Source organism: Spea bombifrons, chromosome 4 (assembly GCF_027358695.1).
Source record: "Spea bombifrons isolate aSpeBom1 chromosome 4, aSpeBom1.2.pri, whole genome shotgun sequence".
NCBI lineage: Eukaryota > Metazoa > Chordata > Amphibia > Anura > Pelobatidae > Spea > Spea bombifrons.
The window spans coordinates 109,276,013-109,348,101 of record NC_071090.1 but is presented as its reverse complement, the minus strand read 5'-3'; the positions used below and the strand labels follow the sequence as shown (position 1 = coordinate 109,348,101).

The window sequence follows — 72,089 nt, the reverse complement described above, 5'->3', positions numbered from 1 at the left end:
TCCCTTAGCCTGGGACAACACACTTTCCCCGGTTCCCCAGTCACTCGCCGAAACTCAGTGTAGGGTAAAACCAAACGAAGACTGATTTATTTTAGACACACAGGGCTGGATATATCCAGCAAAACATACATTAACATAAAAAAAATATATTGGGATACAAACCGCCCCTTAATCTACCTCCCAGAGACAACAGGGGCAGTAACGAGGTTAACAATACAATAGCGTCCCAACCCCCACTATCTATTACTGGCCAAATCAGTTCAAGGGATGGCCGGGGTAAATGTCTGTAGTAGTGGAAGGGGGGGCAACATAATAATGCACCATGGGGTGGAGAGGTCTTATATTAAATGAAATATCCCTGGTGGCAGATCCTGGCTGTCTGCTGGAGATAATCCCCTCAGCAAGTAATGGGATGATATTGTGGGGGGTAGCCACAGAAGTCCTTACAAACCCAGGGCCCATAGTCAATAGGGAGGAGGCTGGCAGTCAGGCCTCTCCAGTGGTCCCAGTGATGGAGGGTTCCGTCACAATCACTATAATTTTTGAATCACTTGGTAACAATCACTGCTTCAACATCATCTTTATCTAAAAGCAACCAGAGTAAAGCAAGCCTTACTCTACACAATCTTAATTGACGCCTACAGAGAACAATACATTTTAGAACAATTCTATCAGTTCAAACATTTCATTTTTCTTCCAATATGTTTGAAATCAATGAGACGGAAGTGATAGAGATCCTGCTGTTGGGTTTCCTGAATCCTCGCATTTCTAATGTTTTTCTGTTTGTTTTGTTTCTTCTTATCTACATGCAAATAAGGTCAACAATAACAATCTGGATCACTCTGCAAGGTCCTACCATCTAATAACTCATTTAGTCGCTGTACACCCGGAATTGGGCTCTTCTCTGGTATAGCAGCTAAAATAATAAATATCATTATGTTCACATGTAATTATACAGTACATTTACCCACCAAAATAAACCCCACCCCAGCTGAAGACTGAAGATGGTTGACCCTAAGCATCCCCAGGTTCCTTCCTGAGTGCATGGCTGGGTCATCTAACCCCTTCCGCCTATACGAATCCAGTGGTCTCTGCTCTTTGCTTATCCTCTTGCCCCATAACACTGCCATTAAGCCGCAGATTATGAAAACTTTACAGTATGCTGTCATTTAAAAAAAAAATCTAAATCTTCAGGTTACTTCAGGTTACAAATTAATAAAATGTGTTGGGATTTGTCATTATTGCTGTAACGAGGCTCCATCTCTGCAAATCCCCAGTGTTCTTGTACAGAGACAACGTCATGTTCTTTGCACAGTATAAAGACCTCTGAAAGAGTTATTGTCTGTTACTTCACTGAACTTCTGGTTACAGAAACTAAGCCGGGTCTTACCAGAAAATAACATTTCCAAATTTGGTTGATTCTTATCAAAATATTGGAGAAGACCTTTATTTAGTCTTCCTACCAGGTGGTGGAACAGGATGCAGCGGAGAGATACATTCATCAAGCTTCCATATTTTTAATCTGATGGTAAAAAAAGGAAATTAATGCAAATAAATAACATTTATTTTGTTTGTAATTTTGTAAAATATTCTAATACATTTTCTAACCTCAATTAAGAAATGGACCATATATAATTATTAGTATAGGCAATAGTCAAAGATATGTAATTATTGTTCATAAATAAATGATAATTAAGATATATTAAAAGGTTTCAATTATAAGCTTCAAGGTTTCCTTGACCTTAAATATAGAATAAAGGATTTGCTAAACAGGCAGTCTATAGATAGGATAGTAGCTTGCTAATGCATGGTATAGTTGTAACTCTAAAAGGGCATTACAATATACGTACAGCGACCACCTAAAATAGGGTTTAGACGTAAAGATCTTAGTGAGCATGTTTACCTAATTAGGTGAAGACCAATAGACTGACATCATTTTCAAATGGCATATAAGCTAGGCCTGTGTAAGACATGGAGAGGCATGGGAAGAGAGGTCGAGTGAAGATGTACTTGCCATCCACAGACACTTCACGTCCCAACACTCCCTCCCTCCATCCTCAGGAATGCATAGGACAGATGTCATGAACTAAATTCCTTTCCAAGGTTTTGTAAGACTTGTTTCGTATTATTTTTGTTATCTTCTTTTTATATTCTTCTTTTATTTTTGTTCGTATTAAATGTTTTACCTTTGTTTGCATCTAAGTGACTCTGCCTATTTTTGACGCACATACATTTATATGTGAACCAATTATTTGAAGTTTGTATTGGCCCTATATATTTTCTTACAAATTTTAAATGAGATCCATCTTTATATCGTAGTATAACTTTAAAAAACATAATTATATATATATATATATATATATATATATATATATATATATTGATAGATTAATAGAGAATTAATTTTATGGATGTTATTACTAAGAAATATTTTAGATTATTTTCTCTACTTTTCTATTATATTATTATATTCCTTATATTTCTCTTGAACGTCTTAGTTGGAACTGCAGATATGTGAGTCCAGAATGTGAGTGCTGTTGACCAAAACTGTTGTCTTGACTTCTCAACTAAATTGCACTTTTTGGCCAATGGAACATTATTATGTATTTTTTTTTATAATTTTGCAATCCGTATAATGATCTATATGACATTTTATAATTCAGGCTGGGTGAAAACAGAAATGCACAAGGCTACATGATTTGGTCAACTTTTCTTGTTATTTCCAATTTAGCAGGTTTTGGATACAGACTGGAAACCTCTAATATCTTTGATCTCAAGATCTCGAAACATAACATTGACTGCTTTTTCCAGTATTTGGAGGATTGAAGAGGACTAGATAACCAGAGAATAACTTGGTTTTACTGTTAATATTTTCTTTATAACTTGGCAACAATCACTACGTTAACATCATCTTGGTGTAAAAACAACCAAATTATCTGCTTTCCTCTACAACAATATTCAAGAGCAACTTCACCCTGCAAGGGTAGGCTGGAAAAAAATGTGTGTTTAGTAAAATTCAGCTCAACTATTTAATTTTTTTTTCAAAGTTGTAGAATATGTTCAACGAGACAGAAGTGGTGGAGATTCTGCTGTTGGGTTTTCAGAATCCACAGAATGTAAACTCTTTTTTGTTTGTTCTGTTCCTTGTGATCTACATCTTGACGTTAGTCGGGAACCTGCTGATTATTATATTGGTGGCAAAGTTTCAGAGGCTGAAATCTCCCATGTATTTCTTCATCACTCAGTTATCGGTGTGCGATATCCTTGTATCCACCATCATAGTCCCCAACATGCTCCATGTTTTAATCAGCGGGGGAAGCAAAATATCTTTAGCTGGCTGCATCTCTCAGTTTTACTTTTTTTCTATTTCAGAAGGCACTGAGTGTCTCCTTCTCGCAGTGATGTCCTATGATCGGTATTTGGCCATTTGTCACCCCCTGCGTTACACGTCCATCATGGGTTTTAGGCTTTACCTCCAACTCATTCTCATTTCTTGGCTTTTGTCATGTATATTTTCATTATCTGTTGCCCCATTCCTTTCTATTTTAGAGTTCTGTGGTCGTGTCATTGACCATTATTTCTGTGATCTTGCTCCTGTTGCAGACTTATCTTGTACAAAACATACTCTTGCTGAACTTGTAGATTTTATCATAGGCATACCATATGTAGGTGTCCCTTTCTTCTTTATTAGTTTTACTTATGTCTCAATTTTTATCACCATCCTTGGAATCTCCTCCAGCATCGGGAGACAAAAAGCCTTCTCCACCTGCAGTTCCCACTTGACTGTAGTGTGTGCCTACTATGGGACTCTAGTAATAGTTTACATTGCCCCCACCAAAAGGCATTCTTTTAACGTTAATAAATTATTCTCTCTTCTATTTTCAATGCTATGCCCATTTTCTAACCCGATTATATACAGTCTTAGGAATGAGGATATCAAAATAAGTTTGAAAAAGTTTCTGTCAAAGAGCCCAAAGAGAATCTAAAATACATCTTCATAAATGATCTGTCCTTTGCTTTCCTCTTTCAAAGATACAGAAGAAGAAGAGATAAACACGGCAAAATTGTGGTAATCTATATAGTTCTCTTCTTTGACCCGAGTGGTTACTGGGATTCAAAGCTCATTTCTAGTTTAGATGAGATATTATGGGAAACTGAGACCAGAGCTTATCAGGTAAATTCTAGATACACCATATTGTTCCCCCATATTCTTAGTTGATTGTGTTCACTAAACAAAATTGTTACACTTCATAATATAATTTGCAACCAATATACAGTATACTGGTAATAACGCTATGCTTACATTAGTAATAGTAAGAAATTACTTAACACATAAGAGTGATTCATTTATCTGATGTACTTTGCCCATGAACTCTTTCACAATGTGTACTGCAACACAGATTATGGGCACATGGTTACGGATTGCGCAAGACACCAAAAATGCCATGGTGGAGTCGGGCCCCCTGAAAAGGTTCCACTTTTCTGGTACGGAGGGGGGAGTGGATGAAGATTTCAGTGGTCCGTCCCTTGGATGGAAGGAGCAAGAAGATTCGGCCATCCTACACGCCTTCTGGCCAGGGGTGGAAGGAAGGGGTCACAAATGCCTTCGTAGAGTGCAGCCCCTCAAGAATCAAGGAAAGGGACCTGGTGTCCATCGTGGTTTTCTGGCACTTGGCACTTTTTTTTTTTTTTTTTACAGCCGAGCCACTGACCTTGGGGCTTCAATAAATAAAATATAAATATGCTACAAAATGTTCTGACATTGTTACTTTTGTCTTGATTATCTACTCCCCATCTTGACCACTCTCCATTTCGTTGGTTCTTCTGGGGACGTCAGTAATCTTATATCCCAAGGCTCTCATAAAGAAGCCAGCATGTCCTATTGTGGTGTAAATGACTTATAAATTCTCTGGACAAAGGAGAAGAGAGTTCTTATAACTGCAGGTAAAATGAGGAAGCAGATTGAACTACAAGTGTCATGTATCTTTCAAATTTGTGATTTGTGAGTGACTGAATTTCATCTTCTCCATCAAAGAGTATGAGTGGTATCAGAAGCACGAATAAAAAGATATAATTCCTTGGGTTTTGCTTTTTTGAATCCATTAAGTACAGATCATTAAAGATACTGTGTTGAGTCGACAGGCTGGCCCAGCCGTAGATGTTTTAAGTAGATGGCTATGGCTTTGATGGCAAATGTTATTTCAAGTCTTTTAGATTAACTGAATATTGAATTCCATGAGTAAAGTATCCATACCATCCATTTCTTTCCTACTCAGAAAATAACTCACCGATTCACTAATATGGGATACCTTTATGTGAGTACAATGAGAATGTCCTTGCCCAAATGTATGCTGGCCATATGGACTGTAGAACTTTATTCCTTCAGAGAAGACTGTTACTGCTCAATTTATTTTGCATTTAAGGGGATAGTAGAAACATTATTAAACACTCATCTACACCAGACAAGCCAGAAGGCTTGGTTTTTCCCTCAGAAATCTCATGGTGCTGCCACAACCACAAGGGGTTCTGTGTAGGCGCATGCAAATAAGGTCAACAATAATCACCTTTTGCCTCTATATCCACTTTATACATGGATCCCTTGAAAGTAATTGCCCGCTGTACAAGACAGCCTTTGTCTAAACTCAGGTAAGGTGATGGAAAACCCTTTCACTTAAAATTAAGGGGGTAGTAGAAGCATTATTAAACAATGTAGATGAGAGTTTAATAATGCTTCTACTACTCCCTTAATTTTCAGTGGGAGGGTTTTCCATCACCTTTACCCACCATAACTGTTGTGATTGGTATTTTTCATTTAAGAACCTTGAAAATTTTAATAAAATAATAAAACAACATTGTTTTAAGAAACCGCTTTGTGTTATCATAATATGGGTTTTGCTCTGTGTTTGCTAAGATATTTATGGCTGTTTAGAACATTTATGGAAATTTGCTTTTTCATATAGAAGGCAAGAATTTATTGGATGGAGGAGAAAAACAAAGTTTTACAGTCATTCATTTTTAATTTGCTTAGCAGGTAAACATATGTATTGTCTCTGAAAATGTCAGTGAAAAGGTGTCAGGACTGGGATGGGAGCATAAGGCAGGTAGTGCAGTCCGACCAAGAGACAAGCAATCCATAATAGTCCCACACACACTTTTGAAGTGAGATACACAACAGTTTTCATTTAGGTCCCCTATTTTATTGACGTTTTTCATTTTGGGTCTATTTTCTTCTCTATGTGCCTCACATAAATATAATCAGTCCAGAAGGTCAAGGCAGACTGCACTGGTCTACAACAGGTTTGTCACAGGGCCGGGCTAACAGGCTAATATTTTCGTGTGAAGTTTAGATTTTATAAGGTGTCTTATTTTATAACCGGCCCAGAGACTGAATGTGGCTGCAGCTCCAGTAACCTGTAACCTGGCTAGAGCTCTTAATCGCTCAGCACAGTCCAGACAGCCTGAGTACTGGGGGTTGAATCCCACAATTTGGGTGAAGTTCAAACCATCAGCCGGAACCCTGACTTCAGATATATGGAACGGATCTACAACAGCCGGGAGACGCTGAAAGCTTGGCTAGAAGCTCAGGGTCGGTCAACCAGTGGATAGACTAAAGCTACCCTCGCAACAGAGCTGAGAGAAATGGATCAGTCCCAAGATGCCGAGGAAGAGAGCCTTGGACTGAGCACTCTGCAGAAAAATGTCCAGTGGCATCTGTCTCTGTACCCTGGAGGAGTGACGCCGGAGCAAGTGACGGCAGTCATTAAGTTATGCCACCGGGAGCAGAGCCAGAGAGCATCCATGTCTCCCAGCTTAGGGGAGCCAGAATACCATTCCAGGCAATTCAGCCCTTCAAACTCTGAGGACAAGATAGACCAGTGCCTTACCTTGCAATCGAAGCGGACAAATGGGTGCCGCTCTTGGTGAGTTAACCCACAGGCCGGGCTAGGACAGCATTTGAGTCCATGCCCACCATGGATTGCCAAGACTGATGAGAGGGTCAAGGGATGATTTGCCCGCTTCAGAGTCACCCCAGAAGCACACAGGGTGAAATTCCACAGCCTGCGGAGATCAGAATGGCAATCATCGGGAGAGTGGACCCACTGCATGAGACAGGCAGCTGAAGGCTGGATTCGAGGGCACCATGCCAACACCGTCGAGGAGGTGACCCAACTCATGCTCCGAATGGGTAAGGGACAGAAAACCCCTCACAGTAGATGAAGCTGTGGTTTTGGGGGATGAATATTTGGCTCACGGCGCACTGCTCATATAGACATTCACAAAGAGAGCCCAGCCTATAACGGCCCAGATCCGCCCTGTCTATCCATCCCTTAACCCACCAATGAGGGTCACATCCCAGTTCTCTCGGCCGATCATCAGCAATCCCTCAACATACCCAGCTCGCCCCGGCGCTCTATAATGTAGCCCCATGGGCATGCTCCCCCTACCGTGGTCCGATTCAAGGGGCCCGAGGAATGCCCCCACAGCTACAGAGACTAGAGGGCAGGACCTGCTTCCGATGTGGGCAGGTAAGACACATACAAACTGCTTGTCCTACTGCTACCCGACCCACTGGAAGCCTCCCGGGGCAGACAGCCCCACCAACGGAGTATTGTCTGGGCAATGAGGAGGACTTTGGCATAATACATGAGGTAGTCCCGGTCCGGGCTACTGCAGGAGATAACCAAGATCACCACAGACAGGAGGTCTATCTAAAGCCGTAGCAGTCAGAGTGGCCGGAGGACATGTCCATAGGATACCAACAGCCCGGTACAACTTGATTGGGGCACTGAGACATGTACTGTGGATGCGGGGCTCATGTCTGAACTCCCAGCGGAGGTGCTGCTGGCTAACGACCTGGGACACTTAACCTCAGCCTACCCCGAGACCCAGGGGCATAACTAGAAACCTCAGGGCCCCGGTGCGAAAATCTGTTAAGGGCCCCCCCACCCCCAACCCATCTATCCCTTTCTCACTATCTACCCTCTCCCTCCCTACCCCCCTTCTCACTATCTACCCTCTCCCTCCCTACCCTCCTTCTCATGATCGCCCCTCTCCCTCCCTACCCCCCTTCTCATGATTGCCCCTCTCCCTCCCTACCCCTTCTCATGATCTCCCCTCTACCTCCCTACCCCTCTTCTCATGATCTCCCCTCTACCTCCCTAACCCCCTTCTCACGATCTACCCTCTCCCTCCCTACCCCCTTCTCACGATCTACCCTCTCCCTCCCTACCCCCTTCTCATGATCTACCCTCTCCCTCCCCACCCCCCTTCTCACGATCTACCCTCTCCCTCCCTACCCCCCTTCTCACGATCTACCCTCTCCCTCCCTACCCCCCTTCTCATGATCTACCCTCTCCCTCCCTACCCCCCCTTCTCACGATCTACCCTCTCCCTCCCTACCCCCCTTCTCACGATCTACCCTCTCCCTCCCTACCCCCCTTCTCACGATCTCCCCTCCCCTCCCTACCCCCCTTCTCATGATCTACCCTCTCCCTCCCTACCCCCCTTCTCATGATCTACCCTCTCCCTCCCTACCCCCCTCCTCACGATCTACCCTCTCCCTCCCTACCCCTCCTTCTCAGGATCTACCCTCTCCTTCCCTACCCCCCCTTCTCACGATCTCCCCTCTCCCTCCCTAACCCCCTCTTCATAGCCAACTCTGCTGCAAACAGCTCTGTATCTCTGACTATCTGCTGGAAGATTCTGCCAGGATACTGCAGCGCTCCTCTGAACATGGATTTCAAGCAGGCCTCTGTTCCTAGGCCTCTCTCACAGCATCCTCTGGCATCAAACTCTGAACTCCTCTCCCCAAACTCCCAATGACCCCTTTTTCACCTCATCCATGTGCTTTGCAGTTCGCCATCTGCTGTCACTCCATGAGAACTGCAGGTGAGTCAGTGACATAGCAGCAAGCACTAAAATCCGTTGAGGGATTACATTTTTATTTACTCATTATGTATTCGTTATTTATTCTTTTTTGTATTGCCATGCCTATGAACTCCGGGCCCGTGAGCCTATTCCGTCGTCCAGTCTATGGACAGAATGAACGTTTTTTCTGCACCTTTAAGCGATGCCTCACTTTTATGGTAGACGCTGTGTTTTCCCGGCCGATCGGATAGGTTTGATCCTTCAGTGTTGGAAGTGGTGCGAGGTCGGACTGTGTATTCCCTTCTCCGAGACGCCGGAGAACTCACAGGATCACATATTGTATTTTGTTATTTTCCCTACATGCACATGCGCTCCTGTTTTTGTTGTACCCGCAACTTCTTCAGACGTGGAGCACTACCTGCGTACCAGTGATGCTTGTCAGCGAGCCAGGAAGCAGATGAGCTAATGGAATTAGGGGTTGGGTTCGGTGCACATTGAGAACAAGGATGTTAATATAATTAATGATCTATAGAAGTTCTGTGTGGTTTTAATGAAAGTTTTATTATGAATGGTGGTCTGACCGTTCCTTGGATAGCAGGAGCTATCTGTATGAGGGTACTGACTGACGATTCCTCAGCCCTCCAACAGGGATTGGGTATGGTGACCCTGTTACAGGGTTAACAAGCCAAGGTTGTGGGACAGGAGACAAACAAGATAATCCAGTTAGTAAGCCAAAAATCAATCCGCGAGGTCAAGTGAGGTCAGCAAGCTGTGGCAAGGAACACAAGGTGAATCCCAAACACCTGGATGAAGGTAAGGGACCCCTGAGCTACATGAGTGTTGGTTTGGGGGGGCCTGACACTCTAAATAATTAGTAAGTGTACATTTCAAATACAATAACACTGAAATCTAGCAATCTCAGAAGGTTTCTAGAAACATTTTTAGGGGGCGATAGGATCCTAATATAAAATCTAGATCCTTAAATGTTATACGGGAAATATCTGCCAACCATTTACTTAGGCCTTCCTTTAAACTGGAACAATAAAAACCCAGGAATAACATGCATATAAATCCTTGATGTATAGAGGATAGTAAAAGGACTAAAAACAAGAACAATCTGGTTGTCAGTAAGACGGGTTTTTCATAGATTGTAAAGTTTGGATCACATAACTCTTCGCCACAATGGACAGAGACTGAATGGACGCAAGTTGATTTTCTTGTATTCGTTTTTCCAGTCGGCTTTACTGAATGTCCGAGCTGGACTTTTGCCCAACGTGTGTGAGTACTCACACTTATACTTTAGTGAATAGACCTGTTCGACTAGAATCTGGGTCAATCATTTACTTGAAATTACGCAATACAGCTCTTATCCTCTTGCCCCATAACACTGCCATTAACCCCTTCAGGCTTGTGGGGACAAATGTTAATTTGGTTTTCCTGCAATCGCATTTTCAGCCTACAGAATCACTCCGTGGCAGTTTGGGGGCGGGCTCGGATCGGCTGTGCTGGTCTTCCCAGTCACCTGGGCAGACAGCAGCAGCAGCGCCCCCGCGATCACCATGATTGTGGCGATGTGGGGGCGTTTTTTGGGGATGACGTATGGTATGTCCCTGTCTGGTGGTGACGTGAAAAGGAAGTACCAGGTACGTCCCGGTCCGGAAGGGGTTAAGCAGCAAATTATGAAAACTTTTCTGGGCACTATTAGATGCCAAGGAATATACAGTATGCTGTAATCCAAAAACAAATCTTTAGGTTACTTCAGGTTACAAATTAATAAAATGTGTTGGGATTTGTCATCATTGCTGTAACGAGGCTCCTTCTCTGCAAATCCCCAGTGTTCTTGTACAGAGACAACGTCATGTTCTTTGCACAGTATAAAGACCTCTGAAAGAGTTATTGGCTGTTACTTCACTGAACTTCTGGCTACAGAGACTAAGCCGGGTCATACCAGAAAATAACATTTCCAAATTGGGTTGATTCTTATCAAAATATTGGAGAAGACCTTTATTTAGTCTTCCTACCAGGTGGTGGAACAGGATGCAGCGGAGAGATACATTCATCAAGCTTCCATATTTTTAATCTGATGGTAAAAAAAGGAAATTAATGCAAATAAATAACATTTATTTTGTTTGTAATTTTAAATGAGATCCATCCTTATGTTGTAGTATAACTTGAAAAAAAAAAATATATATATATATATAAAAATTGATAGATTAATAGAGAATTCATTTTATGGATGTTATTACTAACAAGTATTTTAGATTATTTTCTCTACTTTTCTATTATATTATTATATTCCATATATTTCTCTTGAATGTTTTAGTTAGAACTGCAGATATGTGAGTCCAGAATGTTGACCAAAACGGTTGTCTTGACTTCTCAACTAAATTGCGAATTTTGGCCAATGGAACATTATTATGTTTTTTTTTTATAATTTTGCAACCAGTATAATGATCTATATAACATTTTGTAATTCAGGCTGGGTGAAAACAGAAATGCACAAGTCTACATGTTGATAATAAACAAATGATTGAGCCTAAAATGAGGTGACTTTTTCATCTCTTCTTGTTGTTTCTATTGTTTTAGCAGGTTTTGGATACAGACTGGAAACCTCTATCTTTGAACTCAAGATCTTGAAATATAATTTTGACTGCTTTTTCCAGTATTTGGAGGACTGAAGAGGACTGGATAACCAGAAAATAACTTGGTTTTACTATTACTATTTTCTTAATAACTTGGTAACAATCACTACGAGTTTAGTAAAATTCAGTTCAAATATTTAATTTTGTAGTAGTTGTAGAATATGTTTGAAATCAACGAGACAGAAGTGGTGGAGATTCTGCTGTTGGGTTTTCAGAATCCACAGATTTTAAACTCTTTTCTATTTGTTCTGTTCCTTGTGATCTACATCTTGACGTTAGTTGGGAACCTGCTGATTATTATATTGGTGGCAAAGTTTCAGAGGCTGAAATCTCCCATGTATTTCTTCCTCACTCAGTTATCGGTGTGCGATATCCTTGTATCCACCATCATAGTCCCCAACATGCTCCATGTTTTAATCAGTGGGGGAAGCAAAATATCTTTAGCTGGCTGCATCACTCAGTTTTTCTTTTATGGTACTTCAGAAGGCGCCGAGTGTTTCCTTCTCTCAGCAATGTCCTATGACCGGTATTTGGCCATTTGTCACCCCCTGCGTTACACGTCCATCATGGGTTTTAGGCTTTACCTCCAACTCATTCTCATTTCTTGGCTTTTGTCATGTATATTTTCATTATCTGTTGCCTCATTGCTTTCTGTTTTAGAGTTCTGTGGTCGTGTCATTGACCATTATTTCTGTGATCTCGCTCCTGTTGCAGAGTTGTCTTGTACAAAACATACTCTTGCGGAACTTGTAGATTTTATTATAGGCATACCATGTGTAGGTGTCCCTTTCTTCTTCATTAGTTTTACTTATGTCTCCATTTTTATCACCATCCTTGGAATCTCCTCCAGCATCGGGAGACAGAAAGCCTTCTCCACTTGCAGCTCCCACTTGACTGTAGTGTGCGCCTACTATGGGACTATGGCAGTAGTTTACATTGCCCCCACCAAAAGGCATTATTTTAACGTTAATAAAGTATTATCTCTTCTATTTTCAATGCTATGCCCATTTTCTAACCCGATTATATACAGTCTTAGGAATGAGGATATCAAAATAAGTTTGAAAAAGTTTATGTCAACGAGCCCAAGAGGAATCTAAAATATATCTTCATAAATGATCTGTCCTTTGCTTTCCTCTTACAAAGAGACAAATAAAAAGATGAAGACAGCAAAATTGGGGTGATCTACGTGGTTTTCTTTTTGACCCATGTGGTTACTTGTATTTAAAGCTAATTTCTAGTTTAGATGAGATATTATGGGGAACTGTGATCCTGCTTGTCAGGTAAATTCTAGCTACACAAAAGTGGAAAGTACCATATTTTTCCCACATTCTTAGTTGACTGTGTTCGCTAAACAAACTAAATTGTTATACTTGGTAATATAAATTTTAACCCATATACAGTATATTGGTAATAACTCTCTGCTTACATTAGTAATAGTAAGAAATTACTTAACACATAAGAGTATATGATGTATTTTGCCTGTTTAATTCTTTCACAATATGTATTGCGACACAGATTATGGGCAGATGGTAACAGATTGACGAAGTCACCAGAAATGCCATGGTTCTTTTCTTGGAGGGAAGGACCAAGAAGATTCAGCTGTCCTACATACCTTCTGGCCAGGGATGGAAGGAAGGGGTCACATATGCCTTTGTGGAGTCCAGTCCCGCAGGAAACAAAAAAAGGGACCCGGTGTCCATCGTGGTTTTCTGGCACTTGACCTTGGGGCTTCAATAAATAAAATATAAATATGCCACGAAATGCCTGAGAACTTTCAGTTCTCACATTGTCACCTGTGTCTTATCTACTCCCCATCTTGACCACTCTCCATTTCGCTGGTTCTTCTGGGGACATCAGTAATGTTATATCCCAAGGCTCTCATAAAGGAGCCAACATGTCCTATTGTGGTGTAAATGTCTTATAAATGTTCTGGGCAAGGGAGAAGAGAGTTCTTATAACTACAGGTCAAAGGGGCATGCAGATTGAACTACAAGTGTCATGCATCTTTCAAATTTGTGATTTGTTAGTGACTGAAGTCCATCTTCTCCATCAATGATTATGAGTGATATCAGAAGCACCAGTGAAAAATATATGATTCCTTTGGTTTCGCTCTTTCCAAGCGAATCCATTGAGTACAGATGGGTTTAGAAGGGGTTAATACGGGGTTAACACGGTACGCAGCAGCTTTGGTGCCAGGATTTTAAAGGTCCGTACGAGCCCTCTATTGGTCGCCGGCAGGGGCCCCCTCGGCCATTAACCAATGAAGTACACCTGCTCTTCATTGGTTGATGACAGATGAGCCCCCTGCAGGCGACAAATAGAGTCGCTTGTACGGACCTTTAACTCCTGACGCCAAAACTAGGCCTGTGGAGACCATAGATCTCCCCGCTCCAAGAGTTAAAGGTCCATACGAGCGACTCTATTGGTCGCGCGTACGGACCTTTACCCCCTGACGGTGAAACTCTGCCTGGGGAGTCCATTGGTCTCCTTCCTCCAGAAGTTAAAGGTCTGTACGAGCAACCAATAGAGTCACGGTCCTGGTCTCTCTGCTCCAGGAGTTAAAAGTCCGTACGAGCGAATCTATTGATCACCGGCAGGGAGCTTCTCTGGTAGCGGGGAGACCAATGATCTCCCCAGGCGGAGTTTCACCATCAGGAGTTAAAGGTCCATAAGAGCGACTCTATTGGTCGCCGGAATGGGCTTCCTCTAGCATCAACCAATTGGATGCGGGTGTCAGTGTGGCAGAGCCTGTCCCGGGGTGTGTGTTTGAGTGTCGGTGTGGCAGAGCCTGTCCTGGGGTGTGTGTTTGGGTGTTGGTTTGCCAGAGCCTGCCCTGGTGTGTGTACGAACACAGAAAAGAACCCCAGCACTCCAATCAGCTTACAATCCTTAGGTTACTCTATTCAGAGAAAGCAAAACAAAAAAGCAATGTTTCGGCCAAACAGGGCCTTTGTCAAGCTTTTTTTGTTTAGCATTCTCTAAAGTAACCCAAGGACTGGAAGCTGATTGGAGTGCTGGGATTCTTTTCTGTGTTTGTATACTTCAAGAAGGTTTATGCTGTCCCTTTTTTCCTGCTAGCTTCCTGGGAGTTGAGTGCTGAATCATTTTTTCTTTTTTAACTGTCCTGGTGTGTGTGTCTGGTGTTGGTGTGGCAGAGCCTGTCCTGGTGTGTGTGTGTTTGGATGTCGGTGTGGCAGAGCCTGTCCTGGTGTGTGTTTGTGTGTCGGTGTGGAAAAGCCTGTCCTGGTGTGTGTGTTTGGTTATCTGTTTCCTTAATTTAAAGTAGGAACTACCGTATTGGCTCGAATATAGGCCGCACTTTTTTCCCCCACTTTAAGTCTTTAAAGTGGGGGTGCGGCCTATATTCGGGGTCTAGCGCCCGACGCCCGGGACATGCAGTCCCGGGCACCAGGCAGGCAGCGGGGTTAGGATACAGATCCCCCGCAGCGGTGCAGGGGACCTGCATCCTACTCCCCGATACGCTCAGACAGCCTCCCCTGCCAGCACTTCCCACGGGGGGGGGCCGCCGGCACGGGAGGTTGTCTAAGCGCATCGTGCGGACCGTCCGATGCGTTTTACCTCTGCCCAACCCCGACTTACCGGAGCAGACTCCCGGGTGTCTTGCGGGGCCGGCGGGAGACATCTACGCAATACGCGTATGCAACTTCCGGTACCGGAAGTTGCATACGAGTATTGCGTAGATGTCCCCCGCCAGCCCCGCAAGACACCCGGGAGTCTGCTCCGGTAAGTCGAGGAGGGGGCGGGGGCAGAGGAGGACAGTGGCAGCATATCTCGGGGGGGAGGAGGACAGTGGTAGCATATCAGGGGGGAGGAGGAGGACAGTGGTAGCATATCTCGGGGAGGGAGGACAGTGGCAGCATATCTCGGGGGAGGGGCAGAGTGGCAGCATGTTTTTTTTGGTGCTTTTTTTAAAGAAAAAAATTTTCTTTAAAAAAGCACCAAACTTTTAGGGTGCGGCCTATATACGGGGGCGGCCTATATCCAGGGGACAAAACATTCAAGGCCCTAAAATCATTTAGTGGAAAAGATAAGGTATTGTGTTATTTACTCTATAATATTTATTTCAAGGATTAGTCGCAGTAAATTGTGGCTTCAGGCTTCCCATTTTGAATGACCAAGTATTATGTATGTGTATGTACATATATGTTTTTTCATAAAAATGGGCTGCTCAGTCTGAAATGCCCGGGCCTATTTTTTGTCCCAGTCCGGGCCTGCCTTAAACCTATCTTTAACCTGGAACAATCCCAACCCAGGAATAATATGCATATAAATCCTTGATGTGGAGAGGATAGTAAAAGGACTAAAAGCAGAACAATCTGGTTGTCAGTAAGACGGGTTTTTCATAGATTGTAAAGTTTGGATCACATGGATGGAAACTGAATGCATGCAAGTCTATGGAAGTTGATTTTCTTGTATTCGTTTTGCCAGTCGGCTTTACCGAATGTACGAGCTGGACTTTTGTCCAACATATGTGAGTACTCACACTTACACTTTAGTGAATAGACCTGTTCGACTAGAATCTGGCTCAATCATTTACTTTAAAATTACGCCATCCAGCGCTTTGCTTATCCTCTTGCCCCATAAAACTGCCATTAAGATGCCAAAGAATATACGGTATACTGTAATCCAAAAACAAAATAAACCGCACTCCAGCTGATGACTGGATAGTTGACCGATGGTTGACCCCAAGCATGGCTGGGTCATGTAACCCCTTCCGCCTATACATCTCCAATGGTCTCTGCTCTTTGCCTATCTTCTTGCCCCATAAAACTGCCATTAAGCAGCAGATTATGAAAACTTTTTTTAACACCATTAGATGCCAAAGAATATACAGTAAACTGTAATACAAAAAAATCTAAATCTTTAGGTTACTTCAGGTTACAAATTAATAAGATGTTTTGGGATTTGTCATTATTGCTGTAACGAGGCTCCTTCTCTGGAAATCCCCAGTGCTCTTGTACAGAGACAACGTCATGTTCTTTGCACAGTATAAAGACCTCTGAAAGAGTTATTGTCTGTTATCCCACGGAATTTCTGGTTACAGAAACTAAGCCGGGTCTTACCAGAAAATAACATTTCCAAATTTGCTTGATTTTTATCAAAATATTGGAGAAGACCTTTATTTAGTCTTCCTACCAGGTGATGGAAGAGGATGCAGCGGAGAGATACATTCATCAAGCTTCCATATTTTTAATCTGATGGTAAAAATGGGAAATAAAATGCAACTAAATAACGCTTATTTAGTATGGAATTTTAAATGCATTTATTTTGTTTTGGTAATTCCCTTTGTCTCTTTACTAAAATACCAGGCAAAATTTAAAAACATTGAATATTTTAGATTATTTTCTCTACTTTTCTATTATATTATTAGATTCCATATATTTCTCTTGGATGTCTTAGTTGGAACTGCAGATATGTGAGTCCAGAATGTTGACCAAAATCGTTCTCTTGATTTCTCAAATAAATTGCACTTTTTGGCCAATGGAACATTATTATGGGTTTTTTCATAATTTTACAATCAGTATAATGATCTATATGACATTTTGTAATTCAGGCTGGATTAAAACAGAAATGCACACGATCGAGTCTAAAATGAGATGATTTGGTCAACTTTTCTTGTTATGTCCAATTTGTTAACAGGTTTTGGATACAGACTGGAAACCTCTAATATCTTTGATCTCAAGATCTCAAAATTTGACTGCTTTTTCCAGTATTTGGAGGATTGAAGAGGACTGGATAACCAGAGAATAACTTGGTTTTACTGTTAATATTTTCTTAATAACTTGGTAACAATCACTACGTTAACATCATCTTGGTGTAAAAACAACCAAATTATCTGCTTTCCTCTACAACAATTATTCAAGCGTAACTTTATCCTACAGGGGTAGGGTGGAAAAAAATGTGCGTTTAGTAAAATTCAGCTCAAATATTTTTTTGCAGAATATGTTCAACGAGTCAGAAGTGGTGGAGATTCTGCTGTTGGGTTTTCAGAATCCACAGATTTTAAACGTTGTTCTGTTTGTTCTGTTTCTTGTGATCTACATCTTGATATTACTCGGAAACCTGCTGATTATTGTATTGGTGGCAAAGTTTCAGAGGCTGAAATCTCCCATGTATTTCTTCCTCACTCAGTTATCGGTGTGCGATATCCTTGTATCTACCATCATAGTCCCCAACATGCTCCATGTTATAATTAATGGAGGAAGCAGAATATCTTTGACTGGCTGCATCTCTCAGTTTTACTTTTTTTCTATTTCAGAAGCCACAGAATGTTTCCTTCTCTCAGCAATGTCCTATGACCGGTATTTGGCCATTTGTCACCCGCTGCGTTACACCTCCATCATGGGTTTTAGGCTTTACCTCCAACTCATTCTCATTTCTTGGCTTTTGTCATGTGTATCTTCATCTTCTGTTGTCCCATTCCTTTCTGTTGTAAAGTTCTGCGGTCGTGTCATTGACCATTATTTCTGTGATCTTGCTCCCCTTATAGAGTTGTCGTGTTCAAAGCATACTCTTGTTGAACTTTTAGATTTTGTGTTGGCTATCCCCTGCATTGGTGTCCCATTCTTCTTTGTTATTTTTACTTATGTCTCCATTTTTATCACCATCCTTGGAATCTCCTCCAGTATTGGGAGACAGAAAGCCTTCGCCACTTGCAGCTCCCACTTGATTGTAGTGTGTGCCTACTATGGGACTCTAGTAATAGTTTACATTGCCCCCACCAAAAGGCATTCTCTTATTAATAAATTATTCTCTCTTCTATTTTCAATGCTATGCCCATTTTCTAACCCAATTATATACAGTCTTAGGAATGAGGATATCAAAATAAGTTTGAAAAAGTTTATGTCAAAGAGCCCAAAAATCTAAAATATATCTTCATAAATTATCTGTCCTCTGCTTTTCTCTTTCAAAGATACAGAAGAAGAGATAAACACGGCAAAATTGGGTTTTCTTCTTTGACCCGTGTGGTTACTGGCATTCAAAGCTCATTTCTAGTTTAGATGAGATATTATGGGGAATTGAGACCAGATCTTGTCAGGTAAATTCTAGCTACACAAAATTGTCAAGTACCATATTTCCCCCCCCACATTGTTAGTTGATTGTGTTCACTAAACAAAATTGTTACACTTGATAATATATTTTTGAAACCAATATACAGTATACTGGTAATAACTCATTAAATTACTTAACACATAAGAGTGATTCAGTGATTCATCTGATGTACTTTGCCCAAGAACTCTTTCACAATATGTATAGCAACACAGACTATGGGCACAGGGTAACGGATTGAGCAAGACACCAAAAATGCCATGGTGGAGTCAGGCCCCTTGAAAAGGTTCCACTTTTCTGGTAAGGAGGGGGGATAGGATGAAGATTTCAGTGGTCCTTCCTTTGGATGGAAGGACCAAGAAGATTCGACCATCCTACACGCCTTCTGGCCAGGGGTGGAAGGAAGGGGTCACAAATGCCTTCGTAGAGTGCAGCCCCTCAAGAAACAAGGAAAGGGACCTGGTGTCCATCGTGGTTTGTTTCTTTTACAGCCGAGCCACTGACCTTGGGGCTTCAACAAATAAAATATAAATATGCTACAAAATGTTCTGACATTGTTACTTTTGTCTTGATTATCTACTCCCCATCTTGACCACTCTCCATTTCTCATAAAGAAGCCAGCATGTCCTGTTGTGGTGTAAATGACTTATAAATGCTCTGGACAAAGGAGAAGAGAGTTCTTATAACTGCAGGTAAAATGAGGAAGCAGATTGAACGACAAGTGTCATGCATCTTTCAATTTTGTGATTTGTGAGTGACTGAATTTCATCTTCTCCATCAAAGAGTATGAGTGATATCAGAAGCACGGATAAAAAGATATAATTCCTTTGGTTTTGCTTCTTTGGATCCATTGAGTACAGATCATTAAAGATACTGTGTTGAGTCGACAGGCCGGCCCAGCCGTATATGTTTTAAGTAGATGGCTATGGCTTTGGTGGCACATTTTATTTCAAGTCTTTTAGATTAACTGAATATTGAATTCCATGAGTAAAGTATCCATACCATCCATGTCTTTCCTACTCAGAAAATAACTCACAGATTCACTAATATGGGATACCTTTATGTGAGTTCAATGAGAACCATCATGTCCTTGCCCAAATGTATGCCGGCCATATGGACTGTAGAACTTTATTCCTTCAGAGAAGACTGTTACTGCTCAATTTATTTTTCATTTAAGGGGATAGTAGACACATTATTATTAAACACTCATCTACAGACACCAGACAAGCCAGAAGGCTTGGTTTTTCAGGAAATCTCATGGTGCTGCCACAACCACAAGGGATTCTGGGTAGGCACATGCAAATAAGGTCAACAATAATAACCTTTTGCCTCTATATCCACCTTATACATGGATCCCTTGAAAGTAATTGCCCGCTGTACAGGACAGCCTTTGTCTAAATTCAGGTAAGGTGATGGAAAACCCTTTCACTTAAAATTAAGGGGGTAGTAGAAGCATTATTAAACAATGGAGATGAGTGCTTAATAATGCTTCTACTGCTCCCTTAATTTTCAGTGGGAGGGTTTTCCATAACCTTTACCCACCATAACTGTTGTGATTGGTATTTTTCATTTAAGAACATTGAAAATTTTAATAAAATAATGAAACAACATTGATTTAAGAAACCACTTTGTGGTATCATAATATGGGTTTTGCTCTGTGTTTGCTAAGATATTTATGGCTGTTTGGAACATTTATGGAAAGCTGCTTTTCATATAGAAGGCAAGAATTTATTGGATGGAGGAGAAAAACAAAGTTTTACAGTCATTCATTTTCAATTTGCTTAGCAGGTAAACGTATGTACTGTCTCTGAAAATGCCAGTGAAAAGGTGTCAGGACTGGGATGGGAGCATAAGGCAGGTAGTGCAGTCCGACCAAGAGACAAGCAATCCATAATATTCCCACACACACTTTTGAAGTGAGATACACAACAGTTTTCATTTAGGTCCCCTATTTTATTGACGTTTTTCATTTTGGGTCTATTTTTTTTCTCTACGTGCCTCACATAAACATAATCAGTCCAGAAGGTCAAGGCAGACTGCACTGGTCTACAACGGGTTTGTCACAGGGCCAGGCTAACAGGCTAATATTTTCGTGTGAAGTTTAGATTTTATAAGGTGTTTTATTTTATAACCGGCCCAGAGACTGAATGTGGCTGCAGCTCCAGTAACCTGTAACCTTGGTGGAGCTCTTAATCGCTCAGCACAGCCCAGACAGCCTGAGTACTGGGGGTTGAATCCCACGATTTGGGTGACGTTCAAACCCCTGGCTGGCCACCTTGGCAGAGAACGCACGATCACTCGGCTGACCCGCAACTTCTTGCAACTTTCTACTACCGATGTCCCTTGTATTTTTACCTATTTATTATATATTTTTGTAACGGGTTTTTGGGTAGGCCCACCAATATCGCTGTGGTCCTTTACCCCAGTTAGCTCTTTGTGCTCTGCAGGCCAATCCTGAGCCTCTGCTACCTGGTATTTGGGGTACATAACTGTGGCAGTGCCTCCACCCAACGGAGCATCCAGGGTATGGATGTGAGCTCCTGTTGGGAACATAGCCGAGTGATTAATAAAACTGACACAGGGCTAACTTAAAATTAACTTTGTATTGTACAGGAAAAAGCCACGCATAAATGCAACAGAAAAACATGAAATACAGTACAATGAAATATACTGAATGTGCAATATACAATATGAGGTTCACCCACCCACAACAATCACTACGGCCCACCCTAATCTTCGCCCTAGTGGCCGCTGGGTACCTTTAGTTGGTGCAAATAACACAGTTGGGGCCCATGAGTAACTTACTGCACAGTATGGGTTGAATTGTATTGGAAACTTCAGTATGTCAGTGGGACTGGAGATCAAAATGTTTTATTGGTGTGTGGCTAAGTTCAGGGTGCCCTGTTGTGGAGACAGGGGGAAGAGGTTTTAGGCTTACCACTCCACCACCTGCAATCAGGGCAGTTCAGCTTTTAACCTCTTCATTGCCAACTCTGCTGCAAACAGCTCTGTATCTCTGACTATCTGCTGGAAGATTCTGCCAGGATGCTGCAGCGCTCCTCTGAGCATGGATTTCAAGCAGGCCTCTGTTCCTAGGCCTCTCTCACTCTCTTTCTCTCTCAGCAAAAAGTTCTTCACCTCTGGCAATGGCGCCTTTTTCATCTCATCCATGTGCTTTGCAGTTCGCCATCTGCTGGTCACTCCATAAGAACTGCAGGTGAGTCAGTAACACTGCAGCAAGCACTAAAATCCCTTGAGGGGTTACATTTTTATTTACTCATTATGTATTCGTTATTTTTTCTATTTATTCTTTTTTGTATTGCCATGCCTATGAACTCCGGGCCCGTGAGCCTGTTCCGTTGCCCAGTCTATGGACAGAATGAACGTTGCATTTTTTTCTGCACCCTTAAGCGATGCTTGACGCTGTGTTTTCACGGCCGATCAGATAGGTTTGATCCTTCAACGTTCGAAGTGGTGCGAGGTCGGATTGTGTATTCCCTTCTCCGAGATGCCGCCCTGTTCCTTCGTCACATTGGAGGAGGCAAGATTCCCCCCGTTTTGTATACTCCATCTCACCAGGAGAGCCGGGGAGTCCCAGGCATCACGTTGAAAAGAATCCACCATGATTGGACGACCGAGAGACACGTCATGACCACCCACATATAGGATGGATTGACCGAACGTTACAGGTTTTATACGTATGTTTTATTTGCGGACTTTCTCCATTGAGTTGATAAAGCTTATTCTCCTGAAGAAGCCTATTAGGCAAAACGCGTTGAGAGATATCACTACCGCACTTTTTGGGGATTGTGATTAGGGGTGGTTTTCCCCACTGGTTCTAAAAAACGCTCATGGATAGCAGTGAGGTTATGCCGACAACACTATAAGTGCATTCTGTTTTTTCTTCTTGTGCTATAGATGAAGATACCGCACCATTTGTGTTCTTTGGTTTACTTATAGAGTCTATAGAAGAAATAAAGATCTGCTATTATAAGGTTTTCTGAAGAGCCTCCTTTACCATCATCGCTTGTGAGTGCAGCTAGCCCAGGCAGACCACCTGCAGCAGAGCCCCATACAAAATGGGAATTAACCCAATCAATACTCAACCCCCTTTCCTGAAGCTGCCTGTGGCAGCTGAAAACGTGATTGCTGGTTTTCCTGCAATCGCATTTTCAGCCTACAGAATCACTCCGTGGGAATGATCACAGGATTGGGGGCGGGCTCGGATCGGGTGTGCTGGTCTTCCCAGTCACCTGGGCAGACAGCAGCAGCAGTGCCCCCGCGATCACCATGATTGTGGCGATGTGGGGGCGTTTTTTGGGGATGACGTATGGTACGTCCCTGTCTGGTGGTGACATGTGAAAAGGAAGTACCAGGTACGTCCCGGTCTGGAAGGGGTTAAGCAGCAAATTATGAAAACTTTTTTGGGCACTATTAGATGCCAAGGAATATACAGTATGCTGTAATCCAAAAACAAATCTTTAGGTTACTTCAGGTTACAAATTAATAAAATGTGTTGGGATTTGTCATTATTGCTGTAACTAGGCTCCTTCTCTGCAAATCCCCAGTGTTCTTGTACAGAGACAACGTCTTGTTCTTTGCACAGTATAAAGACCTCTGAAAGAGTTATTGTCTGTTACTTCACTGAACTTCTGGCTACAGAGACTAAGCCGGGACTTACCAGAAAATAAGATTTCCAAATTTGGTTGATTCTTATCAAAATATTGGAGAAGACCTTTATTTAAACTTCCTACCAGGTGGTGGAACAGGATGCAGCTGAGAGATACATTCATCAAGCTTCCATATTTTTAATCTGATGGTAAAAAAAGGAAATTAATGCAAATAACATTTATTTTGTTTGTAATTTTAAATGAGATCCATCCTTATGTCGTAGTATAACTTTAAAAAAATAATTATATATATATATATAAAAATTGATAGATTAATAGAGAATTAATTTTATGGATGTTATTACTAACAAATATTTTAGATTATTTTCTCTACTTTTCTATTATATTATTATATTCCATATATTTCTCTTGAATGTTTTAGTTAGAACTGCAGATATGTGAGTCCAGAATGTTGACCAAAACGGTTGTCTTGACTTCTCAACTAAATTGCCAATTTTGGCCAATGGAACATTATTATGGTTTTTTATATAATTTTGCAATCAGTATAATGATCTATATAACATTTTGTAATTCAGGCTGGGTGAAAACAGAAATGCACAAGTCTACATGTTGATAATAAACAAACGATTGAGCCTAAAATGAGGTGACTTTTTCATCTCTTCTTGTTGTTTCTATTGTTTTAGCAGGTTTTGGATACAGACTGGAAAACTCTATCTTTGAACTCAAGATCTTGAAATATAATTTTGACTGCTTTTTCCAGTATTTGGAGCACTGAAGAGGACTGGATAACCAGAAAATAACTTGGTTTTACTATTACTATTTTCTTAACAACTTGGTAACAATCACTACGTTAACATCATCTTGGTGTAAAAACAACCAAATTACCTGCTTTCCTCTACAACAATATTCAAGCATAACTTCATCCTACAGGGGTGGGCTGGAAAAATGCGAGTTTAGTAAAATTCAGTTGAAATATAAAAGTTGCAGAATATGTTCAACGAGACAGAAGTGGTGGAGATTCTGCTGTTGGGTTTTCAGAATCCACAGATTTTAAACTCTGTTCTATTTGTTCTGTTCCTTGTGATCTACATCTTGACGTTAGTTGGGAACCTGCTGATTATTATATTGGTTGCACAGTTTCAGAGGCTGAAATCTCCCATGTATTTCTTCCTCACTCAGTTATCAGTATGCGATATCATTATATCCACCATCATAGTCCCCAACATGCTCCATGTTATCATTATTGGAGGAAGCAGAATATCTTTGACTGGCTGCATCACTCAGTTTTACTTTTTTTCTATTTCAGAAGGCGCCGAGTGTTTCCTTCTCTCAGCAATGTCCTACGACCGGTATTTGGCCATTTGTCACCCCCTGCATTACACGTCCATCATGGGTTTTAGGCTTTACCTCCAACTCATTCTCATTTCTTGGCTTTTGTCATGTGTGTCTTCATTTTCTGTTGCCTCATTGCTTTCTGTTTTAGAGTTCTGTGGTCGTGTCATTGACCATTATTTCTGTGATCTTGCTCCCCTTATAGAGTTGTCTTGTACAAAGCATACTCTTGTTGAACTTGTAGCTTTTATTATAGGCATACCAGGTGTAGGTGTCCCTTTCTTCTTTATTATTTTTAGTTATGTCTCCATTTTTATCACCATCCTTGGAATCTCCTCCAGCATCGGGAGACAGAAAGCCTTCTCCACCTGCAGCTCTCACCTGACTGTAGTGTGTGCCTACTATGGCACTATAGTAGTAGTTTACATTGCCCCCTCCAAAAGGCATTCTTTTAACGTTAATAAAGTATTATCTCTTCTATTTTCAATGCTATGCCCATTTTCTAACCCGATTATATACAGTCTTAGGAATGAGGATATCAAAATAAGTTTGAAAAAGTTTCTGTCAAAGAGCCCAAGAAGAATTTAACTTTCATCTTCATAAATGATCTGCCCTTTGCTTTCCTCTTTCAAAGAAACAGAAGAAGAGATAAACATGGCAAAATCGGGTTTTCTTCTTTGACCCGAGCATTCAAAGCTCATTTCTAGTTTAGATGAGATATTATGGGAAACTGAGACCAGAGCATGTCAGGTAAATTCTAGATACACCATATTGTTCCCCCACATTCTTAGTTAATTGTGTTCACTAAACAAAATTGTTACACTTGATAATATAATTTGCAACCAATATACAGTATACTGGTAATAACTCTAAGCTTACATTGGTAATAGTAAGAAATTACTTAACACGTAAGAGTGATTCATTTATCTGATGTACTTTGTCCAGGAATTCTTTCACAATATGTACTGCAACACAGATTATGGGCACATGGTTACGGATTGCGCAAGACACCAAAAATGCCACGGTGGAGTCGGGTCCCCTGAAAAGGTTCCACTTTTCTGGTAAGGAGGGGGGATCGGATGAAGATTTCAGTGGTCCTTCCCTTGGATGGAAGGACCAAGAAGATTTGGTCATCCTACACGCCTTCTGGCCAGGGGTGGAAGGAAGGGGTCACAAATCCCTTCATAGAGTGCAGCCTCTCAAGAAACAAAGAAAGGGACCTGGTGTCCATCGTGGTTTTCTGGCACTTGACACTTTTTTTTGTTTTTACAGCGGAGCCACTGACCTTGGGGCTTCAATACCTTATTTGCTCGATTATAAGATGACCCCCCAAAATCTGAATATTAATTTATAAAAAAAAGAAAAATATAAGAATATAAGACGACCCTATATGAAAAAAGTTTTACCAGTAAATGTTAATTCATGTAAACTATGTGAACAATTTTTTTTATAAAAGCTATGATTGAGAAACATTTTTTGTTTTTATTTCCTTTTTTTTATTTTCAACCTGCCCCCCCAGTTATGTGCATCTGCCCCTGGCTTGCCACTCTGCCCCAGAAATGCCTTATACCCCCTATATGTCACTGTGCCCCATTATATGCCTTTTAACCCTCTAAATGCCACTGTGTCCCATGATATGCCTTTTAACCCTCTAAATGCCACTGTGCCCCTTGATATGCCTTTTGACCCCCTATGTGTCACTCTGCCTCCAGAATTGCCTTATACCCCTATATGCCACTCAGGCATTTAGGGGGTTAAAAGGCATATTATGGGGCAGAGTGGCATATAGGGAGGTATAAGGCATTTCAGGAGGCAGAGTGGCGTATAGAGGGTTAAAAGGCATTTCTGGAGGCAGAGTGGCATTAAGGGGGTTAAAAGGCATTTCACAGAGCACTCTGCCTCCAGAAATGCCTTATGCATTTAACACTCCCTCCCTCCCTCTTCCAAGCTTACCGGAGCTTCTGAGTCCCCGGTGCTTAGTCCGGGAAGCGTGTAGAGATCTACACGATTCGCGTACATAACTTCCGCTGCAGCCGGGAGGAGGTGTGGCTAGCAGCGGGGGTTGTCTGCGTCCATCGTGCAGACCTTTCCCGGCTGTCAGAGATCAGAGTTCCCCTCGCCGGGGAAGGTCTGCGCGATGGACGCAGACAACCCCCGCCGCTAACCGCACTCCTCCCAGCTGCAGCGGAAGTTGTGTACGCGAATCGCGTAGAGCTCTACACGCTGCCGGGGCTTAGTCCGGGCAGCGTGTAGTGCTCTACGCGAATTGCGCAGAGCTCTACACGCTGCCCAGACTAAGCACCGGGGACTCAGAAGTACCGGTAAGTGGGGGGGGGGACAGGAGGATCTGGATCTTAGTCTCATAGTCAGACCTAGCTGAGGTCTGATTATAAGATTACCCCGATTATAAGACGAGAGGTATTTTTCAGAGCATTTGCTCTGGAAAAAGCCTCGTCTAATAATCGAGCAAATACGATAAATAAAATATAAATATGCTACAAAATGGCTGATGAATTTCAATTCTGACATTGTGACCTTTGTCTTGATTATCTACTCCCCATCTTGACCACTCTCCATTTCGCTGGTTCTTCTGGGTACATCAGTAATCTTATATCCCAAGGCTCTCATAAAGAAGCCAGCATATCCTATGATGGTGTAATTGACTCAAATGAGGAAGCAGATTGAACTACAAGTGTCATGTATCTTTCAGATTTGTGATTTATGAGTGACTGAAGTTCATCTTCTCCATCAATGATTATGAGTGATATCAGAAGCACGAATAAAAATATATGATTCCTTTGGTTTTGCTTCTTTCCAGGTGAATCCATTGAGTACAGATCATTGAAGACACTGTGTTGCTTCTACAGGCCGGTCTAGCCGTAGATGTTTTAAGTAGATGGCTATGGCTTTGATGGCACATTTTATTTCAAGTTTTTTAGATGAACGGAATATTGAATCCCATGAGTAAAGTATCCATACCACAGCATCCATGACAAGTTATTGTGGTTTAGCCTGTATTTAGTAAAATGTCCTTCATAAATCATTCATTCATTTCAATATAATGGGGTCTAGTCACTAAAAGTCGAGTTGTTAGTTTAGTTAAGATTTCTTTACTACTCAGAAAACATAGATTCACTAATATGGGACATCTTTAGCTCAGGTGTGGGCAAACCAAGACATGTGAGTTCAATGAGAACCATCATGTGCTTGCCCAAATGGACTGAAGAGCTTTATTCCTTCAGAGCAGACTGTTACTGCTCAATTTATTTTTCATTTAAGAACACTGAAAATTTTAATAAAATAATAAAAAAAGATTTTTTATTTTGAGAAACCGCTTTGTGTTATCATAATATGGATTTTGCTCTGTGTTTGCTAAGATATTTATGGCTGTTTGGAACATTTATGGAAAGTTGCTTTTCTCATGGAAGGTAAGAATTTATTGGATTGAGAAAAACAAGGTTTTGCAGACATTAATTTTCAATTTGCATAACAGGGCTTGTGAATGTATGTATTGTCTCTGGAAATGTCAGTGAAAAGGTGTCAGGACTGGGATGGGAGCATAAGGCAGGTAGTGCAGTCCGACCCAGAGGCAGGCAATCCGTAATAAGTCAATAATCAGTCCAGAAGGTCAAGGCAGACTGTACTGGTTCATAACGGGTTACCAAGCCATGGTTGTGGGACAGGAGACAAACAGCATAATCCAGGTCTTAAGCCAAAGATCAAGCAGAGAGGTCAAGTGAAGTCAGTAAACTGTAGCAAGGAACACAAGGTGAATCCCAAGGGCTTGGAGATAAGGGACACCTGAGCTGCATGAGTGCTGGTCTGGAGGCCTGACACTCTAATTAGTAAGTATACATTTAAAATACAATAAATCTAGCAATCTCAGAAGGTTTCTAGAAACATTTTCACGGGGATGATAGGATCTTCATATAAAATCTAGATCCTTAAATGTTATATATGGGGAACATCTGCCAACCATTTACTTAAAACAGGCTTGGACTGGCCACGTAGGGGCGAATGGAGCTGAAGCTCCAGGCCCCTACCTTAAAATAGGTCCAGTCAGGACCCAACTGACTGGGCCTATACGGCCTCTATGGCTGCCTATAACGCAGGGCAAAAGGGGCACCTGCCCCTTAACCCCGCAGCAACTGCGACCGGGCCCGCCACTCTAGGGGGCCCGGGTAACCCCCACGATCAATTCCACGGGGGCCCGCTACTTACAGGGCAAACGAGCGCGAGCCGGGGACGCAGGAATTCAACAGAGTCACGTGACGAGCGGCACATACTTTTACATCTTCAGTTGTTCAGGTAAGGGGAGGCTGTATGAACGAGTATTTGAGATTGGGTGAGTGAATTAATGAATATCTGTGAAGGAGTGAGTGAATGAATGTTTGTGAATGAGTATATGTAAATGAGTATCTGAATGAGGGAATTAATGAGTATCAATGCATGAATGAATATCTGAATAAGTGAATGATTATCTGTGAATTAGTGAATAAATATTTGTGAATTAATATGTGTGTGTCATAGCATGGATGTGTAGGGGGGGCAAAGATGCCACAGGCAGGCTGTTTTGGTGGCAAAGATGCCACAGGCGGGCTGTTTTGGTGGCAAAGTTGCCACATGCGGGCTGTTTTGGGGCCAAAGATGCCACATGCGGGCTGTTTTGGGGGCAAAGATGGCAAGTCCTATTCTTCCAATCTGGGTCCTAGGCAGATCTGGGTGCCAGGTCTGATTTGATACTAAAGGGGGTGGCTGGCATAAATACACAATGTGGGGCTGGCTGACAGGACAATACGCAAGGGTGTGGGGGCATTAATTCACAAGTGGGTGCTGGCTGGGGCATCACATAAATCAATACTAAAGTGGGGCTGGCTGGGGGCATACATACACAATGGGGGGGCTCTCTTGAGTGCATAAATACACGTGGGGGCTGGCAGCATCAATACACATGAGGGCCAGCTGCGGCCATCACATAAATCAATATCAAAGGGAAAACGTCCGTGGAAATCCTCCGGATGCGGGTGTCAGTGTGGCAGAGCCTGTCCTGGTGTGTGTGTGTTAGAGTGTCGGTGTGGCCGAGCCTGTCCTGGGGTGTGTGTTTGGGTGTTGGTGTGCCAGAGCCTGCCCTGGTGTGTGTACGAACACAGAAAAGAACCCCAGCACTCCAATCAGCTTACAATCCTTAGGTTACTCTATTCAGAGAAAGCAAAACAAAAAAAGCAACGTTTCGGTCAAACAGGGCCTTTGTCAACCCTTCAAGAGGGTTTATGCTGTCCCTTTTTTCCTGCTAGCTTCCTGGGAGTTGAGTGCTGAAGCATTTTTTCTTTTTTAACTGTCCTGGTGTGTGTGTCTGGTGTTGGTGTGGCAGAGCCTGTCCTGGTGTGTGTGTGAGTGTGTGTGTCCATTTTCTTGTATTTGTTTTGCCACTCGGCTTTACCGAATGTACGAGCTGGACTTTTGTCCAACGTGTGTGAGTACTCACACTTACACTTTAGTGAATAGACCTGTTCAACTAGAATCTTGGTCAATCATTTACTTTGAAATTACGCAATACAGCTCTTTGCTCATCCTCTTGCCCCATAACACTGCCATTAAGCAGCAAATTATGAAAACCTTTTTGGCACCATTAAATGCCAAAGAATATACGGTATGCAGTAATACAAAAACAAAATGAACCCCACCCCAGCTGATGACTGGATAGCTGACCAATGGTTGACCCCAAGCATGGCTGGGTCATGTAACCCCTTCCGCCTATACATCTCCAGTGGTCTCTGCTCTTTGCCTATCTTTTTGCCCCATAACACTGCCATCAAGCAGCAGATTATGAAAACTTTTTTAACACCATTAGATGCCAAATAATATACAGTATGCTGTAATCCAAAAAAACCCAAATCTTCAGGTTACTTCAGGTTACAAATTAATAAGATGTTTTGAGATTTGTCATTATTGCTGTAACGAGGCTCCTTCTCTGCAAATCCCCAGTGTTCTTGTACAGAGACAACGTCATGTTCTTTGCACAGTATAAAGACCTCTGAAAGAGTTATTGGCTGTTACTTCACTGAACTTCTGGTTACAGAAACTAAGCCGGGTCTTACCAGAAAATAACATTTCCAAATTTGCTTGATTTTTCTTAAAATATTGGAGAAGACCTTTATTTAGTCTTCCTACCAGGTGGTGGAACAGGATGCAGCGGAGATATACATTCATCAAGCTTCCATATTTTTAATCTGATGGTAAAAAAAGAAAATAACGCAACTGAATAACGCTTATTCAATATGGAATTTTAAATGACATTAAATATTCTGCATTTATTTTGTTTTGGTAATTCCCATTTATCTAGAATTGATAGATTAATAGAGAATTCATTTTATGGATGTTATTACTAAGAAATATTTTTGTAATACAGTGTGCATATTGTTCATTGTTTTTATGGTACCTCTGTGTATATTACTATGCATATTTCCAATAAAGGCGAAATATTACTAAGAAATATTTTAGATTATTTTCTATTATATTATTATATTCCATATATTTCTCTTGAACGTCTTAGTTGGAACTGCAGATATGTAACCAGAATATGAGTGCTGTTGACCAAAACTGTTGTCTTGACTTCTCAACTAAATTGCAAATTTTGCCAATGGAACATAATTATGGATTTTTTTTATAATGTTACAATCATTATAATGATCTAAATGACATTTTGTAATGTAGGCGATTTTGTCTAAAATGAGGTGATTTGGTCATCTTTTCTTGTTATTTCTAATTTTTTAGCAGGTTTTGGATACAGACTGGAAACCTCTATCTTTGATCTTAAGATCCCGAAACATCATCTTGACTGCTTTTTTCCAGTATTTGAAGCACTGAAGAGGACTGGATAACCAGAGAATAACTTGGTTTTACTGTTAATATTTACTTAATAACTTGGCAACAATCACTACGTTAACATCATCTTGGTGTAAAAACAACCAAATTATCTGCTTTCCTCTACAACAATATTCAAGCGTAACTTCACCCTACAGGGGTAGGGTGGAAAAAAATGTGCGTTTAGTAAAATTCAGTTCAAATATAAAAAAATTTTTCTAAGTTGTAGAATATGTTCAACGAGACAGAAGTGGTGGAGATTCTGCTGTTGGGTTTTCAGAATCCACAGAATTTAAACTTTGCTCTCTTTGTTTTGTTTCTTATGATCTACATCTTGACGTTAGTCGGGAACCTGCTGATTATTGTATTGGTGGCAAAAGTTCAGAGGCTTAAATCTCCCATGTATTTCTTCCTCACTCAGTTATCGGTGTGCGATATCCTTGTATCCACCATCATAGTCCCCAACATGCTCCATGTTATAATTAATGGAGGAAGCAGAATATCGTTGACTGGCTGCATCTCTCAGTTTTACTTTTTTTCTATTTCAGAAGGCACCGAGTGTCTCCTTCTCACAGCAATGTCCTATGACCGGTATTTGGCCATTTGTCATCCCCTGCGTTACACGTCCATCATGGGTTTTAGGCTTTACCTCCAACTCATTCTCATTTCTTGGCTTTTGTCATGTATATTTTCATTTTCTGATGCCCCATTCCTTTCTGTTTTAGAGTTCTGTGGTCGTGTCATTGACCATTATTTCTGTGATTTTGCTCCCCTTATAGAGTTGTCTTGTACAAAACATACTCTTGCTGAACTTGTAGATTTTATCATAGGCATTCCATATGTAGGTGTCCCTTTCTTCTTTATTATTTTTACTTATGTCTCCATTTTTATCACCATCCTTGGAATTTCCTCCAGTATCGGGAGACAGAAAGCCTTCTCCACTTGCAGCTCCCACTTGACTGTAGTGTGCGCCTACTATGGGACTATGGTAGTAGTTTACCTTGCCCCCACCAAAAGGCAGTCTTTTAACAGTAATAAAGTATTATCTCTTCTATTTTCAATGCTATGCCCATTTCTTAACCCGATTATATACAGTCTTAGGAATGAGGATATCAAAGTAAGTTTGAAAAAGTTTCTGTCAAAGAGCCCAAGAGAAATGTAACTTTCATCTACATAAATTATCTGTCCTTTGCTTTCCTCTTTCAAAGATACAAAAGAAGAGATAAACACGGCAAAATTGGGGTAACCATATAGTTCCCTTATTTGACCCGAGTGGTTATTGGGATTCAAAGCTCATTTTGAGTTTAGATGAGATATTATGGGGAACTGAGACCAGATCTTGTCAAAAGTAGCTTATTTTTCCCCCTAAATTCTTACTTTACTGTGTTCGCTAACCAAACTAAATTGTTTCACTTGGTAATATAAATTGTAACCCATATACAGTGTATTGGTAATAACGCTATGCGTATATGCGTAATAGTAACATAAGAGTGAAATAAGTATATGATGTATTTTGCACATGAATTATTTCATAATATGTACTGCGACACAGATTATCGGCACAGGGTAACAGATTAAAGAAGACACCAAAAATGCCATGGTGGAGTCGGGTCCCCTGAAAAGGTCCAAGCCCCAGGGTGCAGCCCCTCATGAAACGAAGAAGGGGACCTGGTGTCCATCTTGGTTTTCTGGCACTTGGCACTTTTTTTGTTTTTTTAACACCAGAGCCACTGACCCTGAGGCTTCAAAAAAATATATATAAATATGCTACAAAATGGCTGATGACTTTCAGCTCTGACATTGTGACCTTTGTCTTGATTATCTACTCCCCATCTTGATCACTCTCCATTTTGCTGGTTCTTCTGGGGACGTCAGTAATGTTATATCCCAAGGCTCTCATAAAGAAGCCAGCATGTCCTATTATGACTTATAAATGCTCTGGACAAAGAGTTCTTATAACTGCAGGTCAATAGAGGATGCATCTTTTGAATTTGTGATTGTGAGTGACTGAAGTTCATCTTCTCCATCAATGATTATGAGTGATATCAGAAGCACCAGTAAAAAGATATGCTTCATTTGGCTTTGCTCTTTGTAAGTGAATCCATTGAGTACAGATCATTAAAGATACTGTGTTGAGTCGACAGGCCAGTCCAGCCGTAGCTGTTTTAAGTAGATGGCTATGGCTTCATCACCTGTCTTTGATGTCACACTTTATTTCAAGTCTCTTAGATGAACTGAATATTGAATCCCATGATTAAAGCATCTATACCACAGCATCCATGACAAGGCTTGTGGAAGTTATTAGCGGCACTGAGAATGGGGTCTAGTCACTAAAAGTTGAGTTGTTAGTTTAGTACTCTGAAAACAACTCACAGATTCACTAATATGGGACACCAATAGCTCAGGTGAGGGCAAACAACGACATGTGATTTCAATGAGAACCATCATGTCCTTGCCCAAATGTATGCTGGCCATATGGACTGAAGAGCTTTACTCCTTCCGAGCAGACTGTTACTGCCCAATTTATTTTTCATTCAAGAAAATGAAAATTCATTTATTTTGAGAAACCATATCATGTTATCATAATATGGATTTTGCTCTGTGTTTGCTAAGATATTTATGGATGTTTAGAACATTTATGGAAAGTTGATTTTCTCATAGAAGGCAAGAATTTATTGGATGGAGGAGAAAAACAAGGTTTTACAGTCATTCATTTTCAATTTGCATAACAAGGCTTGTAAACTTATGTTATGTAACTTATGAAAACCGTGTTTAACACCAGGAGCGGACATTATGAATACCTAGATACGGCCTTCGGTCTCTGCAATGCCCCCGCGGTTTTCCAGGAATTCATAAATGATGTCCTCCGGGACATTCCTAGATGATATTTTGATCCATTCCATCTCCATAGAAAGCCACCAAGCTGATGTAGCCCGAGTCCTACAGAGGGAGAAGTGCGAGTTCCACCGCAAACAGGTCACCTTTCTGGGGTACGTAATTTCAGAGGTCGGTTTCGCTACGGATCCTGAAAAACTCTCGTCTGTTCTTGAGTGGTCACGACCTGTAGGTCTCCGCTCTCTTCAACGGTTCCTCGGCTTCGCTAACTATTACAGAAAACCAAAAAAGACGGCAATGCCTCTCTCTGGTCCCCAGGGGCCATCAAAGCTTTTGAGTCATTGAAGGCCTCTTTTGCCGCAGCTCCTATTTTGGTACACCCGAAACCTGAACTTCCATTCATACTTGAGGTCTATGCGTCTGAGACAGGGGTAGGCCCCTCCTGTCTCAACGTCCTACTCCTGAGAGCCAGTTGCACCCATGTGGGTACTTCTCCAAAGAAGCTATGTGCTGCCGAATGCAACTATCAAATTGGCGACCATGAGTTGCTGGCGATAATACTGGTTGTCATGACCACCCGCACACTGACACTCACCGCAAGAGTTATTCAGCCCAATCCCCTGATACCAAGAGAGGGGCCCTTAGTAGCAAAGAACCAGGACTTAGAGGATCCCAACAGCAAGGAGGCCAAGTGCAGGCAGGTAGATATAGGTACTGAGTAAATAAGGTGAAGGAATCGCCAGACGAACCCCACAGGAGAATAGAACTGAAGGGGTAAGCCAGAGGGTCGAAACACGGAGTGGGAAGTTAGACAAGCCAAACTGGTACACGGATATCCGGGCAGAGGTATAGAGTCAAAATCCAAAGAGTAGCCAGACAAGCAAAGGGTCAATGGCAACATAGATCACAGCAGCAAAACGAAGTGTAGGCCTACAACAGGGTGCAGGAGAAACTGATTTCCGGCTTTTTAAAACCGGCGCCAGTCAAAAAACCCCGCCTCCACGATGACATCACGGCTGAGCCTCCAGCCGTACATCACAGCCCCGATACCAGCTAGGTGGCTTAGCCGCACCCCCAGAGTTCCTGCAGATGCCGGGAGAAGAGTTAAGTCCTCTGTCAGGGGAATTCCCAGACTTAACCCCTCGAGTACCTGCGGCAGTGTTCTTGTCTGCCGGAGACGGAGCTCCGGAACGGAGTCTCGGGTTTCTGGCGTCCGCGGACGGCAGTCCGCTCGCCAGTACTGGGAGCCGGGAGATCGGAAACCCGGTGTCTGCAAGTGGCAATCTGCCCACCTGTGCCGGGAGCCGGGACATCGGATACCCGCCGGGTGCCGGAACCGTGACACTGGCTCTCAAAGAATGAAGGCATTTGCTTGAGGGAACTTCCGTACCAATCCTAATTCTCACGGATCATAAAAACCTCACCTACCTGTCCCAGGCTAAATGCTTAACTCCGAGGCAGGCCCGTTGGGCGTTATTTTTCTCCTGTTTAAATTATGTGGTCTTGTACCTGTCAGGGACCAAAAATGTCCGGGCCGATGTCCTCTCTAGTTCTCGAAAGCTAAAGAAGAGTGTCCTCCTAGTCCGATTATTCCCCCGGACTGAGTACTGGCTACCATACGTACCAAAATAACATCTCCTCTCGGGGAAAGAATATGGGCCGCTCAAGTAGATGCACCTGCTGAAACCCCCTCAGGTCGATATTTCGTACCTGTCAACCTGCGTACCAAAGATACTTTCCACCTATCACAATACTAAGTCAGCAGGTCATCCCAGGAGGAACCAACTTCTCTGGTCAGTTTCCCATCTCTTCTGGTGTCCAGGAACTAGCAAAAATATTGTTGCCTTCGTAGTCTGCGTGCAGACTAAACCACCCTGTCACCCTTTAGTGGGCCGTCTCCAAACCATACCTAATGGTGAGAGGCCATGTCACACCTTGCCATGGATTTCTTAGTCAACCTTGCGCTGTCTAACGGTAACAAAGTTATCTTCATGGTTGTCGACCGGTTTTCTAAAATGATACACTGCATACCATTCAAAAAGCTCCCTTCCGCTAAGGAGTTGGCTACGGTTTTTATCAAGGAGATCTATTGGCTATACCGGGGTTCCCAAAGTCATACTTTTCTGACCGGGGTAGCCAGTTTGTCTAGAGATTTTGGAAGGCCTTCTGTGCGCAACTGGGTATCCAACTCTCCTTCTCCTCGGCCTACCACCCACAATCGAATGGGGCTGCGGAAAGGGCCAATCATACCTTGGAGCAATTCCTGAGGTGCTACATCTCAGACCACCAAAGTAATAGGTCGGAACTGCTACCCTGGGCGGAATTTGCTCATAATAGTGCTGTCTTGGCCTTCACCCGGTTCTCCCCTTTCATGGTGAATTATAGGTATAATCCCAGGGGATTCTGGCACTGGAGGATCATCTCCAGCAGATCCATTCCACATGGGTGCAGGTCCAGGAGGCACTTCGATGCTCACAACAGTGTCAGGAGTTCCAGGCTAATCATAAACACCTACCCACACCTTCCTATCATGTCGGGGAGAGTGTCTGATTATCCTCCAGAAATCTCCACCTCCTGTGGGGCCTTTCCGTATCCTCCGACGGGTAAACCTGTGGCCTATGCCCTGGATCTTCCTTCCAACATGCACATCCACAATGTGTTCCATGTCTCACTGTTGAAACCTCTGATCTGTAAGCAGCAGATTATGAAAAGTTTTTTAACACCATTAGATGCCAAATAATATACAGTATGCTGTAATCCAAGGTTACTTCAGGTTACAAATTAATAAGATGTTTTGGGATTTGTCATTATTGCTGTAACGAGGCTCCTTCACTGGAAATCCCCAGTGTTCTTTTACAGAGACAACGTCATGTTCTTTGCACAGTATAAAGACCTCTGAAAGAGCTATCGGCTGTTACTTCACTGAATTTCTGGTTACTTACCAGGTCTTACCAGAAAATAACATTTCCAAAGGTGCTTGGTTTTCATCAAAATATTGGAGAAGACCTTTATTTAAACTTCCTACCAGGTGATGGAACAGGACGCGGTGGAGAGATACATTCACCAAGCTTCCTTATTTTTAATCTGATGGTAAAAATGGGAAATAATGCAACTAAATAACGCTTATTTAGTATGGAATTTTAAATGCATTTATTTTGTTTTGGTAATAACCTTTGTCTCTTTACTAAAATAGCAGGCAAAATGTAAAAACATTGAAAAATCTTTCTATTTCTTACAAAAATCTGTCTATCTCATAGTATACCTTTTTTTAAAAAAAAATATGTATATATATATATATATATTGATGGATTAATAGAGAATTATGTTAGATTATTTTTTCTACTTTTCTATTATATTATTAGATTCCATATATTTCTCTTGGATGTTTTAGTTGGAACTGCAGATATGTGAGTCCAGAATGTTGACCAAAACCGTTGCACTTTTTGGCCAATGGAACATTATTATGTTTTGTTTTTTTCATAATTGTAAAATAAGTATAATGATCTATATGACATTTTATAATTCAGGCTGGATGAAAACAGAAATGCACAAGTCTACACAAACGAGTGAGTTTAAAATGAGGTGATTTGGTCAACTTTTCTTTTCTTCTAATTTGTTAGCAGGTTTTGGATACAGACTGGAAACCTCTAATATCTTTGATCTCAAGATCTTGAACATAATTTTGACTGCTTTTTCCAGTATTTGGAGCACTGAAGAGGACTGGATAACCAGAGAATAACTTGGTTTTACTATTACTATTTTCTTAATAACTTGGTAACAATCACTACGCTAACATCATCTTGGTGTAAAAACAACCAAATTATCTGCTTTCCTCTACAACAATATTCAAGCGCAAAAATTCCGTAAAATTCGGTTCAAATATTTATTTATTTTTTCTAACTTATAGGATATGTTCAACAAGACAGAAGTGGTGGAGATTCTGCTGTTGGGTTTTCAGAATCCACAGATTTTAAACTCTGTTCTCTTTGTTCTGTTCCTTGTGATCTACATCTTGACGTTAGTCGGGAACCTGCTGATTATTATATTGGTGGCAAAGTTTCAGAGGCTGAAATCTCCCATGTATTTTTTCCTCACTCAGTTATCAGTATGCGACATCCTTGTATCCACCATCATAGTCCCCAACATGCTCCATGTTATAGTTAATGGAGGAAGCAGAATATCTTTAGCTGGCTGCATCACTCAGTTTTACTTTTTTTCTATATCAGAAGGCGCCGAGTGTCTCCTTCTCACCGTAATGTCCTATGACCGGTATTTGGCCATTTGTCACCCACTGCGTTACACGTCCATCATGGGTTTTAGGCTTTACCTCCAACTCATTCTCATTTCTTGGCTTTTGTCATGTATATTTTCATTTTCTGTGGCCCCATTCCTTTCTGTTTTAGAGTTCTGTGGTCGTGTCATTGACCATTATTTCTGTGATCTTGCTCCCCTTATAGAGTTGTCTTGTACAAAGCATACTCTTGCCGAACTTTTAGATTTTGTGTTAGGCATCCCCTACATAGGTGTCCCTTTCTTCTTCATTATTTTTACTTATGTCTCCATTTTTATCGCCATTATTGGAATTTCCTCTAGCACTGGGAGACAGAAAGCCTTCTCCACCTGCAGCTCCCACTTGACTGTAGTGTGTGCCTACTTTGGGACTCTAATAGTAGTTTACTTTGCCCCCACCAAAAGGCATTCTTTTAACGTTAATAAAGTATTATCTCTTCTATTTTCAATGCTATGCCCATTTTCTAACCCGATTATATACAGTCTTAGGAATGAGGATATCAAAATAAGTGTGAAAAAGTTTATGTCAAAAGGAATCTAAAATACATCTCTATAAATGATCTGCCCTTTGCTTTCCTCTTTCAAAGATACAGAAGAAGAGATAAACATGGCAAAATTGGGTTTTCTTCTTTGACCCGAGTGGTTACTGGGATTCAAAGCTCATTTCTAGTTTAGATGAGATATTATGGGGAACTGAGACCAGAGCTTGTCAGGTAAATTCTATCTACACAAAAGTGTAAAGTACCATATTTCCCCCCACATTCTTAGTTGACTGTGTTCGCTAAACAAAATATACAGTATATTGGTAATTCAGGTATCTCATGTACTTTGCCAATGAATTCTTTCACAATATGTACTGCGACACAGATTATCGGCACATGGTAACCAAAAATGCCATGGTAGAGTCCCCTGAAAAGGTTCTGGCAAGCAGGGGGAATAGGTAGCTCTTCGGAGTGCCCCCCTCTATTAAAGATTTTAGTGGTCCTTCTATTGAATAGAAGGACCAAGAGGATTCAGCTGTCCTACACGCCTTCTGGCCAGGGATGGAAGGAAGGGGTCACATATGCTTTCGTAGAGTGCAGCCCCTCAAGAAACAAAGAAAGGGACCTGGTGTCCATCGTGGTTTTCTGGCACTTGGCACTTTTTTGTTTTTACAGCGGAGCCACTGACCTTGGGGCTTCAAAAAAATAAAATATAAATATGCTACAAAATCTTGACCACTCTCCATTTCCCTGGTTCTTCTGGGTACATCAGTAATGTTATATCCCAAGGCTCTCATAAAGAAGCCAGCATGTCCTATTGTGGTGTAAATGACTTAGAAATGCTCTGGGCAAAGGAGAAGAGAGTTCTTATAACTGCAGGTCAAAGGAAAAAGCAGATTGAACTATAAGTGTCATGCATCTTTCAAATTTGTGATTTGTGAGTGATTGAAGTTCATCTTCTCCATCAATGATTATGAGTGATATCAGAAGCATGAATAAAAAGATATGATTCATTTGAATTTGTTCTTTGAATCCATTGAGTACAGATCATTAAAGATACTGTGTTGAGTCGACAGGCCGGCCCAGCTGTAGATGTTTTAAGTAGATGGCTATGGCTTTGATGGCACATTTTATTTCAAGTCTTTTAGATTAACTGAATATTGAATCCCATGAGAAAAGTATCCATACCACAGCATCCATTTCTTTCCTAGATGTCCTTGCCCAAATGTATGCCGGCCATATGGACTGTAGAACTTTATTCCTTCAGAGCAGACTGTTACTGCTCAATTTATTTTTCATTTAAGAACATTGAAAATTTTAATAAAATAATAAAAAAAATATTTTTTCTTTTGAGAAACAGCTTTGTGTTATCATAAAATGGATTTTGTTATGTGTTACTAAGATATTTATGGCTGTTTAGTTGCTTTTCTCATACAAGGCAAGAATTTATTTATTGGATGGAGGGAATAACTAGGTTTTACAGTCATTCACTTTCAATTTGCATAACAGGGCTTGTGAATGTATGTATTGTCTCTGAAAATGTCAGTAAAAAGGTGTCAGGACTGGGATGTGAGCATAAGGCAGGTAGTGCAGTCTGACCCAGAGGCAGGCAATACGTAATACCAGATAGCAAAGTCAATAATCAGTCCAGAAGGTCAAGGCAGACTGCACAACGGGTTAACAAGCCAAGGTTGTGGGACAGGAGACAAACAGTATAATCCAGGTCTTAAGCCAAAGATCAAGCCGAGAGGTCAAGTGAGGTCAGCGAGCTGTAGCAAGGAACACAAGGTGAATCCCAAGGGCTTGGAGGTAAGGGACCCCTCAGCTGCATGAGTGCTGGTCTGGGGGCCTGACACTCTAACTAATTAGTAAGTATACATTTAAAATACAATAACACTGAAATCTAGCAATCTCAGAAGGTTTCTAGAAACATTTTTAGGGGGGCGATAGGATCCTCATATAAAATCTATGGGGAACATCTACCAACCATTTACTTAAGCCTTCCTTTAAACTGGAGGAACAATCCCAACCCAGGAATAATATGCATATCAATCCTTGATGTAGTTGTGGTTATCAGTAAGACGGGTTTTTCATAGATTGTAAAGTTTGGATCACATAACTCTTCGCCTGGCTTAACCACAATGGATGGAGACTGAATGCATGCAAGTGTACGCAAGTTGATTTTCTTGTATTCGTTTACCGAATGTACGAGCTGGACTTTTGACCAACGTGTGTAAGTACTCACACTTACACTTTAGTGAATAGACCTGTTCAACTAGAATCTTGGTCAATCATTTACTTTGAAATTACGCAATACAGCTCTTTGCTCATCCTCTTGCCCCATAACACTGCCATTAAGCAGCAAATTATGAAAACTTTTTTGGCACCGTTAGATGTCAAAGAATATACGGTATGCAGTAATACAAAAACAAAATGAACCCCACCCCAGCTGATGACTGGATAGCTGACCAATGGTTGACCCCAAGCATGGCTGGGTCATATAACCCCTTCCACCTATACATCTCCAGTGGTCTCTGCTCTTTGCCTATCTTCTTGCCCCATAACACTGCCATCAAGCAGCAGATTATGAAAACTTTTTAACACCATTAGATGCCAAATAATATACGGTATGCTGTAATCCCCAAAAAATCCATATCTTCAGGTTACTTCAGGTTACAAATTAATAAGATGTTTTGGGATTTGTCATTATTGCTGTAACGAGGCTCCTTCTCTGCAAATCCCCAGTGTTCTTGTACAGAGACAACGTCATGTTCTTTGCACAGTATAAAGACCTCTGAAAGAGCTATTGGCTGTTACTTCACTGAACTTCTGGTTACAGAAACTAAGCCGGGACTTACCAGAAAATAACATTTCCAAATTTGCTTGATTTTTCTTAAAATATTGGAGAAGACCTTTATTTAGTCTTCCTACCTGCTGGTGGAACAGGATGCAGCGGAGAGATCCATTCATCAAGCTTCCATATTTTTAATCTGATGGTAAAAATGGGAAATAACGCAACTGAATAACGCTTATTCAATATGGAATTTTAAATGACATTTAATATTCTGCATTTATTTTGTTTTGGTAATTCCCATTTATCTAGAATTGATAGATTAATAGAGAATTCATTTTATGGATGTTATTACTAAGAAATATTTTTGTAATACAGTGTGCATATTGTTCATTGTTTTTATGGTACCTCTGTGTATATTACTATGCATATTTACAATAAAGGCGAAATATTAAGAAATTAAGAAAATTTTAGATTATTTTCTTTTATATTATTATATTCCATATATTTCTCTTGAACGTCTTAGTTGGAACTGCAGATATGTAACCAGAATGTGAGCGCTGTTGACCAAAACTGTTGTCTTGACTTCTCAACTAAATTGCAAATTTTGCCAATGGAACATAATTATGGATTTTTTCATCATTTTACAATCATTATAATGATCTAAATGACATTTTGTAATGTAGGCGATTTTGTCTAAAATGAGGTGATTTGGTCATCTTTTCTTGTTATTTCTAATTTTTTAGCAGGTTTTGGATACAGACTGGAAACCTCTATCTTTGATCTCAAGATCCCGAAACATCATCTTGACTGTTTTTTTCCAGTATTTGGAGCACTGAAGAGGACTGGATAACCAGAGAATAAATTGGTTTTACTGTTAATATTTACTTAATAACTTGGCAACAATCACTACGTTAACATCATCTTGGTGTAAAAACAACCAAATTATCTGCTTTCCTCTACAACAATATTCAAGCGTAACTTCACCCTACAGGGGTAGGGTGGAAAAAAATGTGCGTTTAGTAAAATTCAGTTCAAATATAAAAAAAAATTTCTAAGTTGTAGAATATGTTCAACGAGACAGAAGTGGTGGAGATTCTGCTGTTGGGTTTTCAGAATCCACAGAATTTAAACTTTGCTCTCTTTGTTTTGTTTCTTGTGATCTACATCTTGACGTTAGTCGGGAACCTGCTGATTATTATATTGGTGGCAAAAGTTCAGAGGCTTAAATCTCCCATGTATTTCTTCCTCACTCAGTTATCGGTGTGCGATATCCTTGTATCCACCATCATAGTCCCCAACATGCTCCATGTTATAATTAATGGAGGAAGCAGAATATCGTTGACTGGCTGCATCTCTCAGTTTTACTTTTTTTCTATTTCAGAAGGCACCGAGTGTCTCCTTCTCACAGCAATGTCCTATGACCGGTATTTGGCCATTTGTCATCCCCTGCGTTACACCTCCATCATGGGCTTTAGGCTTTACCTCCAACTCATTCTCATTTCTTGGCTTTTGTCATGTATACTTTCATTTTCTGATGCCCCATTCCTTTCTGTTTTAGAGTTCTGTGGTCGTGTCATTGACCATTATTTCTGTGATTTTGCTCCCCTTATAGAGTTGTCTTGTACAAAACATACTCTTGCTGAACTTGTAGATTTTATCATAGGCATACCAGGTGTAGGTGTCCCTTTCTTCTTCATTATTTTTACTTATGTCTCCATTTTTATCTCCATCCTTGGAATCTCCTCCAGTATCGGGAGACAGAAAGCCTTCTCCACTTGCAGCTCCCACTTGACTGTAGTGTGCGCCTACTATGGGACTATGGCAGTAGTTTACCTTGCCCCCACCAAAAGGCAGTCTTTTAACGTTAATAAAGTATTATCTCTTCTATTTTCAATGCTATGCCCATTTCTTAACCCGATTATATACAGTCTTAGGAATGAGGATATCAAAGTAAGTTTGAAAAAGTTTCTGTCAAAGAGCCCAAGAGAAATGTAACTTTCATCTACATAAATTATCTGTCCTTTGCTTTCCTCTTTCAAAGATACAAAAGAAGAGATAAACACGGCAAAATTGGGGTAACCATATAGTTCCCTTATTTGACCCGAGTGGTTACTGGGATTCAAAGCTCATTTTGAGTTTAGATGAGATATTATGGGGAACTGAGACCAGATCTTGTCAAAAGTAGCTTATTTTTCCCCCTAAATTCTTACTTTACTGTGTTTGCTAACCAAACTAAATTGTTTCACTTGGATATATAAATTGTAACCCATATACAGTGTATTGGTAATAACGCTATGCGTATATGCGTAATAGTAACATAAGAGTGAAATAAGTATATGATGTATTTTGCACATGAATTATTTCATAATATGTACTGCGACACAGATTATCGGCACAGGGTAACAGATTAAAGAAGACACCAAAAATGCCATGGTGGAGTCGGGTCCCCTGAAAAGGTCCAAGCTTTTCTGGTGAGGAGGGGAGAGTGCCCCCCTTTATCAAAGATTCCCTTGGAGGGAAGAACCAAGAAGATTCAGCCACCCTACACGCCTTCTGGCCAGGGATAGAATTAAGGGGTCACATATGCCTTCGTGAAGTGCAGCCCCTCATGAAACGAAGAAGGGGACCTGGTGTCCATCTTGGTTTTCTGGCACTTGGCACTTTTTTTGTTTTTTTAACACCAGAGCCACTGACCCTGAGGCTTCAAAAAAATATATATAAATATGCTACAAAATGGCTGATGACTTTCAGCTCTGACATTGTGACCTTTGTCTTGATTATCTACTCCCCATCTTGATCACTCTCCATTTTGCTGGTTCTTCTGGGGACGTCAGTAATGTTATATCCCAAGACTCTAATAAAGAAGCCAGCATATCCTATTATGACTTTTAAATGCTCTGGACAAAGAGTTCTTATAACTGCAGGTCAATAGAGGATGCATCTTTTGAATTTGTGATTGTGAGTGACTGAAGTTCATCTTCTCCATCAATGATTATGAGTGATATCAGAAGCACCAGTAAAAAGATATGCTTCATTTGGCTTTGCTCTTTGTAAGTGAATCCATTGAGTACAGATCATTAAAGATACTGTGTTGAGTCGACAGGCCAGTCCAGCCGTAGCTGTTTTAAGTAGATGGCTATGGCTTCATCACCTGTCTTTGATGTCACACTTTATTTCAAGTCTCTTAGATGAACTGAATATTGAATCCCATGATTAAAGCATCTATACCACAGCATCCATGACAAGGCTTGTGGAAGTTATTAGCGGCACTGAGAATGGGGTCTAGTCACTAAAAGTTGAGTTGTTAGTTTAGTACTCAGAAAACAACTCACAGATTCACTAATATGGGACACCAATAGCTCAGGTGAGGGCAAACAACGACATGTGATTTCAATGAGAACCATCATGTCCTTGCCCAAATGTATGCTGGCCATATGGACTGAAGAGCTTTACTCCTTCCGAGCAGACTGTTACTGCCCAATTTATTTTTCATTCAAGAAAATGAAAATTCATTTATTTTGAGAAACCATATCATGTTATCATAATATGGATTTTGCTCTGTGTTTGCTAAGATATTTATGGATGTTTAGAACATTTATGGAAAGTTGATTTTCTCATAGAAGGCAAGAATTTATTGGATGGAGGAGAAAAACAAGGTTTTACAGTCATTCATTTTCAATTTGCATAACAAGGCTTGTAAACTTATGTTATGTAACTTATGAAAACCGTGTTTAACACCAGGAGCGGACATTATGAATACCTAGATACGGCCTTCGGTCTCTGCAATGCCCCCGCGGTTTTCCAGGAATTCATAAATGATGTCCTCCGGGACATTCCTAGATGATATTTTGATCCATTCCATCTCCATAGAAAGCCACCAAGCTGATGTAGCCCGAGTCCTACAGAGGGAGAAGTGCGAGTTCCACCGCAAACAGGTCACCTTTCTGGGGTACGTAATTTCAGAGGTCGGTTTCGCTACGGATCCTGAAAAACTCTCGTCTGTTCTTGAGTGGTCACGACCTGTAGGTCTCCGCTCTCTTCAACGGTTCCTCGGCTTCGCTAACTATTACAGAAAACCAAAAAAGACGGCAATGCCTCTCTCTGGTCCCCAGGGGCCATCAAAGCTTTTGAGTCATTGAAAGCCTCTTTTGCCGCAGCTCCTATTTTGGTACACCCGAAACCTGAACTTCCATTCATACTTGAGGTCTATGCGTCTGAGACAGGGGTAGGCCCCTCCTGTCTCAACGTCCTACTCCTGAGAGCCAGTTGCACCCATGTGGGTACTTCTCCAAAGAAGCTATGTGCTGCCGAATGCAACTATCAAATTGGCGACCATGAGTTGCTGGCGATAATACTGGTTGTCATGACCACCCGCACACTGACACTCACCGCAAGAGTTATTCAGCCCAATCCCCTGATACCAAGAGAGGGGCCCTTAGTAGCAAAGAACCAGGACTTAGAGGATCCCAACAGCAAGGAGGCCAAGTGCAGGCAGGTAGATATAGGTACTGAGTAAATAAGGTGAAGGAATCGCCAGACGAACCCCACAGGAGAATAGAACTGAAGGGGTAAGCCAGAGGGTCGAAACACGGAGTGGGAAGTTAGACAAGCCAAACTGGTACACGGATATCCGGGCAGAGGTATAGAGTCAAAATCCAAAGAGTAGCCAGACAAGCAAAGGGTCAATGGCAACATAGATCACAGCAGCAAAACGAAGTGTAGGCCTACAACAGGGTGCAGGAGAAACTGATTTCCGGCTTTTTAAAACCGGCGCCAGTCAAAAAACCCCGCCTCCACGATGACATCACGGCTGAGCCTCCAGCCGTACATCACAGCCCCGATACCAGCTAGGTGGCTTAGCCGCACCCCCAGAGTTCCTGCAGATGCCGGGAGAAGAGTTAAGTCCTCTGTCAGGGGAATTCCCAGACTTAACCCCTCGAGTACCTGCGGCAGTGTTCTTGTCTGCCGGAGACGGAGCTCCGGAACGGAGTCTCGGGTTTCTGGCGTCCGCGGACGGCAGTCCGCTCGCCAGTACTGGGAGCCGGGAGATCGGAAACCCGGTGTCTGCAAGTGGCAATCTGCCCACCTGTGCCGGGAGCCGGGACATCGGATACCCGCCGGGTGCCGGAACCGTGACACTGGCTCTCAAAGAATGAAGGCATTTGCTTGAGGGAACTTCCGTACCAATCCTAATTCTCACGGATCATAAAAACCTCACCTACCTGTCCCAGGCTAAATGCTTAACTCCGAGGCAGGCCCGTTGGGCTTTATTTTTCTCCTGTTTTAATTATGTGGTCTTGTACCTGTCAGGGACCAGAAATGTCCGGGCCGATGTCCTCTCTAGTTCTCGAAAGCTAAAGAAGAGTGTCCTCCTAGTCCGATTATTCCCCCGGACTGAGTACTGGCTACCATACGTACCAGAATAACATCTCCTCTCGGGGACAGAATATGGGCCGCTCAAGTAGATGCACCTGCTGAAACCCCCTCAGGTCGATATTTCGTACCTGTCAACCTGCGTACCAAAGATACTTTCCACCTATCACAATACTAAGTCAGCAGGTCATCCCAGGAGGAACCAACTTCTCTGGTCAGTTTCCCATCTCTTCTGGTGTCCAGGAACTAGCAAAAATATTGTTGTCTTCGTAGTCTGCGTGCAGACTAAACCACCCTGTCACCCTTTAGTGGGCCGTCTCCAAACCATACCTAATGGTGAGAGGCCATGTCACACCTTGCCATGGATTTCATAGTCAACCTTGCGCTGTCTAACGGTAACACAGTTATCCTCATGGTTGTCGACCGGTTTTCTAAAATGATACACTGCATACCATTCAAAAAGCTCCCTTCCGCTAAGGAGTTGGCTACGGTTTTTATCAAGGAGATCTATTGGCTATACCGGGGTTCCCAAAGTCATACTTTTCTGACCGGGGTAGCCAGTTTGTCTAGAGATTTTGGAAGGCCTTCTGTGCGCAACTGGGTATCCAACTCTCCTTCTCCTCGGCCTACCACCCACAATCGAATGGGGCTGCGGAAAATGCCAATCATACCTTGGAGCAATTCCTGAGGTGCTACATCTCAGACCACCAAAGTAATAGGTCGGAACTGCTACCCTGGGCGGAATTTGCTCATAATAGTGCTGTCTTGGCCTTCACCCGGTTCTCCCCTTTCATGGTGAATTATAGGTATAATCCCAGGGGATTCTGGCACTGGAGGATCATCTCCAGCAGATCCATTCCACATGGGTGCAGGTCCAGGAGGCACTTCGATGCTCACAACAGTGTCAGGAGTTCCAGGCTAATCATAAACACCTACCCACACCTTCCTATCATGTCGGGGAGAGTGTCTGATTATCCTCCAGAAATCTCCACCTCCTGTGGGGCCTTTCCGTATCCTCCGACGGGTAAACCTGTGGCCTATGCCCTGGATCTTCCTTCCAACATGCACAGCCACAATGTGTTCCATGTCTCACTGTTGAAACCTCTGATCTGTAAGCAGCAGATTATGAAAAGTTTTTTAACACCATTAGATGCCAAATAATATACAGTATGCTGTAATCCAAGGTTACTTCAGGTTACAAATTAATAAGATGTTTTGGGATTTGTCATTATTGCTGTAACGAGGCTCCTTCACTGGAAATCCCCAGTGTTCTTTTACAGAGACAACGTCATGTTCTTTGCACAGTATAAAGACCTCTGAAAGAGTTATCGGCTGTTACTTCACTGAATTTCTGGTTACTTACCAGGTCTTACCAGAAAATAACATTTCCAAAGGTGCTTGGTTTTCATCAAAATATTGGAGAAGACCTTTATTTAAACTTCCTACCAGGTGATGGAACAGGACGCGGTGGAGAGATGCATTCACCAAGCTTCCTTATTTTTAATCTGATGGTAAAAATGGGAAATAATGCAACTAAATAACGCTTATTTAGTATGGAATTTTAAATGCATTTATTTTGTTTTGGTAATAACCTTTGTCTCTTTACTAAAATAGCAGGCAAAATGTAAAAACATTGAAAAATCTTTCTATTTCTTACAAAAATCTGTCTTTATCTCATAGTATACCTTTTTTTAAAAAAAAATATGTATATATATATATATATTGATGGATTAATAGAGAATTATGTTAGATTATTTTTTCTACTTTTCTATTATATTATTAGATTCCATATATTTCTCTTGGATGTTTTAGTTGGAACTGCAGATATGTGAGTCCAGAATGTTGACCAAAACCGTTGCACTTTTTGGCCAATGGAACATTATTATGTTTTTTTTTTTCATAATTGTAAAATAAGTATAATGATCTATATGACATTTTATAATTCAGGCTGGATGAAAACAGAAATGCACAAGTCTACACAAACGAGAGAGTTTAAAATGAGGTGATTTGGTCAACTTTTCTTTTCTTCTAATTTGTTAGCAGGTTTTGGATACAGACTGGAAACCTCTAATATCTTTGATCTCAAGATCTTGAACATAATTTTGACTGCTTTTTCCAGTATTTGAAGCACTGAAGAGGACTGGATAACCAGAGAATGACTTGGTTTTACTATTACTATTTTCTTAATAACTTGGTAACAATCACTACGCTAACATCATCTTGGTGTAAAAACAACCAAATTATCTGCTTTCCTCTACAACAATATTCAAGCGCAAAAATTCCGTAAAATTCGGTTCAAATATTTATTTATTTTTTCTAACTTATAGGATATGTTCAACAAGACAGAAGTGGTGGAGATTCTGCTGTTGGGTTTTCAGAATCCACAGATTTTAAACTCTGTTCTCTTTGTTCTGTTCCTTGTGATCTACATCTTGACGTTAGTCGGGAACCTGCTGATTATTATATTGGTGGCAAAGTTTCAGAGGCTGAAATCTCCCATGTATTTCTTCCTCACTCAGTTATCGGTGTGCGATATCCTTATATCCACCATCATAGTCCCCAACATGCTCCATGTTATCATTAATGGAGGAAGCAGAATATCTTTAGCTGGCTGCATCACTCAGTTTTACTTTTTTTCTATATCAGAAGGCGCCGAGTGTCTCCTTCTCACCTTAATGTCCTATGACCGGTATTTGGCCATTTGTCACCCACTGCGTTACACGTCCATCATGGGTTTTAGGCTTTACCTCCAACTCATTCTCATTTCTTGGCTTGTGTCATGTGTATTTTCATTTTCTGTTGCCCCATTCCTTTCTGTTTTAGAGTTCTGCGGTCATGTCATTGACCATTATTTCTGTGATCTTGCTCCCCTTATAGAGTTGTCTTGTACAAAGCATACTCTTGCCGAACTTTTAGATTTTGTGTTAGGCATCCCCTACATAGGTGTCCCTTTCTTCTTCATTATTTTTACTTATGTCTCCATTTTTATCACCATCCTTGGAATCTCCTCCAGCATCGGGAGACAGAAAGCCTTCTCCACCTGCAGCTCCCACTTGACTGTAGTGTGTGCCTACTTTGGGACTCTAATAGTAGTTTACATTGCCCCCACCAAAAGGCATTATTTTAACGTTAATAAAGTATTATCTCTTCTAATTTCAATGCTATTCCCATTTTCTAACCCGATTATATACAGTCTTAGGAATGAGGATATCAAAATAAGTGTGAAAAAGTTTATGTCAAAAGGAATCTAAAATACATCTCTATAAATGATCTGCCCTTTGCTTTCCTCTTTCAAAGATACAGAAGAAGAGATAAACATGGCAAAATTGGGTTTTCTTCTTTGACCCGAGTGGTTACTGGGATTCAAAGCTCATTTCTAGTTTAGATGAGATATTATGGGGAACTGAGACCAGAGCTTGTCAGGTAAATTCTATCTACACAAAAGTGTAAAGTACCATATTTCCCCCCACATTCTTAGTTGACTGTGTTCGCTAAACAAAATATACAGTATATTGGTAATACCTCTATGGTTAGTAAGAAAATACTTAACACATAAGAGTAATTCAGGTATCTCATGTACTTTGCCAATGAATTATTTCACAATATGTACTGCGACACAGATTATCGGCACATGGTAACCAAAAATGCCATGGTAGAGTCCCCTGAAAAGGTTCTGGTAAGCAGGGGGAATAGGTAGCTCTTCGGAGTGCCCCCCTCTATTAAAGATTTTAGTGGTCCTTCTATTGAATAGAAGGACCAAGAGGATTCAGCTGTCCTACACGCCTTCTGGCCAGGGATGGAAGGAAGGGGTCACATATGCTTTCGTAGAGTGCAGCCCCTCAAGAAACAAAGAAAGGGACCTGGTGTCCATCGTGGTTTTCTGGCACTTGGCACTTTTTTGTTTTTACAGCGGAGCCACTGACCTTGGGGCTTCAAAAAAATAAAATATAAATATGCTACAAAATCTTGACCACTCTCCATTTCCCTGGTTCTTCTGGGTACATCAGTAATGTTATATCCCAAGGCTCTCATAAAGAAGCCAGCATGTCCTATTGTGGTGTAAATGACTTAGAAATGCTCTGGGCAAAGGAGAAGAGAGTTATTATAACTGCAGGTCAAAGGAAAAAGCAGATTGAACTATAAGTGTCATGCATCTTTCAAATTTGTGATTTGTGAGTGACTGAATTTCATCTTCTCCATCAATGATTATGAGTGGTATCAGAAGCAGGAATAAAAAGATATGATTCATTTGAATTTGTTCTTTGGATCCATTGAGTACAGATCATTAAAGATACTGTGTTGAGTCGACAGGCCGGCCCAGCTGTAGATGTTATAAGTAGATGGCTATGGCTTTGATGGCACATTTTATTTCAAGTCTTTTAGATTAACTGAATATTGAATCCCATGAGAAAAGTATCCATACCACAGCATCCATTTCTTTCCTAGATGTCCTTGCCCAAATGTATGCCGGCCATATGGACTGTAGAACTTTATTCCTTCAGAGCAGACTGTTAATGCTCAATTTATTTTTCATTTAAGAACATTGAAAATTTTAATAAAATAATAAAAAAAATATTTTTTCTTTTGAGAAACAGCTTTGTGTTATCATAATATGGATTTTGTTATGTGTTACTAAGATATTTATGGCTGTTTAGTTGCTTTTCTCATACAAGGCAAGAATTTATTTATTGGATGGAGGGAATAACTAGGTTTTACAGTCATTCACTTTCGATTTGCATAACAGGGCTTGTGAATGTTTGTATTGTCTCTGAAAATGTCAGTGAAAAGGTGTCAGGACTGGGATGGGAGCATAAGGCAGGTAGTGCAGTCTGACCCAGAGGCAGGCAATACTAGATAGCAAAGTCAATAATCAGTCCAGAAGGTCAAGGCAGACTGCACAACGGGTTAACAAGCCAAGGTTGTGGGACAGGAGACAAACAGTATAATCCAGGTCTTAAGCCAAAGATCAAGCCGAGAGGTCAAGTGAGGTCAGCGAGCTGTAGCAAGGAACACAAGGTGAATCCCAAGGGCTTGGAGGTAAGGGACCCCTCAGCTGCATGAGCGCTGGTCTGGGGGCCTGACACTCTAACTAATTAGTAAGTATACATTTAAAATACAATAACACTGAAATCTTGCAATATCAGATGGTTTCTAGAAACATTTTTAGGGGGGCGATATCCTCATATAAAATCTATGGGGAACATCTGCCAACCATTTACTTAAGCCTTCCTTTAAACTGGAGGAACAATCCCAACCCAGGAATAATATGCATATCAATCCTTGATGTAGTTGTGGTTGTCAGTAAGACGGGTTTTTCATAGATTGTAAAGTTTGGATCACATAACTCTTCGCCTGGCTTAACCACAATGGATGGAGACTGAATGCATGCAAGTGTAAGCAAGTGTAACGCTTCCCCATGCGCTGGCTGGACTTGTTTATACTTTGCCTTATTTATTTCCTGTTTCCAGCCACTAGTGGCCGCCCTTGCTATTCAGAGCCTCTCAGACTAATTATCAGGTCCAGCTGCAGTTGATCTCATGATCAAATCAGCCTTTATAAACCTGCCCAGCCCTGCAGTCTGGGCCTTGACATTGTAATGTTTGAGGACTACCTGTTTGGTTCCTGATTTGTTCCAGTACCTTGCCGTGTTCCAGTACCTTGCCGTGTTCCAGTACCTTGCCGTGTTCCAGTACCTTGCCGTGTTCCAGTACCTTGCCGTGTTCCAGTACCTTGCCGTGTTCCAGTACCTTGCCGTGTTCCAGTACCTTGCCGTGTTCCAGTACCTTGCCTTGTTCCAGTACCTTGCCTTGTTCCAGTACCTTGCCTTGTTCCAGTACCTTGCCTTGTTCCAGTACCTTGCCTTGTTCCAGTACCTTGCCTTGTTCCAGTACCTTGCCTTGTTCCAGTACCTTGCCTTGTTCCAGTACCTTGCCTTGTTCCAGTACCTTGCCTTGTTCCAGTACCTTGCCTTGTTCCAGTACCTTGCCTTGTTCCAGTACCTTGCCTTGCTCCAGTACCTTGCCTTGCTCCAGTACCTGCCTTGCTCCAGTACCTGCCGTGTTCCTGAGTTGCGGCCAGCGCCCCAGTAAGTGGACTCCAAAGTCGAGTACCCTGTAAGTGGGCAACCTGCCGTGTGCCCTGCAAGTGGGCAACCTGCCATGATCCTGAGTTGCGGCCTGCGCCCCACTAAGTGGACTCCCAAGAGGAGTGCCCTGCATCGCGACTCCCAGGATGACTGCCAACTAGCGGACTACCCTGGTTTAGTGCCCTGCAAGTGGGCAACCTGCCGTGTGCCCTGCAAGTGGGCAATCTGCCGTGTTCCTGAGTTGCGGCCTGCGCCCCACTAAGTGGACTCCTAAGAGGAGTGCCCTGCATCGCGACTCCCAGGATGACTGCCATTAGCGGACTACCCTGGTTGAGTGCCCTGCGAGTGGGCAACCTGCCGTGTGCCCTGCAAGTGGGCAATCTGCCGTGTTCCTGAGTTGCGGCCAGCGCCCCACTAGTGGACTCCCAAGAGGAGTGCCCTGCATCGCGACTCCCAGGATGACTGCCACTAGTGGACTACCCTGGTTGAGTGCCCTGCAAGTGGGCAACCTGCCGTGTGCCCTGCAAGTGGGCAACCTGCCGTGTGCCCTGGAAGAGGGCTTCTAGTCGTGTGCCCCGCAAGAGGGCTTCTAGCCGTGCCGTGTGCCCCGCAAGTGGGCTTATCTGCCGTGTGCCCCGCAAGAGGGCTTATCTGCCGTGTGCCCCGCAAGAGGGCTTATCTGCCGTGTGCCCCGCAAGAGGGCTTATCTGCCGTGTGCCCCGCAAGAGGGCTTATCTGCCGTGTGCCCCGCAAGAGGGCTTATCTGCCGTGTGCCCCGCAAGAGGGCTTATCTGCCGTGTGCCCCGCAAGAGGGCTTATCTGCCGTGTGCCCCGCAATTGGGCTTCCTGCCGTGTGCCCTGCAATAGGGCTTCCAGCCAAGAGTCATTCCTTGCTTTAGTTCTGCTTCCTTTATGAGGTCTGCCCCATCCGTGTGTTCTGTTTGTCTCAGTCCAAAGGTATGTCTCCGTGTTATGTGTTTTGATTACATGTCTGGTTTGTTCCGTATGTCTGTCATGCAGGGATTAGCGTTAGGACCCACCGTCATTGGAGTACTTTGGCGTAGTGGTGGGCTAAGCATACTATGGCCATAAGATGTGACGGAATCTCCAATAGTTATCTAATAGTCCTAGGCTAGTTTCTGTATAGTGTGTCCTGTCTTGTTCATGTCTGTTGTATGTGGTATCCCGTGCACCTGGGCTCCTTATCCATCTGTGTCCTCAGCTCGTGACAGCAAGTTGATTTTCTTGTATTCGTTTACCGAATGTCCGAGCTGGACTTTTGACCAACGTGTGTGAGTACTCACACTTACACTTTAGTGAATAGACCTGTTCAACTAGAATCTTGGTCAATCGTTTACTTTGAAATTACGCAATACAGCTCTTTGCTCATCCTCTCGCCCCATAACACTGCCATTAAGCAGCAAATTATGAAAACTTTTTTGGCACCATTAGATGTCAAAGAAAATATGGTATGCTGTAATACAAAAACAAAATGAACCCCACCCCAGCTGATGACTGGATAGCTGACCAATGGTTGACCCCAAGCATGGCTGGGTCAAATAACCCCTTCCACCTATACATCTCCAGTGGTCTCTGCTCTTTGCCTATCCTCTTGCCCCATAACACTGCCATTAAGCAGCAGATTATGAAAACTTTTTTAACACCATTAGATGCCAAAGAATATACAGTATGCTGTAATACAAAAAATCTAAATCTTCAGGTTACTTCAGGTTACAAATTAATAAAATGTGTTGGGATTTGTCATTATTGCTGTATCGAGGCTCCTTCACTGGAAATCCCCAGTGTTCTTGTACAGAGACATCATGTTCTTTGCACAGTATAAAGACCTCTGAAAGAGTTATTAGCTGTTACTTCACTGAACTTGGTTACAGAAACTAAGCCGGGTCTTACCAGAAAATAACATTTCCAAAGGTGCTTGGTTTTCATCAAAATATTGGAGAAGACCTTTATTTAAACTTCCTACCAGGTGGTGGAACAGGATGCAGTGGAGAGATACATTCATCAAGCTTCCATATTTTTAATCTGATGGTAAAAAAGGAAAATAACGCAACTAAATAACTCTTATTCAATATGGAATTTTAAATGACATTTAATATTCTGCATTTATTTTGTTTTGGTAATTCCTATTTATCTATAATTGATAGTTCAATAAAGAATTCATTTTACGGATGTTATTACTAAGAAATATTTTAGATTATTTTTCTGTTATATTATTATATTCCATATATTTCTCTTGAACGTCTTAGTTGGAACTGCAGATATGTGAGACCAGAATGTGAGTGCTGTTGACCAAAACTGTTGTCTTGACTTCTCCACTAAATTGCAAATTTTGGCCAATGGAACATGATTATGGATTTTTTCATTATTTTACAATCATTATAATGATCTAAATGACATTTTGTAATGTAGGCGATTTTGTCTAAAATGAGGTGATTTGGTCATCTTTTCTTGTTATTTCTAATTTTTTAGCAGGTTTTAGATAGACTGGAAACCTCTATCTTTGATCTCAAGATCTCGAAACATCATTTTGACTGCTTTTTCCAGTATTTGAAGCACTGAAGAGGACTGGATAACCAGAGAATAACTTGGTTTTACTGTTAATATTTACTTAATAACTTGGCAACAATCACTACGTTAACATCATCTTGGTGTAAAAACAACCAAATTATCTGCTTTCCTCTACAACAATATTCAAGAGCAACTTCGCCCTACAAGGGTAGGGAGGAAAAAATGTGCGTTTAGTAAAATTCAGTTCAAATATAATTTTTTTTTTTCTAAGTTGCAGAATATGTTCAACGAGACAGAAGTGGTGGAGATTCTGCTGTTGGGTTTTCAGAATCCACAGAATGTAAACTCTTTTTTATCTGTTCTGTTCCTTGTGATCTACATCTTGACGTTAGTTGGGAACCTGCTGATTATTGTATTGGTGGCAAAGTTTCAGAGGCTGAAATCTCCCATGTATTTCTTCCTCACTCAGTTATCGGTGTGCGATATCCTTGTATCCACCATCATAGTCCCCAACATGCTCCATGTTATAATTAATGGAGGAAGCAGAATATCGTTGACTGGCTGCATCACTCAGTTTTACTTTTTTTCTATTTCAGAAGCCACAGAGTGTTTCCTTCTTACAATGATGTCCTACGACCGGTATTTGGCCATTTGTCACCCGCTGCATTACACCTCCATCATGGGGTTTAGGCTTTACCTCCAACTCATTCTCATTTCTTGGCTTTTGTCATGTATACTTTCATTTTCTGATGCCCCATTCCTTTCTGTTTTAGAGTTCTGTGGTCGTGTCATTGACCATTATTTCTGTGATCTTGCTCCCCTTATAGAGTTGTCTTGTACAAAACATACTCTTCTTGAACTTGTAGATTTGATCATAGGCATACCATGTGTAGGTGTCCCTTTCTTCTTTATTATTTTTACTTATGTCTCCATTTTTATCACCATCCTTGGAATCTCCTCCAGCATCGGGAGACAGAAAGCCTTCTCCACCTGCAGTTCACACTTGACTGTAGTGTGCGCCTACTATGGGACTATGGTAGTAGTTTACATTGCCCCCACCAAAAGGCATTCTTTTAACGTTATTAAAGTATTATCTCTTCTATTTTCAATGCTATGCCCATTTTCTAACCCGATTATATACAGTCTTAGGAATGAGGATATCAAAATAAGTTTGAAAAAGTTTCTGTCAAAGAGCCCAAGAGGTATTATGGGGAACTGAGACCAGAGCTTGTCAGGTAAATTCTAGCTACACCATATTGTCCCCCCACATTGTTAGTTGATTATGTTCACTAAACAAAATTGTTACACTTCATAATATAATTTGCAACCAATATACAGTATACTGGTAATAACGCTAAGCTTATATTGGTAATAGTAAGAAATTACGTAACACAAGAGTCATTCAGGGATCTGATGTACTTTGTCCATTAATTCTTTCACAATATCTACTGCAACACAGATTATGGGCACATGGTTACAGATTGCGCAAGACACCAAAAATGCCATGGTGGAGTCGGGTCCCCTGAAATGGTTCCACTTTTCTGGTACGGAGGGGGGAGCGGATGAAGATTTCAGTGGTCCTTCCCTTGGATGGAAAGACAAAGAAGATTCTGACATCCTAAGCCTTTTGGCCAGGGGTGGAATGAAGGGATCACAAATGCATTCATAGAGTGCAGCCTCTCAAGAAACAAGGAAAGGGACCTGGTGTCCATTGTGGTTTTCTGGCACTTTTTTTTTTTTTTTTTTTTTTTTTTTTTTTACAGCCGAGCCACTGACCTTGGGGCTTCAATAAATAAAATATAAATATGCTACAACATGTTCTGACATTGTTACTTTTGTCTTGATTATCTACTCCCCATCTTGACCACTCTCCATGTTATATCTCAAGGCTCTCATAAAGAAGCCAGCATGTCCTATTATGGTATAAATGACTTATAAATGCTCTAGACAACAGAGAAGAGAGTTCTTATAACTGCAGGTAAAATGAGGAAGCCGATTGAACTACAAGTGTCATGCATCTTTCAAATTTGTGATCTGTGAGTGACTGAATTTCATCTTCTCCATCAAAGAGTATGAGTGGTATCAGAAGCACGGAGAAAAAGATATAATTACTTTGGTTTTGCTTCTTTGGATCCATTGAGTTTTTTGCATTGCCATGCCTATGAACTCCGGGCCCGTGAGCCTGTTCCGTTGCCCAGTCTATGGACAGAATGAACGTTGCATTTTTTTCTGCACCCTTAAGCGACGCCTCGCTTTTATGGTTGACGCTGTGTTTTCACGGCCGATCAGATAGGTTTGATCCTTCAACGTTCCATGTGGTGCGAGGTCGGATTGTGTATTCCCTTCTCTGAGATGCTGCCCTGTTCCTTCGTCACATTGGAGGAGGCAAGATTCCCCTCGTTTCGTATACTCCATCACACCAGGAGAGGCGGGGAGTATCAGGCATCACGTTGAAAAGAATCCACCATGATTGGACGACCGAGAGACACGTCATGACCACCCACATATAGGATGGATTGACCGAACGTTACAGGTTTTATACGTAAGTTTTATTTGCAGACTTTCTCCATTGTGAGTTGATAAAGCTTATTCTCCTGAAGAAGCCTATTAGGCGAAACGCGTTGAGAGATATCACTACCGCACTTTTTGGGGATTGTGATTAGGGGTGGTTTTCCCCACTTGTTCTAAAAAACGCTCATGCATAACAGTGAGGTTATGCCGACAACACTGTAAGTGCATTCTGTTTTTTCTTCTTGTGCTATAGATGAAGATACCGCACCATTTGTGTTCTTTGGTTTACTTATAGAGTCTATAGAAGAAATAAAGATCTGCTTTTATAAGGTTTTCTGAAGAGCCTCCTTTACCATCATCGCTTGTGAGTGCAGCTAGCCCAGGCAGACCACCAGCAGCAGAGCCCCATACAAAATGGGAATTAACTCAATCAATACTCAACCCCCTTTCCTGAAGCTGCCTGTGGCAGCTGAAAACGGGATTGCTGGTTTTCCTGCAATCGCATTTTCAGCCTACAGAATCACTCCGTGGGAATGATCACAGGCTTGGGGGCGGGCTCGGATCGGCTGTGCTGGTCTTCCCAGTCACCTGGGCAGACAGCAGCAGCAGCAGCGCCCCCTCGATCACCATGATTGTGGCGACGTGGGGGCGTTTTTTGGGGATGACGTACCTGGTACGTCCCTGTCTGGTGGTGACATGTGAAAAGGAAGTGCCAGGTACGTCCCGGTCCGGAAGGGGTTAAGCAGCAAATTATGAAAACTTTTTTGGGCACTATTAGATGCCAAGTAATATACAGTATGCTGTAATCCAAAAACAAATCTTTAGGTTACTTCAGGTTACAAATTAATAACATGTGTTGGGATTTGTCATTATTGCTGTAACGAGGCTCCTTCCTTGCAAATCCCCAGTGTTCTTGTACAGAGACAACGTCATGTTCTTTGCACAGTATAAAGACCTCTGAAAGAGCTATTGGCTGTTACTTCACTGAACTTCTGGTTACACAAACTAAGCCGGGTCTTACCAGAAAATAACATTTCCAAATTTGGTTGATTCTTATCAAAATATTGGAGAAGACCTTTATTTAGTCTTCCTACCAGGTGGTGGAACCGGATGCAGCGGAGAGATACATTCATCAAGCTTCCATATATTTAATCTGATGGTAAAAAAAAAGGAAATTAATGCAAATAAATAACATTTATTTTGTTTGTAATTTTAAATGAGATTCATCCTTATGTCGTAGTATAACTTTAAAATATATATATATATATATTAACTGATAGATTAATAGAGAATTCATTTTATGGATGTTATTACTAACAAATATTTTAGATTATTTCCTCTTCTTTTCTATTATATTATTAGATTCCTTATATTTCTCTTGAACATTTTAGTTGGAACTACAGACATGTGAGTCCAGAATGTGTTGTTGACCAAAACTGTTGTCTTGACTTCTCAACTAAATTGCGAATTTAGGCCAATGGAACATTATTATGGTTTTTTTTAATATAATTTTGCAATTAGTATAATGATCTATATTACATTTTATAATTCAGGCTGGGTGAAAACAGAAATGCACAAGTCTACATGTTGATAATAAACAAACGATTGAGCCTAAAATGAGGTGACTTTTTCATCTCTTCTTGTTGTTTCTAATGTTTTAGCAGGTTTTGGATACAGACTGGAAACCTCTATCTTTGAACTCAAGATCTTGAAATATAATTTTGGCTGCTTTTTCCAGTATTTGAAGCACTGAAGAGGACTGGATTACCAGAAAATAACTTGGTTTTACTATTACTATTTTCTTAACAACTTGGTAACAATCACTACGTTAACATCATCTTGGTGTAAAAACAACCAAATTACCTGCTTTCCTCTACAACAATATTCATGCGTAACTTCATCCTACAGGGGTGGGCTGGAAAAAATGTGAGTTTAGTAAAATTCAGTTCAAATATTACATATTTTGTAGTAGTTGTAGAATATGTTTGAAATCAACGAGACAGAAGTGGTGGAGATTCTGCTGTTGGGTTTTCAGAATCCACAGAATGTAAACTCTTTTTTATTTGTTCTGTTCCTTGTGATCTACATCTTGACGTTAGTTGGGAACCTGCTGATTATTGTATTGGTGGCAAAGTTTCAGAGGCTGAAATCTCCCATGTATTTCTTCCTCACTCAGTTATCGGTGTGCGATATCATTATATCCACCATCATAGTCCCCAACATGCTCCATGTTTTAATCAGTGGGGGAAGCAAAATATCTTTAGCTGGCTGCATCACTCAGTTTTTCTTTTATGGTACTTCAGAAGGCACAGAGTGTTTCCTTCTCGCAGTGATGTCCTATGACCGGTATTTGGCCATTTGTCATCCGCTGCGTTACACGTCCATCATGGGTTTTAGGCTTTACCTCCAACTCATTCTCATTTCTTGGCTTTTGACATGTATATTTTCATTTTCTGTTGCCTCATTGCTTTCTGTTTTAGAGTTCTGTGGTCGTGTCATTGACCATTATTTCTGAGATCTTGCTCCTGTTGCAGACTTATCTTGTACAAAGCATACTCTTGCTGAACTTGTAGATTTTATCATAGGCATACCATATGTAGGTGTCCCTTTCTTCTTCATTAGTTTTACTTATGTCTCAATTTTTATCACCATCCTTGGAATCTCCTCCAATATCGGGAGACAGAAAGCCTTCTCCACGTGCAGTTCCCACCTGACTGTAGTGTGTGGCTACTATGGGACTATGGCAGTAGTTTACATTGCCCCCACCAAAAGGCATTATTTTAACGTTAATAAAGTATTATCTCTTCTATTTTCAATGCTATGCCCATTTTCTAACCCGATTATATACAGTCTTAGGAATGAGGATATCAAAATAAGTTTGAAAAAGTTTCTGTCAAAGAGCCCAAGAGGAATCTAAAATACATCTTCATAAATGATCTGTCCTTTGCTTTCATCTTTCAAAGATACAGAAGAAGAGATAAACACGGCAAAATTGGGGTAATCTATATAGTTCTCTTATTTGAACCGTGGTTACTGGGATTCAAAGCTCATTTCTAGTTTAGATGAGATATTATGGGGAACTGAGACCAGATGTTATCAGGTAAATTCTAGCTACAAAAAAGTCAAAAGTAGCTTATTTTTCCCAAAATTCTTACTTTACTGTGTTCGCTAAACAAACTAAATTGTTATACTTGGTAATGTAAATTTTAACCCATATACAGTATATTGGTAATAACTCTCTGCTTACATTAGTAATAGTAAGAAATTACTTAACACATAAGAGTATATGATGTATTTTGCCTGTTTAATTCTTTCACAATATGTACTGCGACACAGATTATGGGCAGATGGTAACAGATTGACGAAGTCACCAGAAATGCCATGGTTCTTTTCTTGGAGGGAAGGACCAAGAAGATTCAGCTGTCCTATATACCTTCTGGCCAGGGATGGAAGGAAGGGGTCACATATGCCTTTGTGGAGTCCAGTCCCGCAGGAAACAAAGAAAGGGACCCGGTGTCCATCGTGGTTTTCTGGCACTTGACCTTGGGGCTTCAATAAATAAAATATAAATATGCCACAAAATGCCTGAGAACTTTCAGTTCTCACATTGTCACCTGTGTCTTATCTACTCCCCATCTTGACCACTCTCCATTTCGCTGGTTCTTCTGGGGACATCAGTAATGTTATATCCCAAGGCTCTCATAAAGGAGCCAACATATCCTATTGTGGTGTAAATGTCTTATAAATGTTCTGGGCAAGGGAGAAGAGAGTTCTTATAACTACAGGTCAAAGGGGCATGCAGATTGAACTACAAGTGTCATGCATCTTTCAAATTTGTGATTTGTTAGTGACTGAAGTCCATCTTCTCCATCAATGATTATGAGTGATATCAGAAGCACCAGTGAAAAATATGATTCCTTTGGTTTCGCTCTTTCCAAGCGAATCCATTGAGTACAGATGGGTTTAGAAGGGGTTAATACGGGGTTAACACGGTACGCAGCAGCTTTGGTGCCAGGATTTTAAAGGTCCGTACGAGCCCTCTATTGGTCGCCGGCAGGGGCCCCCTCGGCCATTAACCAATGAAGTACACCTGCTCTTCATTGGTTGATGACAGATGAGCCCCCTGCAGGCGACAAATAGAGTCGCTTGTACGGACCTTTAACTCCTGACGCCAAAACTAGGCCTGTGGAGACCATAGATCTCCCCGCTCCAAGAGTTAAAGGTCCATACGAGCGACTCTATTGGTCGCGCGTACGGACCTTTACCCCCTGACGGTGAAACTCTGCCTGGGGAGTCCATTGGTCTCCTTCCTCCAGAAGTTAAAGGTCTGTACGAGCAACCAATAGAGTCACGGTCCTGGTCTCTCTGCTCCAGGAGTTAAAAGTCCGTACGAGCGAATCTATTGATCACCGGCAGGGAGCTCCTCTGGTAGCGGGGAGACCAATGATCTCCCCAGGCGGAGTTTCACCATCAGGAGTTAAAGGTCCATAAGAGCGACTCTATTGGTCGCCGGAATGGGCTTCCTCTAGCATCAACCAATTGGATGCGGGTGTCAGTGTGGCAGAGCCTGTCCTGGGGTGTGTGTTTGGGCGTTGGTGTGCCAGAGCCTGCCCTGGTGTGTGTACGAACACAGAAAAGAACCCCAGCACTCCAATCAGCTTACAATCCTTAGGTTACTCTATTCAGAGAAAGCAAAACAAAAAAGCAATGTTTCGGCCAAACAGGGCCTTTGTCAAGCTTTTTTGTTTAGCATTCTCTAAAGTAACCCAAGGACTGGAAGCTGATTGGAGTGCTGGGATTCTTTTCTGTGTTTGTATACTTCAAGAAGGTTTATGCTGTCCCTTTTTTCCTTCTAGCTTCCTGGGAGTTGAGTGCTGAATCATTTTTTCTTTTTTAACTGTCCTGGTGTGTGTGTCTGGTGTTGGTGTGGCAGAGCCTGTCCTGGTGTGTGTGTGTTTGGATGTCGGTGTGGCAGAGCATGTCCTGGTGTGTGTTTGTGTGTCGGTGTGGAAAATCCTGTCCTGGTGTGTGTGTTTGGTTATCTGAATGTTTCCTTCTCTCAGCAATGTCCTATGACCGGTATTTGGCCATTTGTCACCCGCTGCGTTACACGTCCATCATGGGTTTTAGGCTTTACCGCCAACTCATTCTCATTTCTTGGCTTTTGTCATGTATATCTTCATCTTCTGTTGTCCCATTCCTTTCTGTTGTAAAGTTCTGTGGTCGTGTCATTGACCATTATTTCTGTGATCTTGCTCCCCTTATAGAGTTGTCGTGTTCAAAGCATACTCTTGTTGAACTTTTAGATTTTGTGTTGGCTATCCCCTGCATTGGTGTCCCATTCTTCTTTGTTATTTTTACTTATGTCTCCATTTTTATCACCATCCTTGGAATCTCCTCCAGTATTGGGAGACAGAAAGCCTTCGCCACTTGCAGCTCCCACTTGATTGTAGTGTGTGCCTACTATGGGACTCTAGTAATAGTTTACATTGCCCCCACCAAAAGGCATTCTCTTATTAATAAATTATTCTCTCTTCTATTTTCAATGCTATGCCCATTTTCTAACCCAATTATATACAGTCTTAGGAATGAGGATATCAAAATAAGTTTGAAAAAGTTTATGTCAAAGAGCCCAAAAATCTAAAATATATCTTCATAAATTATCTGCCCTTTGCTTTTCTCTTTCAAGGATACAGAAGAAGAGATAAACACGGCAAAATTGGGTTTTCTTCTTTGACCCGTGTGGTTACTGGCATTCAAAGCTCATTTCTAGTTTAGATGAGATATTATGGGGAATTGAGACCAGATCTTGTCAGGTAAATTCTAGCTACACAAAATTGTAAAGTACCATATCCCCCCCCCCACATTGTTAGTTGATTGTGTTCACTAAACAAAATTGTTACACTTGATAATATAATTTGAAACCAATATACAGTATATTGGAAATAACTCATTAAATTTCTTAACACATAAGAGTGATTCAGGTATCTGATGTACTTTGCCCAAGAACTCTTTCACAATATGTATAACAACACAGACTATGGGCACAGGGTAACGGATTGAGCAAGACACCAAAAATGCCATGGTGGAGTCGGGCCCCCTGAAAAGGTTCCACTTTTCTGGTAAGGAGGGGGATAGGATGAAGATTTCAATGGTCCTTCCTTTGGATGGAAGGACCAAGAAGATTCGACCATCCTACACGCCTTCTGGCCAGGGGTGGAAGGAAGGGGTCACAAACGCCTTCGTAGAGTGCAGCCCCTCAAGAAACAAGGAAAGGGACCTGGTGTCCATCGTGGTTTGTTTCTTTTACAGCCGAGCCACTGACCTTGGGGCTTCAACAAATAAAATATAAATATGCTACAAAATGTTCTGACATTGTTACTTTTGTCTTGATTATCTACTCCCCATCTTGACCACTCTCCATTTCTCATAAAGAAGCCAGCATGTCCTGTTGTGGTGTAAATGACTTATAAATGCTCTGGATAAAGGAGAAGAGAGTTCTTATAACTGCATGTAAAATGAGGAAGCAGATTGAACTACAAGTGGCATGCATCTTTCAAATTTGTGATTTGTGAGTGACTGAATTTCATCTTCTCCATCAAAGAGTAAAAGTGGATAAAAAGATATAATTCCTTTGGTTTTGCTTCTTTGGATCCATTGAGTACAGATCATTAAAGATACTGTGTTGAGTCGACAGGCCGGCCCAGCCGTAGATGTTTTAAGTAGATGGCTATGGCTTTGGTGGCACATTTTATTTCAAGTCTTTTAGATTAACTGAATATTGAATTCCATGAGTAAAGAATCCATACCATCCATTTCTTTCCTTCTCAGAAAATAACTCACAGATTCACTAATATGGGATACCTTTATGTGAGTTCAATGAGAACCATCATGTCCTTGCCCAAATGTATGCTGGCCATATGGACTGTAGAACTTTATTCCTTCAGAGAAGACTGTTACTGCTCAATTTATTTTTCATTTAAGGGGATAGTAGAAACATTATTAAACACTCATCTACAGACACCAGACAAGCCAGAAGGCTTGGTTTTTCCCTCAGAAATCTCATGGTGCTGCCACAACCACAAGGGGTTCTGTGTAGGCACATGCAAATAAGGTCACCTTTTGCCTCTATATCCACTTTAGACATGGATCCCTTGAAAGTAATTGCCCGCCGTACAAGACAGCCTTTGTCTAAATTCAGGTAAGGTGATGGGAAAACCCTTTCACTTAAAATTAAGGGGGTAGTAGAAGCATTATTAAACAATGTAGATGAGAGTTTAATAATGCTTCTACTACTCCCTTAATTTTCAGTGGGAGGGTTTTCCATCACCTTTACCCACTATAACTGTTGTGATTGGTATTTTACATTTAAGAAAATTGAAAATTTTAATAAAATAATAAAACAACATTGTTTTAAGAAACCGCTTAGTGTTATTATAATATGGATTTTGCTCTGTGTTTGCTAAGATATTTATGGCTGTTTAGAACATTTATGGAAAGTTGCTTTTCATATAGAAGGCAAGAATTTATTGGATGGAGGAGAAAAACAAAGTTTTACAGTCATTCATTTTCAATTTGCTTAGCAGGTGAACTCAACAAAGGTATGTTTGTCAGGACTGGGATGGGAGCATAAGGCAGGTAGTGCAGTCCGACCAAGAGACAAGCAATCCATAATAGTCCCACACACACTTTTGAAGTGAGATACACAACAGTTTTCATTTAGGTCCCCTATTTTATTGACGTTTTTCATTTTGGGTCTATTTTCTTCTCTATGTGCCTCACATAAATATAATCAGTCCAGAAGGTCAAGGCAGACTGCACTGGTCTACAACGGGTTTGTCACAGGGCCAGGCTAACAGGCTAATATTTTTGTGTGAAGTTTAGATTTTATAAGGTGTTTTATTTTATAAATGGCCCAGAGACTGAATGTGGCTGCAGCTCCAGTAACCTGTAACCTGGGTGGAGCTCTTAATCGCGCAGCACAGCCCAGACAGCCTGAGTACTGGGGGTTGAATCCCACGATTTGGGTGAAGTTCAAACCATCAGCCGGAACCCTGACTTCAGATATATGGAACAGATCTTCAACAGCCTAAGACAGTAGATGCTGAAAGCTCGGATAGAAGCTCAGGGTCGGTCAACCAGTGGATAGACTAAAGCTACCCTCGTAACAGAGCTGAGAAAAATGGATCAGTCCCAAGATGCCGGGGAAGTGAGCCTTGGACTGAGCACTCTGCAGAAAAATATCCAGTGGCATCTGTCTCTGTACCCCGGAGGAGTGACGCCGGAGCAAGTGACGGCAGTCATTGAGTTATGCCATCGGGAGCAGAGCCAGAGAGCATCCATGTCCCCCAGTTTAGGGGAGACAAAAGATCGTTCCAGGCAATTCAGCCCTTCAGACTCTGAGGACAAGATAGACCAGTACCTGGAGGTCTTTGAGAGACAGTGCCTTACCTTGCAATTGAAGCGGACAAATGGGTGCCGCTCTTGGTGAGTAAATTCACAGGCCGGGCTAGGACAGCATTTGAGTCCATGCCCACCGAGGATTGCCAAGACTGATGAGAGGGTCAAGGAACGATTATTGGCCCGCTTCAGAGTCACCCCAGAAGCACACATTCGAGGGAACCATGCCGACACCGTCGAGGAGGTGACCCAACTCATCCTCTGAATGGGTAAGGCAAACCCCTCACAGTAGATGAAGCTGTGGTTTTGGGGGATGAATCTCTTGACTCACGGCGCACTGCTCATATAGACATTCACAAAGAGAGACCAACCTATAACAGCCCAGATCCGCCCCGTCTATCCATCCCGTAACCCAACCATGAAGGTCACATCCCAGTTCTCTTGGCCAACCATCAGCAATCCCTCGACATACCCAGCTCGCCCGGTGCTCTATAATGCAGCCCCATGGGCCTACCGCAGTCTGATTCAGGGGACCCGAAGAATGCCCCCCCAGCTACAGAGACTGGAGGGCAGGACCTGCTTCTGATGCGTACAGGTAAGACACCTACAAACTGCTTGTCCTACTGCTACCCGACCCACTGGAAGCCTCCCGGGGCAGACTGCCCCACCAACGGAGTATTGTCTGGGCAATGAGGAGGACTTTGGCTGACTACATGAGGTAAACCCCGGTCCGGGCTACTCCAAGAGATAACCAAGATCACCACAGACAGGAGGTCTGGGTCAATGGCCAATATCCCCTTGTCGGCTTATCTATCTAAAGCATAGCAGTCAGAGTGGCCGGAGGACATGTCCATAGGATACCAATAGCCCGGTACAACTTGATTGGGGCACTGGGACATGTACTGTGGATGTGGGGCTCATGTTTGAACTCCCAGCAGAGGTGCTGCTGGCTAACGTCCTGGGACACTTAACCTCAGCCTACCCTGAGACCCTTACGCCAGTGGTCTGCAATGCGGTAACGCGCCAATAGAGCCAGAGGGAAGAAAGGAGGAGGAGACCCAGATAAACTTTGACAATGCCCCTGACAATACCCCTGACTTTAGCCTAGAAGATATGCAGGACCGTGACGGGAACCAGAGCGCCGAACTACCCACCCCAAGTAGCCCTGACGGGATTCCCTATACCCCTAACAGCCTGTAGGCTAATGCAGCCGCATTCCGTCAAGAGTCTATTAGCGATCCTACCCTGGTAGGGTATTGGGAGAGGGCTGGGGCTGAGCCAGAGGGATCAAATCATATGGAGCCAGGGTTGATGTACCATCTGGCATAGGGCCAGAAAGAGGCTAAGGTACCCAAACAGTAGCTGGATGTACCCCAGAAATATTGGGCTATGCTACTATGAGTAAGCCATGATATACCCCTGGCTGGCCACCTGGCAGAGACCGCACGATCACTCGGCTGACCCGCAACTTCTTGCAACTTTCTACTACCGATGTCCCTTGTATTTTTACCTATTTATTATATATTTTTGTAACGGGTTTTTGGGTAGGCCTACCAATATCTCTGTGGTCCTTTACCCCAGTTACCTCTTTGTGCTCTGCAGGCCAATCCTGAGCCTCCACTACCTGGGAGTTGGGGCACATAACTGTGGCAGTGCCTCCACCCAACGGAGCATCCAGGGTATGGATGTGAGCTCCTGCTGGGAACATAGCTGAGTAACTTAAAATTAACTTTGTATTGCACAGCAAAACACCATGCATAAATATAACAGAAAAACATGAAATATACCGAATGTGCAATATACAATATGAGGTTCACCCACCCACAACAATCACTGCGGCCCACCCTAATCTTCGCCCTAGTGGCCGCTGGGTACCTTTAGTTGGTGCACATAACACAGTTGGGGCCCATGAGTAACTTACTCCACAGTATGGGTTGAATTGTATTGGAAACTTGAGTATGTCAGTGGGACTGGAGATCAAAATGTTTTATTCGTGTATGGCTAAGTTCAGGGTGCCCTGTTGTGGAGACAGGGGAAGAGGTTTTAGGCTTACCACTCCACCGTCTGCAATCAGGGCAGTTCAGCTTTTAACATCTCCATTGCCAACTCTGCTGCAAACAGCTCTGTATCTCTGACTATCTGCTGGAAGATTCTGCCAGGATGCTGCAACTCTCCTCTGAGCATGGATTTCAAGCAGGCCTCTGTTCCTAGGCCTCTCTCACTCTCCTTTTCTCTCAGCAAAAAGTCCTTCACCTCTGAAAATGGCCCCTTTTTCACCTCATCCATGTGCTTTGCAGCTCGCCATCTGCTGGTCACTCCATAAGAACTGCAGGTGAGTCAGTAACACTGCAGCAAGCACTAAAATCCCTTGAGGTCACAGGAGATAGTGGTTGCGCATAGAGGAGAAGAAAGTCACAATAATATAATATGTGGCTGGCACCGTGTGGTAAGGAGTTAAGGAATGGATACTCACATTTTTTGGGGACTTAAGCAATTAGTCCCACAAAACTTGCATGGGCGATACAATCCTCGCCTGGGGATATCTTTAGCAGCAGTCCTGTGTAGTTCTTTTTTTTGGTTCTCAGGATAAGGTGCACATAAAAAGTTAAACAGAAATAGGCATAGTGCTTTCTGTATAATAAAATGAATAAAACAAATAAAAACAGTTCACTATATACTCACCATATGGTGAGCAATAAATGGATTGCTCACACCTTCTGGCGTAGGTGGAATGATCCCCACCGAGGATATAAACTTGCGTGTTTAAAACAATAAAAGGATACCAGGAGCAGAAAAGAATGGTTTTTAAAAAACTTATTTATTTTCAGCTTTCTGGTTAAAAACCATTAAAAAGTTTTAAAAAAAAGTTTTTTATTGACTTTTTAATGGTTTTTAACCAGAAAGCTGAAAATAAATAAGTTTTTATTTTAAAACGTGTTTAAAACAATAAAAGGATACCAGGAGCAGAAAAGAATGGTTTTTAAAAAACTTATTTATTTTCAGCTTTCTGGTTAAAAACCATTAAAAAGTTTTAAAAAAAAGTTTTTTATTGACTTTTTAATGGTTTTTAACCAGAAAGCTGAAAATAAATAAGTTTTTTAAAAACCATTCTTTTCTGCTCCTGGTATCCTTTTATTGTTTTAAACACGCAAGTTTATATCCTCGGTGGGGATCATTCCACCTACGCCAGAAGGTGTGAGCAATCCATTTATTGCTCACCATATTGTGAGTATATAGTGAACTGTTTTTATTGCCCGTGAGTTGTTCCGTTGCTCAGTCTATGGACAGAATGATAGTTGCATTTTTTTCTGCACCCTTAAGCGATGCCTCACTGTTATGGTTGACGCTGTGTTTTCACGGACGATCAGATAGGTTTGATCCTTCAACGTTCGAAGTGGTGCGAGGTCGGATTGTGTATTCCCTTCTCCGAGATGCCGCCCTGTTCCTTCGTCACATTGGAGGAGGCAAGATTCCCCCCGTTTTGTATACTCCATCACACCAGGAGAGGCGGGGAGTCCCAGGCATCACGTTGAAAAGAATCCACCATGATTGGACGACCGAGAGACACGTCATGACCACCCACATATAGGATGGATTGACCGAACGTTACAGGTTTTATACGTATGTTTTATTTGCGGACTTTCTCCATTGTGAGTTGATAAAGCTTATTCTCCTGAAGAAGCCTATTAGGCGAAACGTGTTGAGAGATATCACTACCGCACTTTTTGGGGATTGTGATTAGGGGTGGTTTCCCCACTTGTTCTAAAAAAACGCTCATGCATAATAGTGAGGTAAGTGCATTCTGTTTTTTCTTCTTGTGATATAGATGAAGATACAGCACCATTTGTGTTCTTTGGTTTATTTATAGAGTCTATAGAAGAAATAAAGATCTGCTTTTATAAAGTTTTCTGAAGAGCCTCCTTTACCATCATCGCTTGTGAGTGCAGCTAGCCCAGGCAGACCACCAGCAGCAGAGCCCCATACAAAATGGGAATTAACCCAATCAATACTCAACCCCCTTTCCTGAAGCTGCCTATGGCAGCTGAAAACGTGATTGCTCGTTTTCCTGCAATCGCATTTTCAGCCTACAGAATCAATCTGTGGGAGTGATCACAGGCTCGGGGGCGGGCTCGATCGGCTATGCTGGTCTTCCCAGTCACCTGGGCAGACAGCAGCAGCAGCGCCCCTGCGATCACCATGATTGTGGCGACGTGGGGCGTTTTTTGGGGATGACGTACCTGGTACGTCCCTGTCTGGTGGTGACATGTGAAAAGGAAGTACCAGGTACGTACCCGTCCGGAAGGGGTTAAGCAGCAAATTATGAAAACTTTTTTGGGCACTATTAGATGCCAAGGAATATACAGTATGCTGTAATCCAAAAACAAATCTTTAGGTTACTTCATGTTACAAATTAATAAGATGTGTTGGGATTTGTCATCATTGCTGTAACGAGGCTCCTTCACTGCAAATCCCCAGTGTTCTTGTACAGAGAGAGCGTCATGTTCTTTGCACAGTATAAAGACCTCTGAAAGAGTTATTGGCTGTTACTTCACTGAACTTCTGGTTACAGAAACTAAGCCAGGACTTCCCAGAAAATAACATTTCCAAATTTGGTTGATTCTTATCAAAATATTGGAGAAGACCTTTATTTAAACTTCCTACCTGGTGGTGGAACCGGATGCAGCGGAGAGATACATTCATCAAGCTTCCATATTTTTAATCTGATGGTAAAAAAAGGAAATTAATGCAAATAAATAACATTTATTTTGTTTGTAATTTTAAATGAGATTCATCCTTATGTCGTAGTATAACTTAAAAAAAAAGTATATATATATATATTAATTGATAGATTAATAGAGAATTAATTTTATGGATGTTATTACTAACAAATATTTTAGATTATTTTCTCTACTTTTCTATTATATTATTAGATTCCATATATTTCTCTTGAACGCCTTAGTTGGAACTGCAGATATGTGAGTCCAGAATATGAGTGCTGTTGACCAAAACGGTTGTCTTGACTTCTCAACTAAATTGCGAATTTTGGCCAATGGAACATTATTATGTTTTTTTTTTATATAATCTTGCAATCAGTATAATGATCTAAATGACATTTTGTAATTCTGGCTGGGTGAAAACAGAAATGCACAAGTCTACATGTTGATAATAAACAAATGATTGAGCCTAAAATGAGGTGACTTTTTCATCTCTTCTTGTTGTTTCTATTGTTTTAGCAGGTTTTGGATACCAACTGGAAACCTCTATCTTTGAACTCAAGATCTTGAAATATAATTTTGGCTGCTTTTTCCAGTATTTGGAGCACTGAAGAGGACTGGATAACCAGAGAATAACTTGGTTTTACTATTACTATTTTCTTAATAA

General features: G+C 41.6%; 6 protein-coding genes across 6 annotated transcripts; all 6 read left to right on the top strand.

Moving 5' to 3' along the window:
• The first annotated feature begins 3,056 nt into the window (after positions 1 to 3,056).
• Positions 3,057 to 3,986, top strand: LOC128491651 (olfactory receptor 11L1-like). Its single transcript, XM_053463968.1, has one exon. The coding sequence runs from the start codon at positions 3,057 to 3,059 to the stop codon at positions 3,984 to 3,986; it is 930 nt and encodes a 309-aa protein (XP_053319943.1).
• Positions 3,987 to 24,202: 20,216 nt separating this feature from the next.
• LOC128491650 (olfactory receptor 11L1-like) lies at positions 24,203 to 25,132 on the top strand. The gene has a single exon (XM_053463967.1). It carries the CDS (start codon positions 24,203 to 24,205, stop codon positions 25,130 to 25,132), a length of 930 nt encoding a protein of 309 aa, XP_053319942.1.
• A 6,508-nt stretch (positions 25,133 to 31,640) lies between these two features.
• LOC128491649 (olfactory receptor 11L1-like) lies at positions 31,641 to 32,570 on the top strand. Its single transcript, XM_053463966.1, has one exon. It carries the CDS (start codon positions 31,641 to 31,643, stop codon positions 32,568 to 32,570), a length of 930 nt encoding a protein of 309 aa, XP_053319941.1.
• A 5,583-nt stretch (positions 32,571 to 38,153) lies between these two features.
• On the top strand, positions 38,154 to 39,074 carry LOC128491648 (olfactory receptor 11L1-like). Its single transcript, XM_053463965.1, has one exon. The coding sequence runs from the start codon at positions 38,154 to 38,156 to the stop codon at positions 39,072 to 39,074; it is 921 nt and encodes a 306-aa protein (XP_053319940.1).
• Positions 39,075 to 42,874: 3,800 nt separating this feature from the next.
• Positions 42,875 to 43,804, top strand: LOC128491647 (olfactory receptor 11L1-like). The gene has a single exon (XM_053463964.1). It carries the CDS (start codon positions 42,875 to 42,877, stop codon positions 43,802 to 43,804), a length of 930 nt encoding a protein of 309 aa, XP_053319939.1.
• Positions 43,805 to 50,786: 6,982 nt separating this feature from the next.
• On the top strand, positions 50,787 to 57,015 carry LOC128491646 (olfactory receptor 11A1-like). Its single transcript, XM_053463963.1, has 2 exons — positions 50,787 to 50,858; positions 56,074 to 57,015. The coding sequence occupies exons 1-2, from the start codon at positions 50,787 to 50,789 to the stop codon at positions 57,013 to 57,015; spliced, it is 1,014 nt and encodes a 337-aa protein (XP_053319938.1).
• Positions 57,016 to 72,089: the final 15,074 nt, after the last annotated feature.

Coding starts and splice junctions, on each gene's coding strand:
- LOC128491651 (XM_053463968.1), top strand. CDS start 3,057: ATGTTCAACGAGACAGAAGTGGTGGAGATTCTGCTGTTGGGTTTTCAG.
- LOC128491650 (XM_053463967.1), top strand. CDS start 24,203: ATGTTCAACGAGACAGAAGTGGTGGAGATTCTGCTGTTGGGTTTTCAG.
- LOC128491649 (XM_053463966.1), top strand. CDS start 31,641: ATGTTCAACGAGACAGAAGTGGTGGAGATTCTGCTGTTGGGTTTTCAG.
- LOC128491648 (XM_053463965.1), top strand. CDS start 38,154: ATGTTCAACAAGACAGAAGTGGTGGAGATTCTGCTGTTGGGTTTTCAG.
- LOC128491647 (XM_053463964.1), top strand. CDS start 42,875: ATGTTCAACGAGACAGAAGTGGTGGAGATTCTGCTGTTGGGTTTTCAG.
- LOC128491646 (XM_053463963.1), top strand. CDS start 50,787: ATGTACTGCGACACAGATTATCGGCACATGGTAACCAAAAATGCCATG. Junction 50,859..56,073: donor AGTCCCCTGAAAAGGTTCTG/GTAAGCAGGGGG, acceptor TCTAAGTTGCAG/AATATGTTCAACGAGACAGA.